Source organism: Onychostruthus taczanowskii, unplaced genomic scaffold (genome assembly GCF_017590055.1).
Source record: "Onychostruthus taczanowskii isolate IOZ18803 unplaced genomic scaffold, ASM1759005v1 scaffold71, whole genome shotgun sequence".
NCBI classification, from domain to species: Eukaryota; Metazoa; Chordata; class Aves; order Passeriformes; family Passeridae; genus Onychostruthus; species Onychostruthus taczanowskii.
The window spans coordinates 2,781,331-2,835,921 of record NW_024504898.1 but is presented as its reverse complement, the minus strand read 5'-3'; the positions used below and the strand labels follow the sequence as shown (position 1 = coordinate 2,835,921).

The following is a 54,591-nucleotide window of genomic DNA, read 5'->3' as shown; positions in this document are numbered from 1 at the left end:
AGGCAAGGTCCAGTAAATCCGCAAGCCCATATTTTAAGAAAAAGGACTTCTCTGAGAACAGCAGGATGCATTCTACTTAGGAAAGAAGGGACTTGGTTAGCACAAGTATAATAAGAGACCAGGATTTAACAGGCACTTCATTAAACACAAAGTGGCAACAACAGCTACAGGCTCTGCAGAAGAGATCGACCCTGCACCATAGTGCTGTGGGACAGAGATGTGTCACTGCATGCTGGGAAAGTCTGTGGCTGTTTGCTGCCCAGTTACAAGCCCCCTTCTTGAGAAAAATTTTAGGGTAGGAAAATGCATCTCTTGCAATGCAACAGATGTTCAGGATCATCTTTGGCAAAGCCAGTTGGTCATTCTTTCCCTGAGGGAACAGAGCGTCACAGAAATGCTCGATGTATCTTTACTGTTTAAAACCAGGGCAGTTAGTGAAAGGTAGCCAGCCAGCCCTGGAGAACTTTGACATTGGTGAGTCTGTATTAAAACTGGAATAATTAACCAAAATCCTTCAAATGGTATTACAATTACTTGAGTTTCCCTGCAGCAGTGAGTTTCTTGATACACAGGAGGGGTGTAGGTTTGTGCAGGAGCTGGTGTGAGGAGTTGAGCACAACAGGTTTCTCCCAGCTGCTCAGCAAATGCTCTTTTGGATGAAGAAAACCCTGCTAGAGGCTGATTGCTTTGCATATGCAGCTTGTTGTAATTATCCAACCAGACTGCATACCTGTGTAATCCATCTGTGGTGAATGGCTCTTTATAAGACATGAATTGTGTGCAGTATGGTATGTAAAAATTACAACTGGTAAATTACATGTATGAAAATCTTTATTTGAAAATACAAACATGTTTTCTAAACATTTTAAAAGATCTACACTGCAAACAAAAAAATAACTTACATCTTTTTGTACATTTTTCCCAACAAAATCTGTTTAACAGTTAAGTGAGGCAACAATTTCAAGCTGCTGTGACACTGATGAATATCCATGGAATGTGTCAATAGCAAACAAGCAAAGGGGAGGACAGACAAAAAGCACTGAATGCCCACAACAAATTAGTGCACATCACTGATCAAATAACATTTATACAAAGGATTAAGAAAAAAAAAAATTGGTTCCTTCTGCATGAATTAACACACCCATTTTGGATCAAGGATGAACACTCAGACTTCACTGTTAAATAATCTTTTTATGATTAACATCAACAAAAAGACTAAAGTTTAAAAGGGCAAAATTAAATTTGGGGCAAACAAGGACTACACAGAAAAGAAAACCAACTTGTCTTGGGTGTTCACTGTAGTGTATTCTACTAATATGCACAGCTTGTCAGACAAAACTGTTTGTAAATGAGTGCTGAACTGTGCACTCATTGTCACGTCTCTTCCTTGCCAAGGCATCAAACCTAAAAGAGGGCTGTCTATGAGCATGAGCAGCTGCAGGTGTAAATTGTCTCCTTACCTCCCATACCAGGACAGAAATACCTGTTCACAGGTGAGATGGAGATGGTCAGTGCACCACACATCAGCTTCAAGAGAATTATACAGTTCTCTTAAAAACAATAGATTACTTTTCTCTTAAGTCAAATATTGTTATTCTTCCAAAAAGGAATTATGCAACATCTGAAAATAAATATTTTAATCTATTTTACAAACAATAAACTATTGAATAAATACAAAAATCTCATCATTCCATATAAATGCACTTTTACTTAAAAGGTAGTGTAGTGATTAGATATTTTTAGCACAAAACTAAGCTGACTTCCTGGAAAGAAACCCCACTGAAACGTATCAGTGTGTAGCAGACCTGCTGCAGACTGTCCCTTCTCTTCTGCAAGTGCTGACCATAAGTAACCTCTATTCAAAATCCTCATCATAATCATCCAAGTCTACATCAGCCAGATGGGAAGGCATCTCAAAAAATGGTCTTTTCTCCATTTGATACTTTAGAACACTGGCCTTCTGATGATCTACAGGATTCAGTTCTGCTTCATACCTAGAAGCAGACAAAAAAAAAAAAAAGGAAAATGAAAGAGTATAACTATGCCAGGAAGTGCCTAAATATTGGAACACTAACAAGGCAGCTGCAGGAAGAACATGTTTCCCAATATTTTATAATAAAGAAACATAACCAGAACAGCACCAGGGCTCTGTAATAATTCCTTGAGTTTAAGTTAGCTTACTCTCCTATCACATGCTGAACTTCCCAGTGTGAAATGCAGCTCTGCTGAAAGGATTGGAAGTAGACACTGACACACTGCTCCAGTGGAGTACTTATAGGTTAGAAATGGTGAAATGCAAGGCTTTAGGTACTTGCTAGAAACCTCCCAAGTTCTTTCCAAGAAAGCTGGAGTGAGGCTCACTTAGGAAGAATGAAATACAGCTGCACTAGGTACAATAAAAGAGAAGGAATACTGGATTGAGGCTCTTACTGACATGTGCATGAGCACCAGGAACTGAGAGCAGCCATGCTTTTAAGCAGATGCTGGAAAGAAAAACCCAGCTGTTCACCCAGAAATTATTGATAACCACCTGCTGCTGATGCAGATAAATAGAAGGATAATGAAATGTATGTTTAACTAATGCAAGCCAGTGAAGGCTGATATTTAAAAAAGGTTAGCTTCAACACTTTAGGTGGGATCAATCTATAATTCATAGCTTTTAAAAAACCCACAAAGTTTCTGTGGAGATTTATGGTAGCAGATTAAAAAACTGACCGTTTCCTGGGTCAGGGTGACTCATGTTCATGCACGTCTTTCCAACCACTACTGAATTTCATCATATATTTTTTTCCATCTACTTAACAGGACTGTGCAGAGAATGAGCTTTAGATACTGCATTTTTGTTCTTTAAAACTGCTTTATGAAGGAATTAAGTGCTCATCAGGTGTTCTTTCAGAGAAAGACATAGGGCAAAGTAAATATGAAGATTCCACTATGCACAGTAAAATAGATCAGCACCTTGGGTTTCTCCCATGAGTTCACCACCGATTTAAACAGAAAACAAAAGTCATCTGAAGGTTCAATTCACCAAGTTACAAATTTAAAAACGAGGGCCTGTAAAAAGAGATGCATATTCTAGAATAAGAGTTTTTGCTCACACGTGTACTTGGTAGTCTCATACATCATTAATTACATATTTTTGAGAAGGATGTGTTTATTCTTTTTAAAATGAATGATAGTGGTGGTGAGGCTGTACTTTAGTAGAGAGGATTCATATCACTGTGCTGCTGCATTCTTACCCGTCATTCCACTGGTCACTTGCTGCCTCTTCTGCTACCAAGGTACCATACTCTTCAGCAGCATATTTCTCCCAATCAGAGACCTCTTGACTTTCACCTTCACCATCCTAAACAATCATGTTGCATGTTAGACAAAACAGTATTAATCAATTAATGTAAACAGTATTAATTGCTAAGCACGTAGTAGTTATAAAGACTTTTACAGCCTCATACTCACCCGCAACATAGAAAACTGATCCTTCTGTTCATGGTCAAGGTATTTTTCAATGTTGAAAAAAGTATCAAAGAACACATTTGTCAACTTACATCGCTTTAAATCATGCAGAGTAATTTTTCCTGTAAAGAAGATTATGAGATAAGATTATTAGAGATAAAATTATTATAGTTGAATTTATCCTTTCTCAAAAGTGGAGGAATCAAAAGGTACTCAGTCAATCATTACTCAGTCATCACTGCTTAGCAACATCTGTCACGGATCCTCCATGCAATGGGAGAGGTGCAAACAGATGAAATACACACCTAGAGATGTGTCCTTCAAAGTGTACAAAACTTGAAATGGTTCAGATTTTTTTCCTTGCTGTGGTTGTCATATCCCATAGCCTGTCAGTATATTGAAGTGAGACGCAGTCTACGTCCCTCAGCTATTAAAAATCATTCAAGGTATTTGTTTAAGCTTCCTTCCAACAGACAGAAGCCTCTAGTGAGTTAGCCATTCCTTCCCAAGGAGTGCTTGGGTAGCAGGTAGGAATCTCCTACGGCAGCAGCCCTCTCTCTTCCCTGGCATACATTTGAGCAGACAAATGTATGACAGAGATGACAGTGTGTGACTATGCTTCATACAGATTAATTTTTCATAGAGTCAAGGTTGCCACACTTGTCCAGTCTGATCAATATTTACTGCTTGAGAGGAAAGCTAAATGCTCAGAGGTGTTTTGTTTGATTTTTATAGTGTGATGCTTTAAAGACTCAAATCAATGGATGTGTTAAGCATTAGAAGTATTTGTCAGGTTGCTCAGAAATGTTACCCTATTTCAAAGCTGAATATTGAAGCTCCTGCAGAAAGGCTAAAAAATACGAGATACACAAGGGAAGACAGATGACTATCCTTACAACTCCACTTTATTGATTCACCTGGAATACACACAATCTTCCATTGTTAATCAAATAGGAGCTAACTGAAGATGTTATGGAAGAGTTCAATAAAAGCCAGACTTGGAACAGTATTTCCTCACTATACTGTCCCAGCCTCTAACAAAGTGTAACTCAAGGACATCACAGGGAAGCAAAATCCAAATCCCATTTGTACATGGATGCCATGCTTGCATCTGTCATGAAGGGTGTCCTGCCTGGCTCGTTGCTGATGCTCCAGAAGGACATGAATCCCCCGTGGCACCTGTGCCGTATCTGTCAGACCCACACAGATGTCTGATGCACTGCGCCATTTCAAGCGGCAGCAGCTCTCCACAGGCAAGCAAATTATTTGAATCCTAGTTACATAAGCTCCCAGTTTAAGTTAGACTCCTATATTTGGGTCATTGATTTGCTCTCCAGTTTCCATTTATTGCAATGGGAGCTTAGACACATAACACTCGTGTAGATGCCTACCACTGTCTCTCAAACACCAACAAAACAGGAGTAAAGTTTAAGTAATTAATTCAGGTCTCCAGAAATTAAAGTTTGCTTTTTAGCAAACAAAGCATGCTGTAGAAACTGTATTACAGTTTAGTCATAACTTCATGAAAGTGTCTTCTTTTGTTTTAAAGCCACAAAGTGAAACATCAGTTTATGCTGCTAGTTTTTTGTATTAGAAAACCAGATTTTTTTCTTAATCCACCTTTCAAACAATTCAGTTTTTAGTTAAAAAAAAAAATCAACTCTTCTCAACTGGCTTTCATTTTTGTTACCCTGAATAACTCATCTTGGTTGTGTTTGATAGTATTCTTTTACCATCCTCATGATATAGATGAGATACATCAATCTTGTTTCATTTTAAATGCAGAACAGAAATATAACTATAAATGCCTTTAAGAAGCATAACATAAGACTGGAAGGGAACTACTGAGCTCAGGAGGTGATTGTGGGCAACCATAAAACATAAATGTGCTTCTCAGAGCTTGGCTTACTTCACTGAGCCCCTAGCCCCCATGCATTACACAATGTTGGTCTAAGACTTCATTCCACTGATATCAGGGATGGAACTTTCAGATGAATCACACTTAATATTCCTTCTTCATTTACAATTTTTATCGGCCTTTAGAGATGTGTTTTCACTAAGCAAATCCATTTTAACTTGTTTAAATAAGAATATTAAGCTTTATGTTCTAGATTTGAGCCATTTCAATTCTCTCAGCATGCAAAAAAACCCATTCTCAATAAATGACAAGTGTCTTTAAAAAAATTAAGTTTTTTGTAATTTAAATATTCTTAACAGTAGAAAGAAGGTGGGCAATAAACACAACTTACTAATTGGTTGTCTAACCATAATTGTATTCTTAAGTTTTTTTCAGGTGTAAAAGATCAACTGAAGTTTTATCAGCTGATGATACAATGTCAAATGCAGGAGAGTAGAATGCAGGTCTAGGAAAGTTCAAATGTAAAAAATAGCCAAAAACCTCAGAACAGTTTATTATTCTGTTAATTTTAGCCCCTTGTCATGAATTTCCTAAGGGCAGCTTAAGCTTCTAATGTAACCTAAGTCTATACTGGTCTAAGAGACAAACACTGTTTAGAAACTGCTCCCTCCAGAGAAACTCAATTAAATGAGCACTGGAAGAGGTGAGAAATGAGTGAACCATCAAGAGGTTTTCCTGAGAGCCTCACCTCAGCTAGATAGCGACAAGGTTTTACTTAAGACTAAATGTGGCTAGAATCACAAAATGAAAGCTGACAAGGAATTTTAAAGCAGCATATTAAATTTTAGTATGGAAAGAATGCCTGCCTGCAGTTGGATGACCAATCAATTATTAAGCTTTAACAGAGGTCAGTGAAAAGACAACCTCAAGGCATTTTATTTGTATGACCAACCGAGTGCTCTTAAGACTGCACTAACTCCTAAATCCAGAGAAACAGAAGTTAATGATGGAAAAGGAGTTTATTACCTTCATGTTGTGGCTTTACAAGATCCAGCATCTGGCACAAACAGTCTTCAAATGGCAAAGGTTCTATGGCCATGTTCTCTAATTTTTGGCACTGTTCTTCATAAAAATATTCCAATTCATACATAGACAAAGCACCATCCCCATCCAGATCCATGCAGCGGAACCAGTATTCAATGCTGAAATTCAGTCATTAACAACAAAGAGACAAACTTACTACAGAACTTCAAGGATTCGTGTTGCCTGTTTCAAAGGCAAAACTAGACTTAAGAGTACATTCCACTAATCCATGGAAAGTCGTTAAACACCACCTACTGTGGTAAGAGTTGCTGGTATTTGCTACACCATCCATGATTGCATTTGAAAACACATTTGTTAACGGTGTGAAGGAGAAGACCAAAACACATGGTCATTAAAAAAAAATCAAAGGAGACAATGAAAAATTGAATTGTACATAACTTCAGTATTTTGGGTACGTTTCCATACTGAACAAGCTAGTGACATGTCACATGATGGGTTCCTTATCAGTACCATACAGCCAGCAAACAGTAGCTGCACAGCTTCCCAAAGTCATTGGCACCATGAAACAGCTGCAACATCCTTAACATACGGTCCTGTTCATAAACAGGCCACACAGAACTTATGGAACAACACTGAATTAGCCTCTTAAAAGTCATTAAATGAGACCTCTACAGCTACAACAACAGGAGACACTGATAAACAAGGATGATGCAAAGAACTGGGCCAGCTTTCTACTCATGTTTTTATAGTTTAGCTTCTTCCATTAGAGTTGCAGCTGTTCATCAGTGGTCCCCATTTAAGGACTAGAAAAACCAAGTCAGTCTTTATTTCTGCTGAAACAAATTCTTTCTTACCTAGTTGGTGTTTTTTTGTCCTCTTCAGATATCAAAAACCAGACAAAATCAGCGTAGCTAATCTTCCCATCTTTTTGTGCTTTTCTACCTCTTGGAGGCCAATGAGGAAAAAGATAGAAAATTTATTTTAGAACACCTAGCTTTTACTAACCAAAATTAAGAATTATTTTCCTTGTTGGTATTAACTTTTTACTTCTAAACGATCCAGTGTTCATAAGGTTATTGTTAACAGAAGAGCCATCTCAATTTTTGATGATATATTATATACAAGTACATATGCTTTTTAGAATTTCTATTCAGGTAGAAGTGATGAGAATATAAAAGCTTTACAGAACTCCACTAGCTAAAAGTTTTTGAATTAAAATATGAAGATAAAAATGAAATAGAAATATTCAGGAAGTAAGTGTCCATGGCAAGAACATAATTGTCTGTTTCTACTCTCATAACTGCAGCAACCAAATAAGTTGCACATAGTCAACCTGTCTAGTAAAAAGTTAAGCAGGCAGTTCTTAGACATATTACATTTCAATAATGAAATTAATTTTTTGATGTTTTATCTTCAAGATGTCTGGGGCAATATGGTATATGTTTTTGCCTTGCCCAAGAAACTCAGATAAAGGAGTAAGCTCTAGACATATTCCTGCTAAGTCTCTTATTTCAGCTTTTATTTCTATTTATCAGTTGCTTTCTATCCCAGATATTGTGCTAGGAAACATTTCAAAAATTAACAAAATGCCATAAATACAAAAGAGGAAGTCAATCCAAGGGGAGAAATGAAGAATGACTGTCAAAAATGTGAACTAACTCGACTGGAGGCATTTTTGTAAAATTATTGATGCAATAAGCATTGATTTTACAACTAGTACTTAAAAGCTCAGTTCTCCTTGAATATTTTACAGGTTTGAGGGATGGAAAAAGAATGATGCTAACATTTCTTCCTTCTTCATTCCCAGTCCTGCTAAATCATACAATATCCAGTGGCCCGTATTCATATGGGTAAAGAGAGTGAAGAACTTGAACTGTGCCAAAGGTTCCAAGACCACTCTAGTGCTACTAGAATTTAAACTACAAATCTAATCTTGAAATTCCCTGCTCCTTTGTGAGGGGGAGCCATTTTTTCCCTTGGAATACCACAGAATTTAACAAGCAAAAATGAAATGGGATTTAGATCAGGATACAAAATAAGTACCTTGTTACTGCTCCTGAGAAGATGCGCTCTACCATCCTATTTGAAATTGCTGTGAAGAAAGGTTTGAAACAGTGTCAACTCTATGCAAGTTGTTTTTGCATGTATTGTGTTGTTGAAGAGTTTACTGGAACTCTCCTCTTATATACACAGATCAGTGAGAAAGATCAAGTGTAGTGCTCATTAATCCCTTTAAGTCCTTTTAGAGAGGATCACTTAACACAAAGCCTCCAAGGCAAAACTACAACCACCCAGCTTTGAATTCAAACTTAATGCAGAAATAGTAATAAAACTGCAATACAAGTAATAAAATTGGTTGATTAATAAAACTGCATTTCCCAGTTCTTTGGCAAGTAAATAATGTGTTTCAGTTTCAAGTTTTACATGACCTTGGCAAAGAGCCAAAACAGAACTGGCACGATCACACATAATAAACATACCTTACTGATTCTGACAGGGGTCTATTTTTGACATGGTTTTGACCCATGCTTCTATTTTGAAACCATTTCAGGGATTTCAGAGACATGTCTGAACTAAGCACTACCTTTGTAAAGGATATTCAATTTATCCTTAAGAATTTGCAAAATTAAATTGCAGGTGGCATTGTATTAGTTGTGCTTTCTTTCTAAAATATACTAACTTAACAGAGCAGCCACTCAAAAGGAAGCAGTCTTCCTTTCTCACTGTCCTAAAGCATAGTAAAACTTTAGTAGGCATATTTTCAGAAGCAATCAGAATTGTGTTCATCCTTTTTAACGTGGGGTAATACTCCATAATCACTTTGTGCTTAGGTAAGCTTTCCAGTCCTGAAAGGAACACTATTAAGATGGACACGAGGCACCTAAAAAGAGCCCCAACAGTTCCATACAAGCTACAAGAATATTTAAAATAGGAACAAGCATGCAAGACTACAGAATCATGGTCATTGCATATTATACATGCAGCAAATGTAAACCTGCTAACTGGTGCTTAGCGGTATTAAAGCAAAACACACTGCAGCTGAGTTAGCAAAACTCCAAATAAGCTAAGTACCTGAAGGTATGTTTGCTCTTTCTTTATCTTGCCATAAAAGTCATGCTACTTGAATAATATCAGTAAAATGGATTTTGGCCAAGGTAACAACCCAAAACTGCCAATTAAACCCATTTATAAAACACCAACACATAAGTGATATTTGCCCTACTTCTTTGTCAAGATCGGAATTCAAATTCAGAATTTTCCTCAAATGTGGTATTTGTAGATGCAAAGTAGCATCACAGATAACTTGTCCTGCTTTAATTCACTGAGTCAGTAGGACCAGCTACACCAACAGACTCAAACTGGCCTTGGCATTAAACCACTTCCTCAGCTCACAGTTTACAGGTCATTTAATACATGTAAACAAAGGTGCTTCATTTTTCATACCATAATCATTATGTCGAGCTAAATCCTTCCGATCAATATAGAGGTCATGGTCTGTGTCCAGCTCCCAAAATTTGCAATAGATAACATAAAAATGTTCATATGAGAAGTACTCTGTCAGCTGGTTAATATCAGCTTCCTCTTCCAATAATGCCACATTCTATTATCAGAAGGACAAACAGAACATATTAAAGAGTTTGTAAGACATTTATTTGTTGAATGATCTGAGTTCTCATAGCCAAGTTAATATCTCATGCTATTTCAGTGGAACAATTTTTGTTTTCAGGGACAATGCACACCATACAGTGTAACAGCAAAACTGAACACACGGTAGAAAACTAATGCATTCACAAAAGAATGAGCAGATCGGACCAACTTCTGCTACACACATTTACATGTATACAGCTCTAGATAGAAAAAGTTACATTTAAACATATTGTAATGTATGAGAATTAATGCAATTGGGTCTTCATTACTTTTTGGAAAAAGAAGAAATGCTATTTATGTTACTCCCTTAAGCCTTTAGTTAATGCAGTTTTAAAACTTCTAGAAATATCTCTCTTGCAAAATTTTAGATATTATGTACCTGCAAAAAGTTGCTTTTCCTGAGCTCATTACAAGTTATTTTCCCAGACCAGGACCTATTTACTGTATAAAATATTCTCTGTATGACCTGCAAGAAAGACAAAATGGAAAGAAACTTTAGCTATGGTAATTAAAAACCCATCCAAATAGTTCTCAAAGATGTTCTAGTACAGCTGCATTAGAGAGCTCCGTCTTTCCCCTATTTCTATTGTTCTCATTAGTTAGAGCTTCTCTTGTGTCATATTATCCACTATTCATCCATTTCTAAATCTATATCTAAACTCATCTTGGTAAGTTTTATTTCAATGCTGCAGTACCTATATCTCACTCATTAATGCTGCAGAATATTCATGTTCTATCCAACACATGTATATTGGCAATTTCACTATCTCAAGTCTTCCTCATCTACAGGATATAGTTCAATGAACCTATTAATGTACCTTATTACTTCAGATTTAAAGACCTGCATTTGCTATAAGACTGTTTTACTTCATAAGTGAATTTACAGAAATAGAATTGGGACTGTTTAAGGATCAGAGTACAGCAGATGTTGCTACTTATGCACTCTACAAACACAACAAATCTACATCTGACAGAAATACTTCTTGCAGGTGCAAAGAGAATGGTTTTCTCCATTTAACTTCATTCTATTTAGAAGTTCCCTGAAAAAAACCCTGTTAACAGCATTAAAAGTAGTACATTAATATTTTCCAAGTGAAGAACAAAACAAAACAAAAAATCTATGCAAGAAAGACTACTAGTTCTTGTGCCATGACTGATAGTGGAACCATCCATATGAGTACCCAACACATTGTTTAAAATAAATTTTACATGTACTTCAACTCAATGATCTTACAGGTCTTTTCCAAACTAATGGTTCTATGGCTATTTTGGGCAACTCATGCAGTCACTATAATTTTCTTAGATTTAGTTTACAAACTAAATACTTGAAATAAGACTTTAAAATATATTTTTCCTGCTACTTAACTGAATTCAGTATTCACCTCATTTTGTTTGACTTAAGACAACCACCAGGTGTACATTTCAAGTCAGTCATTCACCACGAAAGAAAACAAAAAACCAAAAACATCCCAAGCATATTATGAACTATAATTGCTCAACTGGTGACTGATTATACCTGCTAATTGGCAGGACTCAGTATTGCATGTGTAGTGTTTCATTTGCAAGAGAGCAGTTACTAACTAAAATCCCCTCTCCTTAGGAACCCTTTCCTGCAATTAAAATGTCCTCCCATCTACAGGCTAAGCTTTTTATCACTTCAGACTTCAACTGCAGTAAATCAATAGTTTAAACTAACCAATCATTTTAAAATTACAAATAGAAGAATAATGATGAAGTTTTGAAAGAAAACTTAAACTGTAGAGCAGCAAGCTCCTCAGTTCTTACTTTGAACAAGAACAGCTGGTTCAATGACTCCAGACAGAAGAATAGATTATCCTGCTTCTGAAACTTAATTAACTTAATTCTAATTGTGAATTTAGGGAAGGCCCATTTTTTGGCTTACACTACAAAGCAATTTTTTCTAAAAATGTTTTTGCCTTAGCTTTGCAACTTAATCCATCTGCATGTCATTATCTCATCTGTTATACATTTAACTGGTCTAAAAATAAAAACAAAATTGAATGTTTGGTAAAGACAACTGGGAACAGACTTAAACTGTTTTCTAAAGTAAACTGATGCAGAGTACAAGGAAATGGTCAGAGAATTGCCTTTACTATTCTGCAGAGTGCTTTGTCAGAAGGGAGAAGAAATGGTGCAATAGAGAGACTACAATTTCAAGAACTCATAGTTCAGATATGCACCTAACTGGAAGAATACATGTAGTATCTCATTTGTCACAGCAAACATTTTTAACTTATTTCAGCTCTATCCTGGTCATATGTAACTAGACTGACCAACAAACCTATAACATATCTTAGCAGACAGAACAGATTGCTTTCATGGCTTACACAACACATGCTAAAGAGATGTATGCAATGTGTATGCATGACAAACATACATATATGTGGATATAGACAAAAACCCAGCAGAAGAATGGCTCATTTGGTTTGCAGCTGGACATATCCTTTAGATAAAGCTTCATGTAGCAAGGTTAAGCTAACTGAATACAGGTATGAAATGGCTTCTTTCATCATAGGTAAAGGAATCTATTATTATCATTAATAACTTGCAGGACACAATTTTGGAAGGCTGTAACAAGCTCAGTTGGTCAAAGCATGGTGCAAATAATGTCAAGGTTGTGGGTTTGACCCCTATATGGATCATTCACTTAAGAGTTAGACTTGATTCTTACGGGTCCCTCCCAACTCAGAATATTCTGTGATTCTGTGAACAGTTACACCATTCTAAAATATGACAAGAAAAAGGCAGAGGGGTCCTGCCATTTCTTAATCTGCAGAATGAAAGTATCAAAAATATTTGGAATGCCATACTAGTTTACTTTTAGATTTAATACCAATTTTTTGATTAAACACAAATTTATGTTGAAGGCTACACTAAATTTTGTAAATAAAATACTTCCAATACTAATTTATTCAATATTGCTAGACTCAGACGTACTCCAATAAGCTGTTCCTCCAAAGAAAAGTAACTGGACATGGCAGGACCTTTTCTTTCCTACTCTTCTTCAGGTCACGCAGCAAGCTTTCACAATTTTAACCAGAGCAGGCTGTGACACAACCAAGAATCCATTAAGAAACAAAACATAGAACAATTCCTTCAATCACAACTGACAAGAAAGTTCTGTGAGCTCAGGTAATCATTATAACAAGACGCAAAACCTAATGCAGCAGGACATACTTGATAGGCCAGCAAGTCTCTCTAAGAAGGATGTAATGAACAAAACCCAAATGCTCTCAAAAAAAAAAACCTTCCACAATTTTAACCTGGGTCAAAGTATAAGATGGATACAAGATGATCAATGATGCATTTTTTTTTTTGTTGGAGAATATTCATTAAGCTAGTTTTCACATGCACAAAGAAAGTGAACTAAATGTCATTTTGAAGAATCTTAATCTTTTGAGACTTCAGTGGAATTGACTGTCTAGTCTACAGTTGAGAAAATTTAATGTCACTGATTTTTCCCTTGAGCACAGAACAAATACTTCAGTCACATAACCCTGGGAAGACCGGAATGAAACTTTTCATGTATAAAAACCTTCCTTGGAAGAAAAGTCCCCAGAGAGACAAGCAGCAAGCAGCTTCAATATTATCATTATTTCACTTAATACGGAACATAATCATGTTAATATAGATGTTTCATTCAAGACTTCATTTAATTAATCCCAGATTAAGGTCAGGATTCTAATGAGTGCAGTCTACAGCCACAATCAAGTGTTTAAGATAACAGTCTGCTCTTCATTTAATGCTCATTAACTTATCTGACACTATTACAATTCACTGCTTCTCTTACTAGTATTAAATTCTGCAATTCCTTAAAAATGTTAAGAACTACCAGACCTAAGAAAGACACTTTTTCCACAAAATTTCTAGTTATGTAGAAATGAAGACTGACAGCCTGCTCTAACTTTACTCTTCCCATGGGACAAAGATGCTTAGACATTTGACTAATCTTAGGTTTGATTTTCTTAGTTAAACAAAAAATAGCTTTTCCAGATACAAATCACTTACTGTTGTAATATACCGAGAATGGAATTCAGATGCTTCTTTTAAAAATGAGAGGCCTGGATGACTATTCACCACATCCTAGAAAAAAATGGAATAACAATATTCCAAAGAGTATTCATTAGTAACCATATAAGACAATTAGCAAAGAATAGCATACCTGCTTCCTTAACCAAAACAGTTTAAATTAATTACTACAACCATTACTGATAGCTTTGTTTTCACCAAAGCTTCAGACAAATCACATTACAAACCTTGTAAAAATAAAATTATCTTTTAAATAAATCACATAAACAAAAGCTTTCCCGTATTTTAGAAATATGATTTTTAATAGGATTTTTTTCCTATACTTTAGATAGGCTGAGGATTTTGAACACTGCTGACTGTTGTAGGTTGTAATTCTGTGGCTATGATTCAGTAAAGTCAATTCAGGTTTTATTCAGTCATTTCTATAGATGGTGTTTGCTGTTCTTCCAACAGAGACTTAGTAGGTTTTGAATTCATATCCCACTTTTCCTTTGCCATCCAAAGGGCTACCATGACTTAAATAACTTTAACTGCCTTATGAAACATAAAACATTCCAATACATATGCTATTCCTACAATTGATTTTAAATGTTACCATGACGATTAAAAAACACCTCACCTTATACAAAATTATTAACTGTAAAACAAGTCACTGGCATCTTAGTGGATCATGCAAAGTCAGTTGCACTAAATATTATCAATAAACTTTAATGATGACCATGAAAAAGTATATTTAGTTCAAACAACTCAGTGCTTTGCCAGTTCATCATTTTGTTGTGTTCCTAGAAATAGTTTCAGTTGCAACTTACTTGTAAAAAAGGAATGAAGTCTTCTTGCACCAAGTAGTTACATCCAGGGTTCATCAGAAGATGAACAAACTTCGCAGCATCATCATAGCAGGTCTGAAGTACTCTGAAATGTAAATATTTCCATTTAGTATTCTACACAGAAAATTGCTCATGCTACCTCATGCAGGCATCCTAGAGCAAGGCCTATGAAACAATATTTATTCAAAAGGTCATTACAAATGTCAAACCACACTCCAAGTGAACTTATCAAAGCAGTAGTGTCTCTTAAATTTATGTTAAAGGAGATGGGTACATCATGTAATCTATTACATGAAAGGACCATTTATAGTCAAAATTAGAAAAGAACTAAAAATAAAAAGCACTTTGTTCAGAACTGGCATCTACAAGTAAGGGCCACCATGATTTTTACTTCGCATGAACTGTCAGTCATTCACCCAAACATTTTCAAAACTATAAACCTTGTAAACGAAGATTTGTTTATATTAAAGTGTTATTTAGTTACATTTTCCCATGTACAAGCTTACTGACAATAGCTGATTATGGGAAAGTGTTTTATTCCCCTTCAGAAGACAAGATCACATTCAGAGCTTAAAATATCACATTTCAATGAAAAAAAATGCAGTACTTCTAATAAAAGTAATCTACTTACTTCCGCCACATTGCAACAAATTTATGAACTGACACGTATCCTGTTCGTTCACCTCCAGCACAATAAAACAAAGGACCTTTCCAGTAGAGTGGGCATTCACAAGCCTACAATTAAAGTGTACATCAAGTCAGTTTATTGATTGCTTATCTGAAGGCTACTCTTTTATTTATAGATCCTTCAAAAATTACAAGTGTTAAGAAGAAAGCATTAGGGAAGAGATTTTTTCAAAAACAGTTTCTGAAACCAGTTTCACCTTCTGAAATAATCCATTTAAAGCAACTGCTTTAGGCTGAAATCCAAAAGTGGAGAGCAAAACACAGGGCAACTTGTAGCATTCCTAACAGACTAATGCAGTGAGTCATGTGTCTGTCTATCCATGCTCCAAGCAGCTGAACAGAGCCCATCTTAAGCTCTGCTCAAGAGCTGGATATCTTTAAGCTAAGCTCAAGACAGCACACTTACAGACCTTCTGAACTAGCAAATTGACATGTGTCTGTCTCAGAGGATGGCTCAACTCATCTGCATCCTTTGCACGTGCATGGCACATCCTCTATCCAGTTGGAAGTAGCAGGCCAGCCTGCCCTGAGCAGCAGTATCTTGCTTTAGGGTACTCAATAGCTACACATTCCCAACTCCAGTGTGACCACATGCACCTAAATCCCAAGTGTCCGTGGCCCTAACAGCCAAGAGCCCAATCTGCCTAAAACTGACTCCAGGTGGGAGCAGTCACACATGCTGGCATCCCCAAGGATCTCCAAAAACACTGTGAATACTGTGTAATGTGTAATAATGTGTAAGGTGACTGGAGCAAAAGTACCATTACTTCTCATGTAATAGCTTAACTAGTACTTCAAACAAATAAAATAATTTTTTGATGAATACTGTGCCCAGACAGTATTCTTCAGGAAGGTGTCTTTCATCACTGAATTACAGGGGACTAGACCCTTTCAGCTTCCTTGCTGAGAGAGAAGGGTCTCTTCCCCACCTCCTCACTTCTATGTTGGAAGGACCTGTGGAAGACAGGGATCCTATCATTCAGCTTAGCAGTAAAGAAGTTTTGGTGAGGCAAACCCCCAGTCCTGCTATTGTGAGCAGTCACAGTTTCTATTTTCTAGACCCTGGACAAAGTGACAGGAATGTGGATGAGAACCTGAGACTCATTAGCAAGACCATGACTTGCAGTGAGATTTCAAGCATTAATTCAATATAACAAAATGGAAAATTAACTTCATTTTAACTAGCTTATTGTCTTTAAATTTACACAGATGTTTAAAAATATTTGCTGCTTTCTAAGCTAAGTATTTTGTCACTCTGCCGTAACTCTAAAGTATCTCTTCAGGAATATCTTGAGAGCTATAATTTCAAGTTACCAAACCATGCTGCTTTTACCAGTGTCTTTGCAATGGAGGTTGAGCAGAATGAGAAAAAAAACCCCAACCTGTGTAAACATCTAAAAACAAAACATATATTAGGAATGCTTTTGCCTTAACTCTCTTGGTCAATACAGAATGGAGAACAACATACAATGCTATTCTTTAAGATTTGGTTGTTTATGCAGCAAAAAAAGTAGTTAAAGTTTTGTTTTAATGTTTTATGTCTTTTACTAAGGTCATCTGATAGACAGTTAATGCAGAAAATTCCACATAACTGTGTTATCAACAATGTAGAATATCATTAAATACTAATGTTTGGGAGATGGAAACACACAAGAAAACCAAGCACACAGAACTCATTTCTTTCCTTTCCATAGGAGTACAGTACAAAAAGAAGATGGCCAGCAAGTTCTCACCTTTGCAACCTTACCCATGTCTTCTAACGTTGCCCTCTCATTTGGAAATTCAGAAAAAGTTTTCTCAATTTTGGCAATCACAGCATCTATATTCACTTTTTCCTTAGGACATCCTCGAGGAAAATAAAAAGTTGGAATGTTTTGACTATGTGATGGTGGCAAAGTTTCTTCCTTCTTTGTTTGAACCTAAATAGATAAATACACATTTCACAGTCAAGTACCATGAAATCACATAGTCCTCCACAGATGACTTAAATCTCTTGGTATTCTGTGTTTCAATACACCTTCAAAAAGATTTCAGATTATAAATGGAATAAACTATTACAGAATAAGAGCACATTGGAAAAATTAACGAGTATTTCCAAAAATGGTCATTTAGAAAGAATTCTAGGATGTTAAATATTTGATAAAAACAACTTCAGTCTTCAACATACCAAGTTTCAAGACTGATACATTGGACAGCCTCTTGGGGACATCTGAAATTACTCAGGTTTTATTATCTGTTTCAGAAAAAACCTTTCAACCACCATCTCTTGGTATTCTGTGTTTCAATACACCTTCAAAAAGATTTCAGATTATAAATGGAATAAACTATTACAGAATAAGAGCACATTGGAAAAATTAACGAGTATTTCCAAAAATGGTCATTTAGAAAGAATTCTAGGATGTTAAATATTTGATAAAAACAACTTCAGTCTTCAACATACCAAGTTTCAAGACTGATACATTGGACAGCCTCTTGGGGACATCTGAAATTACTCAGGTTTTATTTGTTTCAGAAAAAACCTTTCATCCTCCATCTTTAACAGAAATTATAAAAGAATTTGCTTTTGAAATACTTCTAGTTTTACAGATTCAAGCTTTTGAAATAAATATAATAACTTCGTTACAAGCCACCAACCTATGTAATGAAGTTATGAAGACTTTGGGTTTTTTACCCTAAAAAATTATAGCTTTTATAAAGGTAGTGAACAATGCCTGCAGAGGGACTTTTTTGGGTAAAGTATATGCAATGAGAGTTTAGAAAACTATTTCTCTAGAACTGTGATATACCATATCACTAAAAAAATCCCCCAGATGACCTGTAACAAGAGAAATTAATTTAAAAGCATTAAAATTCAGTAAAGAAGAATTTACCTTGTAGTCAGTTTCCAAAAGAATGTCAAATAGGGGAGAGAAGCAAAGATAATAGGTAAAGTAACAGCAGAGTTAGGAAACAACACAAACTTAGCAATTAAACCAAATTAAAGTCTTTATTTCCAATACTGCTATTCAAATGTAAAAACATTGCTACAGGGTGACTTGCCCTAATGATAAATGTGCTCAAGATCCTGCATCCAGTCTCTCATTTTCAACCAGAATTGGGGAAATATAAGCCTAAAATCCCTCCAAAAACCCTAACCCTTGTTTTACTCTTTATCACCTTTGCCAAAGTGCCTGCAAAGATGCCCAGCTCTTCTACCACAATTGAAGTCCTTCCTTATGTGAGTGGAAGAACTAGGTGCCTATGGACAACAGATTTTCATTTGCAGAGTTCCAGCCTAGGACCTTTCACTGGAATACTACATATGAAAAAAAAAACCCCAAAAAACCCCTGAACTAACCTTTCCTTCCCCTCCTCTGCATTTGAGCCACAATTCCTGTTCACAGCTGCAGAATAACCTTAACTATGTTACAAGTTTTATTCCATAGAGGAAAATGTTGCCTTGAATCTGTGACACCAGGAGTCAATGTCTGTCACTTTCTATGAATCCTGTATGTAACAACTTTTGATATTTTATCATTGGTTCAGCGGTCCAGTTGATGAGGCAGCTTAAAATAAGAGCGCTATGGGGTATCAAAAATTCCTTCCAACTTCAGACTTCCAAAAATTTAGGAAGTCTAAAGACAGCAATGTTTTACTCTCTAGGTAAAATCACCACCAGCACAACAAATAATGTCTGTAATGGGGTGTACACCTCGTTTCATTGTAAAAGCCCAGCTCTACCCATCAGCACTTTCCAAGAGCCTTTGCAGTTACCCTATTTCCCCTTCTCCCCATTTCCAAGAACTGCCTGGACTGATGTAAGATTAGCTCAGTTGGTCAGAGCACAGTGCTAATAATGCTGAGGTCATGGGTTTGATCCCTGTACAGGTCGTTCATTTAAGAGCTGGATTTGATGATCCTTGTGGGTCCCTTCCAATATTCCTCAGAATATTCTGTGATTCTGTGATAACCACTCCCATGTGAGCTGCTCAAATGGCTACAGAGCAGCAGGTGGTCCAGCTGCCCGATGAGGAATGCCTCATCCAAGAAAAGGGAAGGTGCAAATCACAGACTACTAACATTCCCTGAATGTTGCCAGTATCATGAGGTAAATCAGCATTTTGAGGAAGCTTAGTTCAGAGAGGCAAGGCATTTTTAAAATCCTCAGCTAGGGAACTTTAGAGCCTCAGATGGAAAATTTCTTTTAAACGGAAAGGTAGAAACAGAGGGAAGACTACAGTGGAAAAGATCAAAAGAGAAAAAGAAAAGCTATCATCAGAACCATCTGATCATTGGATACTATTTTTTTTTTCAGAAACCACTAGTTTAGATACCTCAGTTACAGAATAAATTATTTCCATTGGTCCAGGTTAAAAGCTGTTCTTAAATACATATGGAAATCTCAATTCCAGATTCATAGTAAGACCTATCTAAGCACAAGTTATATAAAATAATTATATGATAAGGGCTTTTTATTTATTTTTCATCTCATAGTCTGGAACATGTTCACAACAGAAAAAGTTTATAAAGAAGGTCAGCAACCAATTCAGAACTTAAAACAAACAAGTAGTTGAAGAAAAATGATTTTTTCTAAGATGAAAATGTTATATTGAAACATTTGAATTCAGCATGCTTACTGTAAAAAATATATTTAATCTATAAGACAGAATATTAGTTCTAAGACCAAATATAGACTACAAATCTGTCATAGCAACACAAATTAACTCTCCCTATACTGAAAGATGTCTATTTTCACATGCTGGTTTCTCAAAGTTGGCAAAAGAAGAAACTATAAAAAGGCTTCATTTGCATTACCAAGTGTATGATCACTTCACAATCATTTCTGCCAGAATTATTTGGTGCCTACATATAGGCATCTAGTGAGAATACCACCTAGGGCACGAAGCAAAATGCCCTTGAACATTCCTAGTGGTATCCAGCAGGCAGCTCCAAGCACAGCTCTCACTCTGCATGTGCCACGTGGATGTTCTGAGCACACTAATGCTCCTTAAATGCCACCAGCAACTTGGAATGGGACAATTGAATTGTGCTGTTAATGTCAGTCAACACAGGGATAGGAACTGTACCAAAGACAGAAGCACACTGTCCAAAACCATTAGCTCCAACTAAAGCACTATAAAGTTGACATTACATCTCCTTCCTCTTCCCACCTTCCCAAGAAGGGCCAAAGATTCTTCTCTCAGTCTGAACTCCAACAAGCAAAAGGCTCCTTGTACAACTGAGGCTGCTCTGCTGTATATGATCTAATGAAGGAATGTGTGACAATAAAAGGGCTCTAAAAATTTCACTGTTTTCTGTTCAGGTGCTAGTTACTTCTGTAGAGGTACAAATTGCATAGCTGATGAAGGAGCCAGTTCTGTTATTTCAGGACAATCAAAATGCACTAATTGTGTGGGAGTAGGCTGTTCTAAAATTATTTATAATTTTAACTGGGGAACTCCTTCATTAAAAAGGACAGCCAGAAGCCTGCTAACATCCAATCTTTGACTGGAAAATCTGCAGGAACAGTTCATTAATCTTTTTGCACAACTACTCCATTTCAGTGGTCAATTTAACATTTAGGAAGTGATCTACATTTTCCTGTTTTTTAAGTCAAAACCTTTAAAATTTGCACCAGTAAGCTAAACTCAAAAAAGAGACTTGTTTGGTCAGTGAAAATTTTCCCTGCAACTTGCTGAGTACCAAAACCAGCATGCTTGGAATTAAGGAAAACAGCTATATAAGCCTGTAAATAACTCAAACAGATGTGTGTTGAAGTGCCAGTACTGAAGGGAGCATTAAACTTTGCAATAAGTATATATGAAGTCCCGGATCTGTAAGTGTATTGCAAAGTTGCCACTGCAATTTAAGTTTTATATAACAGATGGGAAGTGAGGATACCTTGAAAATGTCTTGTTTGCAGTAATGTAAAAAAACTTCTGTAAGATTTGTCTAGAGGAGAATTCAAGAAAACCTTTAATGCACAAACAGTTGTCACTCTTGACATACAGAACTGTAAAGACTGTCCACAGCTACCCAACACTGACTTGCCTTGATTTTTACAGTGGAGGAAATGGAAGTTTTTATCCCATTGAGGTCACTGTTCAAAGGGCAAAACTTCTAATATTAAATTTTGCAACTTTCCAGATCCTTTTCCAACCATTCTTTCAGAAGCTGTTTATATGAATGGCATAAAATCACTATTATAATTACAATACAGTAATGTGTTAGTATATACCAGAGAACATGGATACACCGCATTCCAAAGAGAGAAATTAATTCAAGCTAGACAGTGTTCTTACCATCTGATGAGTGGCATTCAGCAGTTAACTTTGTTGTAAGCAAAAAATAAAAAGACAGTGGGAATTTTAAAAGAGTGGGTTTTTACTTCTCTCAACTGTAAGAGCTGATGCTATGATACAATCATTCAACTACAGGATATATTGCTGAAATAACAAGAAAGGGAGGAATTGTTCCCTGATATTTTAATGATGTATGCTCAGTAATGTCTAGATCTAACATTTGCATGTAGCAACTGCCAAAGCAGAAATACTGAGCCCCACGAAGGGGTTGAATATGTGGATTCAAATGCAAGTGAGTAAAACCTCACTTACAAAGGTCTTGCTGGAAAAGGAAGCAAGGTAAATATGTTTGTGAATTTAATACTCTTTTAGATATCTCTGAGATTAAGACATGAACTTGGGTTGGAAGTTCCAACCCCTCCTGCTGTGGGCAGGGATGCCACCCACTAGATCAGGTTGCTCAGGGCCCCATTCAACCTGGTCTTGAACACTTCCAGGGATGGGGGATCCACAGCTTCTCTGGGTTGCCTATACCAGTGCCTCACCACTCTCATAGTAAAGATTCTTCCTCTTCTCTTTTAGTTTAAAACCACTCCCCCTTGTCCTATCACTATCTGGATTGAGCTCATTGGAATTTAAATTGCTTTTACAGGACTACAGAATAAGATAACTTCATTCAGAAATGCTGATTACACCAACATGTTTTTCTTCCCGTTCCTCTGAAAAAAGCCCAACCTTAAACATTTAAAAATATTTACAGTGTTTGCAGTCAGCTCTTGCTGTAGTAGTTGTCAGGAATTTCCATGATAATGACCATACTAGAGAAAAATCATCGGAATGCATACAAAAGGATTAAAAAAGGACCCCAAAAATTCTACCGCACATTTACACCCAACACCACATTAGGATTTTACTAACTGATGTACCACAATCTTCCCAATAAAAAAAAAAAAGGCATTAAATACTGAAAATACTATAAAGAGATTTTTGCTTATCAAATAAATGAAAGTCTGATTCAATTCCTTAGTAGTTTTTAATTAGGAATTTAAAAGAAAAAAGGTCTGTTGCAATACTGTTTACGATGTGCAGTACATAAATTAATCTAGTTCTTCAATAGACTAGGTTGTCTAGTCTTATATATTCTACTTTATGCTAAACTTACCTGGATGAGCCAAAGTGCATAATAAGCTCAGAGGATTTTCTGCAGCGATATTCTATTCAGCCTTTTAAATCCTAAAATCCATGCAACCACCCATGTATAAAGCTCATCAGCCACCTAACAATGAAAACAGGTAACTGCATGAAGTTCCCTGACACACAACAGAAAAGTGCCTTCAAAAATCTGTTTCAGGATAGACAAAGTAAGGTTACTACCAGAACGTTGCTCAGAAGAAGCCCAGAGAAACATGTCCTCTGTAACACAAGCTCTTCTGACCTTGTGGAAGACATTTACATTTAAAATTATTTAAGCTGAAGTGTGATGCTATTTTATTGCTTTCTGTGTCATCCTCATTAGCATCTTTCCAGCCAAACTAATGAGATTTTTTTACTGCAAGAGTTCACTGACTGTACTACTTCCCATTCAGCTTGGTGTGCTAAACAGTATTTTTTCTCTGTGAAAGATGATCCTTGAACAACTTAAAACTTTGAAAATTTCTGAGTTCTTCCCCCAGCCAAGTTCTATTACTCTAAAATGAAATTACTGCACTGAAAATCATCTTGAAAACAGTAAGTTTATCTGTAATCTTAATAATGAAGTTTTACAGCATAAGGTAAGCTATACCACAGCACATCTGCATTTTCCCCTTCCCCATAGGATTTACTTGCTTCACTAGTGACACTGAAGCAATGTGGTGAATTGCCTTAGGTCACCAAGACAGCTAAAGAGCAAAATTAAAACTCCCTATGTGTCTTCATCAAATCTCACAGAGTTGGTGCCACTTAGAAGCAACGTGGTTGTGCTGCTAACATAAGGAAGATCAGGGAGTACTGGGGCAGTATTGTTTAAAATCAGATTACATTAGGCTTAAAACCATGATAAGATTGTGATCCATTTTGCACAGCTTAGTCAGAAACATAAAACATATGATCGAACCCTGAGAGATACCTACAGAGAATGAACCCATGCTAAACCAGTCATCAGGGTATACATGTAAAAATCTTTCCTCTGGCAACAACCATTTTAGTCCCAGTTGTTTCCTTTTATCCTGGACTTCAGCTTGCTATCCTTCAGTGGCTGTCTGGCAGCTGTTTTTAGATGGGCTATAGAGACTAATTTTATCATACATGCTCCTCTTTCTTTCCACAGTAAGAGATAAACATCCATTAATTTTAACCCTGCTGCAGTTTTACGCTAGCTTACTTTTGCTGTTAGCCTTAACTCTGAAAATTTCATTCATCTCGTTTGGTCTGTAGTCAATATTTGTGCTATGTGAGGGGAAGGAAATGGAAAAATTAACACACTTCCCAAAAAGTTCTTGCAATATACCACTAGAAGAAAAAAGGTACTTTAACCTACACTGTTCCCAATTTTACACATGCGACCTGAGTTAATGCATGAGAGCAGGGTTCCCCAAGTCTCCCAGTGCAGTCTGTGCTCCAGTTAGCAATCCTGTGTTCAAGTTCTGACCAGAAAAATATGGTGGGACTCTCCTTCCTGCATACCAGGTTGTGCACTCAGTTTTAAATAAATGGACTATCATTCTCATCTCATTTATGCATGTTCTTGGCATGTTCTCTCAAGTCTATTTCTGTAAAAAAGTATATGCTACTGGTCTTGTGTCAATGCAAATCTGGTCTTGTGTTCAATGCAAATTTTAATCCTCAATGCTAAACCAACTTTACTCTAGAGACGAACCTGTATACTGCTCTGTCCCATTTTGGAATCACTGACATGTTACAGCATGTAGCAATTCCATAAACAAATCAAAAGAGATTCAGTGATGTTTAGAGCAGTCAGGAGTAACATAAGGAAGGATCCTAGGTACCAGTAAAAATGAAGCCTCAAGAAGACCCTAAGTTCTGATTCTGAGTTAAAACATGAAATGGGTTTTTTAAACTGTTTGCTATATGAATGTAATTTCTCCCCTTATTTTATGTCTTAAGACAGCAGAGTAAGTAGTAGTACTCTTAATTTTGCGATAGCCTGGGAAAGAAGCACCCTGTCCAGTTTGAATGAAACTGCTGTGCTAAGGGCCACCACTTGGATAAGTCTTGAAAGTCTTCCTATAAGGCATAAAGAATTATGGTACAACTATCATTAACACTTTTCCCCTTTATTTAACCAAGCCAAATTGAAACAGCCAAAATGACCCTCAAGAAAAGGCCACAGCTTTGGACCATCTACACAAACCTATCTGGAAAAGCATGTTCTAACGTAGGAAGAGACAGTAGGCAGTGGCATCCAGCAAAAGCTTCCACCTCAAATTATGAAATGCATTCCATACATACTATCTGGGGTATAGAATTTAAAACCACATTGAACTAAAAGCATTTGTGAATGGCCACCAGAGGCAAGTCATATCACATATACACAAACAAAAGCAGAACTGGGAAACTTTCAAATGGTCAAAATCCGATTTTCACTTGTTAGCGAAGGCTGAGGTAAACTGGCATTTTTCTGCATGACACCTAACCATTATAGCACACACTTAACCTCCTCACTTTCAGTAATATATGCTGCACTAACAGATGTCTCACTCAAGTTCTTCTACAACTCTGATTTTGGAAATACTGGGATTGTCCCAGTTTGCAGCTTGGTAGAGCTGACATAAGTAAATCATGCAGTCCTGCTGGGAACTGTAAGATGCTATTGCAAAAGCATTATTGCTGTAGAAACACCCCCAAATATGGCTGCATACTTTTTTCTTTGTACAGTCACACAGAGCTTCAAAATCAAAAATATGCAATATGAAGAGCTTATTGATTTATTCATAAAACACTTGGGTGGGGACAACATGGAAGATGTAGTTACCTGTGCCCTCCAAATGAACACAAGACCATTCCACATTACATCCATATCCATTGGTAACTTGTTTTATTTGCTGACAAAACTTTTACCAAAGGCTTCTAAAGCGAGATTTCCTCTGAGAATTTGCCATCACTGGTAATGATGACATTTTTCATCCAGTGAGGATTTTTTTTCTCTCTTTCACATGCCTTACTAATTTAAAAATGGAAAAGGTACACAGTATAAAGTGGAAAAAACCCAAGATTCTTCAGAAAAATCTACCCCATGAAACAATTTTCTAAATTTTTCAAATTTTCTTCTAAATTTCACGATAAGACAAAAGTAGTAAAAAAAAATAGTCACTGCTAGTATAACTGCTAGTGGCTGTGAGTTGCTGTCAAATAGGCTCCAGTTTATGAATTATATCAAATTAAGTATTCCAGTCACTAATATATACTGTTTGTCATATAGCTGCAGCTCAGAAAATACTCTGATCACAGATTAAATCAGTTCTTATATTCTTTCCCAGTGTATTCTGTTCCCCAACTGTTTCCAGGGCACAGGTTCCTCCTAGTACATGATTGTTTTGATTGTACACAGCCAAGGGGCTGACAGGTACACCCGAGGCAATTCTAACATTTGTCTACAGAAAACAGCCCTTGTCAGGACAGGCCATCAGTTCAACATCAAAAGTAAGACATATAGCTAAGAGAGACATCCACTTAAAATCTGCAATAGCTTTTTATCCTTACATGTTTACAACAAAGCAAGCTTCAATCACTAGATGCAATTGACTTCAAGAAGTATCCTCTCAAACAAGAAACGTCACCAAGTTCAGCCTTGCTACAGAGCTGCAAAGTCAACAGCTGGAGCAAGTATTCTGTCAACTGCTTGTCTCCTGATGCCCTGAAAAATTCTGATTTAGACAATTGTGAAAACAATCTCCTATCCCTCTTGCCCTGTAAAAGTTGAAGGACATTGCATATGAAGATGTGCTGAACTGTTTCAGGCTTTCTAGGACTACCAATAGTCATACAACATCTACTATTGGTAGTGTTAGTTAAAATAGAGAAAAGAATAGTGAATCTTTTATTTCAAGGGAAAAATAAGTACATCTGAATTCTTGAATCACAAAACTTAGCTGCAGAGGGAACTGACATCTAGACACTCAACTCATGAATGCAAGTAAGCTGTAACAAACTTTCACCATATTGGCTTTTCTATAGAAACAGTACACATTTTCTGCAATAATAATTTAAAAAATAGATTTATAACCAGACATGAGCAGGTAAAGAAGCTGCTATCACAGGCAGCCAATACATTTTATGTTTGAACGAGAGACTCCATTACAGAAGTGGTAAAAGTCTAACAGCTTGTTTACAGTTTCTTTTTAAGAGGCTAGAGCTTAAAACCTGGCAATCCACTAGTAGTAAACCATTTATGGAAAACCTCATCTTAACTAGTAAGTCTCAATGGGCAGCCTATATGTTTTCATTCTGTTTTAAATGTTGGCATCTGCTCTGGAAAACTGGCATTATATCAGCAAGCTAGCATCAAGTGTACCTATTAGCTACAGTCAGAATGAGATTTGTATTCAATTTCTGACCCTCCCAGCAAACACTTGTGTTCTTTAATAAGGCATTTGTGTGTCTGATGTAAAAGTATTATGTAAAAATGAATACTGGGTCCTCCCCCTGTGGTGTGAAAAGGTCGACAAATCATGTTAAATTAGAAAACTGATGTTAACAGGAAAGCTGTCGCCCCTGAAGCCTCTAATTGTTACACAATCTTCATCTGAGACTATAGCTGTAAACCCAACAGCCTCAACTAAATTTTTTGAAAGTAGTTTTGCCTCAGAAATGAGAATTATCTTCATGACTAAAAGAATCACTGTGTGCATGACATCACAAATACACACCAGCCCAGCACACATTAGTACATACAGACTGTGTTCATTGCTGTCTTGAACAAGCATTTATGTAGCATTTTGGTAACAAAGGAATGCAAAAATGATCAAGAGGCACTAAAGTCTAAAGCTGCTTCACTCAGAAGGCAAGCCAATCTCGTGAGGCACTGCAGAAGCTGAAGAAATAGCTCTCATACAGCTGACATAAATAGCATGTGTAAGCAGCATTTAGTATCATTAACAGGTGGTCATGAAATGAGTAGTTCTCCATTTTCACACCGAGTTGTGACGCATACAACTACACCAAGGAATCACCCAGTAGGCACAGCAGATAAAGATATAATTCATTGAAAGTATCAAAAAATATGCCAGTACAGGCGTGTCACTGAGAAGATTTTAATTAAAAACTTAGGCCAGATTTTTTTTAGCTCCTTTTTAAAAATCATTATATTCAGCACGAATTTATTTGATTTTTTAAAAAGTCTAGTTTTATAATTAGAACTCCACGGTTTTGTAAAGAGATGTGGCCTCTAAGTAGCAAAAAATACCCATTTTCCTAGTTTACCTAACACAGAGTTAAATGTATAAGCAGGTCAGTGTACACACATGTATTTTATTCTAATTATGTTTCAAACTTGAGGTATGTTTTCCTCACATAGCATGCATAATGGTGCTGCTTATATTCCAACTCTGACAGGTAGGGATGTCACCAGATGTTGGCTAAAACAGTGCTCAGCCTTTCAGTTCACATCTGTAAGTTGCCAGTACATTTGACAAGGTGATAGATTCTTCTTCCTCCAAAGTTTCAGATAAATTGACAAGCAAGGTGGACACAGTGACTCTTCAAGTGCTGCATTCCCAGCTCAATATATTCCGTAGGTGTTAAGTACTTAAGAAAGACCTTGGTTTTAGAATCAACATCAGGATAAGATGGAATGAAGTTTTACTTCATTTTATGCAGAGAGACCTACTAAGAAATTTAGCTCCCCAAGGTAACAGAGAACATTTCAACAGTTACGTATTGCTTCATCTTTCTTTTGAGAAACAGATCTTTCCATAAAGCCCTACTTTGTTCAGGTTTTTTTCAATTTTCATCAGTTAATGAAAACTGAGGAACTGCCTATTCCACTTTCCAGAACAACCCACCTCACCACTGGTGGTCTATTAAAAGATTTTTAAGAAACCTGATGTGCTATGCTCTAATGACCACTCCTTCTAAACCACAGGGGATTACCTACACCGATTATTTACTTACATGGCCCTATATGAAAAGTCACTGCCTTAGAATTCTTGGAATCTGTGGAAGACCCAGTCATTCCAACCCGCCTCAGAGCAGATTCTGAGACACATGTTATTTCACCATTCAGCACCATTACTAATTTTTTATTTTAAGATGCTAGTTTTAATAGCACAAACATCTTAAAGAGAATCTGTCATTTGTCTAACAAACTATAAAATTACAAGATTGTAGTAGAAATATGGAAGAACAGATTGGATTCCATTTCTGCTTGACTTTAGCATTCTAATTTTACATCATATTCAAGAACTGTTGTGTCTGAAAGCCTGTATAGTGAAATAGGAGGTTGTAAATTCCAAAACCAACAAAGCTTAGCAACTGAAATGATAAAGTTTTGTTTCAAGTTATTCTACAAAATCTGTAAGGAGTCTTTAATTTTAACATGAAATTTCTTCAATGATTATGGAGCTGATAAATAACTATTCTTTGAAAAGCACCTACCCTATTAGGATAAGTTGGAATGAACATTAACATAAAACAGCGGGTAAAGAATATCCATCTTCTATATCAACAGTTACTAGCACCCATCTTTAATTTTTTATGATCCTTCCAAAAAGGTCTCCTTAACATTATGGGGGTCAAAGCAAACTACCACCTAAAAAAGGAACTTCAGAGAAAATGCTTTCTGTCAAACTGAGCAATGACAGACCTCATATTCTAGTTTTATACTCTTATTAATTCTGTTATGCTCAAAAAAAATTGTAATCTAATGAAGTCATTTATCATACATTATTCTGCAGTTGCAATTTACCCAGGAAGTGCAAGACTGGTTAAAAAATGAAAAATACTTGCTCATTGTCTTCACTGTAAGTTTATAGCCAGCAGCATTCTAGAACCCCCACAGATTAGACAAGCTGTTTTCTAAAGTAGTTAGTAGCTTGGAGGTATGCTTAACCATACTACACCGAGATGTTTTCTAGGTCAACATAAAAAGGCCCTGTAAAAGTACAAGCAATCCAACTATCGCTCGATGAAAGACAGATCAAGTTAAGGGGCACCACACAAGGTAATGCTGTGTTTGTTTACAACAGGATGCCATGACTAGACTGAACTTGCCTCCTCCTCTGAGGTGCCTAAATAGTAACTGCTACCACTACTTTTGGGTAATTAAGGTAGCAAGAAAAGAAAATACTATCTCTAGTCAACTCATTCTCATACCTGTCCCCAGGTTAGCACTGAGGACACAAGTCAAAAATCCTTTAACTCACATGTCTGTGCTAAATGGTATAAACCAGCACAGTCAACACCGGCACTCCGCTTTGCACAAAGGCATACACATTGTTTATAAAGATCACTTGAAACAAATTTTAAATAATCATATAGAAGACAGAAGGCTAATACATTTTTAGGGTCATAGGGCTCTATGTCCCTCTCTTGAAGGTCACCTGAAAGGGACACTAGTGCACTGAATTCAAAATTAAGTAGCAGGCTATATTTAGAATAACTAACAATGCCAGAATTTCTAAGTTACTATAATTTCTGTTCAGCTGCTAAACTTTCCTTAATTAAAAAAGGGTGAAAAAAAATTGACAGATGCCTTCACTGACACACCTTTAGTATATGAATTAGAAGTGAGGGTGAGGTAAGGTCAAAGTGAATGCTTTCAGATACCACTGTATGTCTTAAAGGGTATTCAAAGAAATACCAAATTTCACTTTCTCAAAAAAAGTTGTAGGCTGTTTCTCACTCCAAGAGATAACAAATCTCTTTGAACATTTACTCTATAATCCCTTCTGATTTTACTTTTCAAATACTTCTATTCTCAATTTTAAGCACACTTGAAAATTGTAGCTTTAACTCACTGCTACAAAACAGCGGCAGTACACACGTGAACCAAGCAGCAACAACTGATCTCATTCAAATAAAAAGTTCAAAACAAACAAACAATCTAAAGGAATTCAGGATCATCATGCAAGTATGAAAGCATTTTTTACCATATTATGTTTCAGCTAGTGAAGTTACAGCCTATTTCAGCATATTTTATATACCCGATTCTGGTAAGAGGTAAATTAAACCCCCTGGGGAAATGCATGTACATTTCAATTACACAGATTAAGGAAAACAGTCTTTAAAAGTCTACTAACATTAAATGCACCAACTTTGCACTGCATATACCTCTGTGCAAACATCGTAGTTGAGCTGCACTGTGTGCTTCAGCAAACTCATCTTTTCTTTGCACAAAACTACCAGCACAGTCTTTTAAAGCACAGAAGAAATCATCATATATGGAACAGACTCTCAAAACCCTGCTAGTTGAGTAACAGCTTCCATCTACTGCCTGCAGTTTGCGTGGTTGCAAAGGTACAACTGACAGCAATAACTTAATTGTATAAGAACAGAAAGACAAACCTGAACCTGCTGAAAAGCTTTCAGTCTCTTCTTAAATCTAGACGGTAAAACAAAATCACATCCTCGAGCTAGCAATGCCAACTCCTTTCTTAGATCAGGATCTTGTCGCAAAGAAATCTCCTTTATCCTCATGCTTTCGGATTTCATATAATGTCTCTGTGTGTCAGTCCAGGCACTTGAGTCCCAGTAAATAGCAGAGCTGTTGTATTATCTCTCAGTGCCGCTTAAAGCAGCAGCTGCGCCCAAGTTCTGGGATATTATAAGAGTCAGCTCAACTTCACCCGCTCCATACATTAAAGGGAACTTGGCTGGAATTGCAAAAACAGATTGGGCAGTCACTTTGGGGGCCTGCCCTTTCATCCAGGCATTCCAAAGTCTAAATGGGACAGTATGGAAAATGAAAACCGTGTTTGGAGGAGCATCTATAAAAGCAGCTTCCAATTTTAAAAAAGGCAAGCCCTACAGGAATGCAGAGAGAGGCCCGTGGTGGTTATTTTCTAGCTTCCTCCTCCTCCCATCCCCCTCAGCTTTCCCTTCTGTCACAAAACACTCACTGTCTAGCTTCAATGAAGCACCTCACCGAAGGATAAGGCTTATTACACAGCAATTAATTCCTTTTAAACTCTTTCATTCTTTAGTGGGAACCCTATTGCACTGCAACAATGAAGGCAATGACAGAAAAAGCTTCAGACAGGCTTTCAGAATTGCTCACATAATCAATCAATAATTTTCTTACATTAATCTATATCTAAGTTACTATATTTCAAGAATCTAAAAATTTAAATGTTAAGATGGAAAACCATAGCAGAAATGAAGCTAATGTCTGAAAACATCAAACCACACTGAAACACTACTTTAAATAATGTTTTATCAAAAGATTACACTAGAAGTATAAATCATGTCACAAAATTTGGAAAAAATTGGCAGGATATATTTTTTCTTAAATAGTTTTATAAACATTAACATCCACATACTAGATTGCATATCTGTCACAACTCACTACCATTAGACTGTGCTACCACTCTATTTTCAGTGTATTGAATCTCAAATACACTTTATGGGGGTGGTGAGGCCAAGTTTTAGTACACATCAATATTCTTCATGGAAACAAAAATCTGATAAGCTTCTGAAAATTGAAGTGACCTTCAGTTCCTTCTTCTTTACAGTTTTAGGTACACTAACTTATAACTAGTGGAGTTTTCACATTTTAAATGGATATACCTTTATCATAGCAATCTTTAGGAAATGCTGCTATTTTGATGGTTTTTTTTTTCAAATATCACCATTACAGTTATGAGTACGGTAATTCTTACTATTCAAAGCTGTAAACACTGTTAGCACCTCCAAATTCTCTAAAGACAGAGATGTTAGCTATTTATTACCAACATAATTGTCATGCACAAGTTTAGTTACAAACAGCATAAAAGGAAAGACCTGGCCAAACCTACTCTCTTTCATCCCTCCTAGTTTAAATAAGGCCATTTTCCTGATTACACAAAATGTACACAGCCCAAAGCAACTCTTTCACCACAATGTCAGAGATTTCTTTTACAGGATGGCACTATTTTACTCCCATATAATCTTTAGCCCTATTTATCCATTCATAGCCATTCTATATGTAACAGTGTATTAAAACCCCACAGTAAATATCCTTGTTCAATTAAGAAAAGGAAACTATGAAAAAGTGCTAGTGAAACATGATTTGTCCTAATCGGATCTTTTTTTTTAGTTTATGACACACTGTTAGAAAGGAAGTGATGACAAAACATCTGCTTTCTTGGTTTTAATTTAGTATCCAGTCCTGTCCCTGCCTCCTGCTTCTTTACTGTAGCTCGTTATGAAGATATTTATTTCTTTCGGAAGCGGTAGAACAAGAAAGGAATTGACAAGGCAAGAGTCAGACATGTTGTGGTTGGCATGACCAGGCTATCCAACTGCATTGAGCAAATCTGGCTGTCACTCACTGTCTTTTAGGAAGACTAAATCAACTAACCTGGGATAAAACTTGGCCACAGGGAAGTCAACAGAAAACTGGGCATGAAGTACACAACAGCAGCATGCCTGGAACTTGAGATGAAGGACTGAGGTGTTAGAGTAGGAGAGGAATCCTATTCTGGCAACAGATAACCATTCCAGACCAAAATGTGGAAGGTCAGGAAGGTTGTATTGCAAGACAGATTGTGTTTCAAGTTAGGTAGAACAGGCCTTACTTGAGGTAAGGAAAGGCATCTTCTCACCTAAATGCTATTTTCATCCCGGTGATGCACTCCCATTTGCTGCTACATTCACAGTCTTATTTGATGTGGCTGTATTAAGTCATTAAAGTGAGGGACTGTCACACGGAGAACTAACCTAAAAAGAGTGAAGTGCCAGTCTGGAACCTAAAAGGCCTGGCGCTCCTGAATCTGCTGAAGGAGCCCCAGTAACAAAGAAATGTTCTGAACGCCATTTTTGGAGTTGTGTATTTCCCTCCTTTATTCAAACAAAACTCAGAGTCCATCATAACTTAATCAGCAAACCAGGTTCAGTATTTTGAATATTCCGCATTGCTTTGTCACAATACTACTTCACTGCTCCAAGTCAATCCCATCTTTAGTCTAATATGTTTTAGCACTATGGTTTCCAACCTAGTGGTCATTTATATACCTGGGTATTTGTTGTTCACAGGTTGCAATTTGTCGTTCCACAGATTGCAGCTGGCTACTAATCGCATCATTTTCACCATCTAAATGGAAAAGGGGTTTGTATTGCCACATTTAAGGAGACTGAGCATTTATAAAGCAATGTGGTCATGAATCCCCTAAGATTTGTTTTGATCTTTTCAGTAATGAATTAATCACAGGGGAAAGTCAGCTTTCATCCAGCTTGAACTGGAAGTGTTCTAGTGATACTTTTATTTTAAATCTGAATTCTCTCCAGTGAAAGCTAAGGCAAAATTCTTTACTGGGTGAAGGTCTGGGTGCCAGCCATGAAGCTGTTCAAGTATCTTGGCAGCTTATTATTAGCTAGATAAACAAACAGGGGGAAGATGCATACTCAGAGCCTCCTTCCAAAGCTAAAGATACACACTATGAATGGACTGAACTCAAGGACTGTGGCCAAAGAGTTTACCACTTTAACAAAGATCTGAAAATACACAAGAGTAACACAACATAAATAACATAATATTCTGGGTACTGTAGAGCAAATACAATCTTGAAGACTACTTAAAAAACCCCTTAAGTATTTGCCTAGCAAACCAGAATTTCTTGTCAGAAGCATATACCAACAGTATATTAAAGTCTTAACTTCTTAAGTGGAAGTGACCTCAAATGTGGCAAAAGCATTACAGGAAGACCCCAAGAAAATAATTTTCAGCCATATAAAAACTTAGTTGCTGCAGTCTAGGGTTCAACTCAATAAAACATGAACCAAAATGACAGAAAGCCTGTTTGGCTTTTGGAGGAAGTTTAAATAAGACTGAAGAGCCAATCCAAATGGCAACAGCATGGAACCCAATAGCATCCCTCAGCCTGTGATAGTGCAGAAACTAAGAGTGGCTTCTGGGTTAACTGTGGAAAGAAAATTTTTGTACCTCCAAAGCAGCCAATGTAAAGAGCTGTTATGCAACTAATGCAACCCTTTACAGAAGTAACTTAATAGTGAAGGACAGAACATGGCAGTTAAGAGAAGTAAGGCAAGGTGGTACCTTTTCAGTAGAGAAAAAAATATATATAATGGCATGACTCATGTAGTCCTAAAGACATATTCTAGAGATTTACAGTGGAAAGAAGGCACTAGTAAAAACAAATAGTTCAGGAAGATATACAAGAAGATAAGGATGCTTGCTAAAACACAGCTACTATGAGGCAGGAAATACAAAGAAGGAACTACATAGATATACTAGAAGACAAAAGAAAGACAAAAGAAGCAGTTGTTTGCTAGACTAAGAAAATAAGCAAACCCAAACCAAACAACCCTGAAATGCTGAGTTCTTTTTTTTTCCCCCCTCAAAAAACATTGTGACTAGACTATCACCATTATTTAATGTTACCAAGATTTTTTTCTAAACCAGATAGTCCATGCCTGGCCTCTGCTATACTGAAAGAACCTGAAATTAATTTCCTGCTAGCAACTTCCCATTTGTAACTGCTGTGCATGAAAAGAGAACAAGAGGACAATGTACTTGTGAGGTGAACAGAATAACAAAGTACTACTATCCATCCCTAACTCTCCTTTGGATGGGAGTAATCCCTTTTCAGCAGCACACTCACAACACCCAAGGGAGCTAACACGTACAATGTGTACATAGCAGAAGGAGTCAAGTTATTAGGCTCATATTCAACAACCAGTTATGGAAATTGATTGCTTTGAAGTTATGGACAGTGTTCCTGAAGTGAGTATGACATACTGATGAACTGCTAGATGTTGACACTGCGCAGTTAAGAAATCTACCTTCCCAAGAAGAAACTGATCCTTTGGCCTTGGAAAGGAATCCATGTGCATCTGGGCCTACAAACAATTTTTTTCTTGTAGGATGCAATGCCACCACACTGGAATGGGAAGTCCTGCATGTAAATGCCTTCTTGAATGATTATTTAAATTTTCCAGTACTCTTGGATTAGACAGAACAATGCCTGGCAGTTCCTTCCACAGTAGTTAAGAGAATGCAGAATTCTTAGGAGGCAAGACAGTGAGTAAGTAAAAAGACAGCAGTTAGATGCCAGATGTGTGGTCATGTTAGTATGCCAGGAAGGAGAGGCTGGTCAGATGTTCTGCACATTACCAAAAGAAAGCTCGAATGAACATCATGGTAAGGGCCATTATCAGCTTACAACCAAGATAAGATACATGTCACCTTGCTATGATTACACAGCCTGGACTCCAAAGACACAGCAAGGGCCTTTTTCAGTTTGTTAACTGCATATGACAAACTAACTTCAGCAAGCACCAGTAAGTTATAAAACCAATGCCTAACAATAAAGGAATGGTTTACAAACCTTGAGAACAATTCTCATGTTCTCTGCCATCTTAAAAAAAAAGTCACTTCACATTTTATTTCTTTGTGTACAGCATACACTGAATTTTAAGAGGAAAAGGTTGTTGGAATAGTTCTGCAGATAGAGCCTATTTACTATTCATAACCCTATTCATCAGATCATGAAAACCAGGACCACCCAAATTGATGGTGATGAGGTGAGTATTAAAGAGAGAAAGATATAAACAAAAAATCTACTATGGATTACACAAATTAAAGTCATATTTCCTCTAATAAGATGCTGTGTTTTTACATTTTAGATCAACTGTGATGCTACAGAGGCTATCCACAAATGAAACCACAGTCCACAATATATGCACTTGTAACTTTACTAACATAAGCCTCTGAATAGCAGACTTAGATTAAAACGAAGAATCAGTTCAGGCTGATTCAGAATGCTAGAGATTTTCCTACAAGAGAGAGCAGCTTTTACAATCAAGTCTAATGATATGCATTATGGAACTTTTCAAACTCACACTGGCCATTTTGGATATTTAGCAAATTCTAGATTGTTATTATTTATATTGTGTCACCTTAATTTAGAGGTTGACAGTAATTTAGAAGTATTAAGAACATGAATGACATTTTATAACTGTCCAGCAACTTATTTAAACATTGTATAAGCTGTTCAGTACTTCCATCTTTTGGACACTAACTGAATGTTCAATTAATTAATCCTTTCAAAAGCATCTTTTCCCAGACTAGAATGATTAATGTGTGAAAGTACAACTACTACTTTAAATCCAGGCTAACTTCATATGTAATTTAGTCCCTGAAATCACAAGACAATAATTTTGAGACAGTGGCAACTGCAGGACAGCTTCTTGCTTATGATTTCACTTGAGATTTCCCTCCCTGAAGATCTTAACACAAAACCAACAAATCAGGAAGCTAAAGACACAGACTTTCTCCGACATGTCTGTCAGTAAAATCACAAATGGCTAATTTACCAAGCAAAACTTTCTGATAGAACTTCTATGAAGACTTAATCTAATACTATTGTGTTGTTGTATCAGTCTGAAATCATTGCTGATACAGGAAATGGAGGCAATAGAAACTATATTGATTTCTACAGAACTAAATGGAAAGGTGTCCAAAATTGCAAGCAGGGTACAGTGCCAAAGGACAAAGCAAAGAAAGGAGGCAGAGCAAAGAAGGTGGTCACTGGTAACCACGTGAACTTTAGCTTTCAGAATAACCAATAGGGCAATCATTACACATGAAGAAAAAAGACCCAAGAAATTAGGCATCTTACAGAGGCAGAACACCCCAAATACATTGCCAGAACAGGAGCAGTACTCCTGACTTTCCTCCAATCTCTAGTACTGTAAATCTTTATGTAAATTTTACATATTTTCTCAAGCATTCTAGAAAAATCTTTCTAAAATACTAGGCTTAAATTTGTCACTTGATAAATAACCAAGTAATTAAAATTTTAGGTGGTGTTTTTAGCATGTTAAAAGCAAGTGAGAGAAGAAAATTAGTGATTTTTGTTTAAAAATCTGATATTACAACAGAATACTTACAGTATTTGCTGTAAATAACTATTCATGAAGTTTTTGCAGGTAGAACAATTATCTAGTTCATTGTTTTCAATATTGCATAATTTCAAATAGTTTGCTTTATCTTTTGGTAAAGTATGTCAAAGATTATTATTTACAATACATCAGTATTCATCATATCTACTAGAAATGTTTACAAAATTTGGAAGATTTTTTATTGTTTATCAATACAAATCTAGCTTCTAAAGGAATAAAACTCATTAGAAACTGTTCTCCTGGTTCTGCTGAATCAAAAAAACCTAATCAAGTCAAGTCATTTGATAAGTTCTACAAGGCTTCTTTTGTCAAGAAAGTCAAACTGAACCTAATTCACACTGAGCACATCTTGCAAATATTTGGCAATGATTTCTTCAGCACCCACTCGATATTTCCCCCCTACACTTTCCCGTGTAGACTTCATGTGCATTTTCCCTTTAGACTTCCAGCTCATCCCACTCAACTTGAAATCAGCCCAAGTTACTAGTAGGATCCGCATAGAATAAATATGCAAGGCTAGTTCCATATGACATGAAACTAAACAGCATGCACAAGGTTAGAGGGACACATCCCAAGAGCTCATCATTCCTTCAAGTACCTGTGGTTAAGAAACAGTACGTGGGTGGATCTACAGTTTCCAGCTATTTTTCACATGATTGCTATGCAAAAGGGGCACATCTAACATTAAGTACTCGAACACACTTTTAAAAACACGTCTTGGTCACTAAGTTTCAATGGACCCATTTTAAGTCGTATCTGTTGTTTGCAGAATACAAATCAATCTTATCTACCAGACATTGGTACCACGTGGTTAACTGGAAAACAAGAACACCACACTAACAGCACCCCACACATAATTTACATGTTATTATATGTAAATAACAAAGGAGTTATGGCTAGGAAACAACAGTGGACAAACTAGTTCACTGAATGAGCTGCATTTATGATTTTATACTGAAGTAAGCCCATACATACTTTTGGCCTCAAGTTTATTTCTTGCTGACAGAGTAAATGTAAGGCATATGAAGAGCTTCTTAAGCATCACTGGATGCAAAAAAAAACCAAAAAAAAACCCAAAAAAAAACCACAACCAAACAAAAAACCCCAAAAACTCTCATCTATATTAATACCTAACTTCTTCACAGACTGAACATCCATTAAAAAATGCACTGTTTAAATGACTGATGTAAACCTATGATTAAGTTTACTTGTTTTGAAAGACTGAACAGAGAAGCAACTGAAAGTAATGGTCTGTAAGCTATGATGATATAACTTTGAACTTTTGTTTGTTTGCTTTTAAGTGTCAGTTACTCACAAAGATGCGACTGTCATTAATAAATGTCATAATTCAGAATTGAATTAATTTTAATCGTCCTGGGTCAGGATTCAGGTGAGCTTCAAACTTGAAGAAATCCACAATTCTGATTTCCATTTCTCAGTATTAGAAATGCCAAAAACTCTTAAGACTGGATGCAGCATGTAAAAATACGAGTTTCCAGTAGGACACAAATGCAACTGCCACTTTGAAAGAGGACAAAAGTTCATTATTTTTTTAATAAAGCACAAAGTGTACACAAAATCAATATAACTGCTAACAAGAGTAAAATTTACATGCCAGGGTCACAAGATACAGTTAGAATAAGGAGCACTATCAAAACCCTGCAACAGTGAAGTCACTTTCAGTTTCTCAATAAAAAACCAGTTAGTTCTTTATTCAGGATAATGGCTCTTCTATTCCAAGCTATTCAGTACAGCAAAGTTTAAGATTAATAACACAACATACTACAGTGCTGCTTATGTTGACTACACTTATGTCACCTCACTCAAAACTAATAATGATTTCATAGGAACACCTATAGCTGCTCTCTTCCAGACTTCAACATGAACTTTTGGCTGCCCTTCCTTTGTTGGCACCATAGAAGGAGCTTTATTGAGATCACACTAATGCTGACATCTCTCATAGTGCCCAGTTATCATTGTGAAAGTACATCAGTTTGATACCAGGTTATTTACAGTCTCCCTTTAAGTCACGGGCTTGAGCTGAAAGCCAAGTCCGCCATCCTCCCCACTCAGTGACGGGACACGGCACTACTAACGCTATCTTTGCATGATACAGTTAGGGAGTGTCCGTGTTAGCCCACACAGCACAACCTGGTGTGCAGAGCCGTGCTAACACAGCCCACATAGCCAGGCTCTGGAGTTAACAGCTTCTGCTAGGAACGAGCAATTCAGATGCAGACAGACACCTTGTAAGATGATGGTATCAGCCCACTTACCCTCTGCCTCGAGCTCTTAAAATTAATTTGTTTCAAAAAGCAACTCTTACGTGTTATTCAGACTTCAGCCAATGTTAAAAGGTTTCATTCTAGCCTCCCTTTAAACTAAAATGGATCACAGCAGTACCACTACATTTAAATCAAGTAACTGTTCAAAATTTGGCAAGAATGTTGTTCATAATAAAGCTAAGCAGCCATATATTAAAGAAGTAAAAACATTTACAAGTTACAGATATAGGAGGAAAATAATTTAATTACCACAGGATAACAAGAAGGAACAGTATCCTTATCAAATAAAGACTATAGAGAAACCACTTCAAGAAGTACCTTTATATCAAAGGTTGATCCTGCAGAGAAATGGAGAATAACTTTGAAGTATTTCTGAGTATATTACATTTTCTTTGCACTACCATTCCACAAAATGCTCATAGGGAATTCTGAATAGTTTCCCCAGATGCCTTGCACACCAGCTGGTCAGGATTAAACATCTTGCCCATGGCACCTTTTAGGCCTTACGGACTGGCATTTTTGGCAGAGTGATGAACAGTGTACGATTGTGTATACGTAATGTGTTTAGGATAATCTAGAGTCCCAGAAACACTGTAAAGTCTATCGACATTTGTGATAAGGGTTAGAAGAAATCTACAGCAGCTATCCTTCTAGTTTGAAAGTTACAGCCCTAGAATTTCTTCAACAATACACTCAGAAAATATTTGAGACTTGAATGCTGAAATTTTTTTACGGCTCTAAATTTTTGTTATTTGAAGCATACAGTAGATAGAAATCACAGGCCTACTTGCAGAATACCAAGTGCTAGCTAGCAAGCACATCACATAACCAAAGCGACCAGAACTCTGCAATTAACATGTTTACACAATAGGTACAGTCAGATCTCTGCCTCACTGTGAATGGCACCATGCAAGTGAAGAAAAGTACCTCCCATAAAGGAAAAAAATAATCCCTAAACAAACACTGTTTTGTTTTCATTTGCATTAAAACACACTGAAAGATGAATCTTCATGGTAGAGTTTTGAACAGGTTTTAAAATGTGCATTTGGATTTAGTCAACAGGTTACTCTTAACACGGCTTTAAGTGACCTGTTCAGATGAAAAAAATCCATAAAGACCATGTGGGTTCTTTCATTATTAGAATAAGTACTTTTGACTTGCTAATCAGGGGAGGGCTTCAACTCTCTTGTAAGACAGCAAATTCTCCTCTTACAAGACATTAGTGTTTCAGCAAAATACATGGCAACTTCTGAATTTTGGAGAGAAGTATAACCCACAGGCTTCAATTACAAGCTAAACTCAGGAAAAAAAGCAAAGATCTCCTTGAATACAATAGCTGACAGCTACAGTACATTTAATGCTGTTTAATGGTTGCCGTCAGCACACCACCTTCTTTTGATCATATGCTACTGTTTAACTTATAAAAGATTACACATCTAATTAGATTCTAATTAAGAATGCTTCCTGTTCAGAAAAACATGCTTTGCTAACAAGTACAGAAACCTGTAGCATGAAAATGCTGTTTTCCTATACAATCATATTTACTTCCTGGTAATTACTTAAAAATGGTTTTCTGTTATCAGCTTTATTGTTTAGTATCCTTCAAAAAAGTTGCAGGAACATTTTAAGAAACGGGAAAAAGGCATACAGCAGCTTTACCCATAATCAAATGTAGTGATTTAGCTCAATGATACCGAAAATGTATCATGCCAAAGTAAGTTAACTGCTTGTATGCTGCCTTATGAGACTTGCAGTGCACAATAAGAAAAAGTTTAATAAGATTGCATAAGTTAACTAGCATAGTCCAAAAAGAAATAATTCTTCAGCTCTTTATGACTGGATGTAAAAGCCTTTTCCAAACAACACCCTCATGCTCACAGAGCTACACACATTAACTTTTACCATTTTCTAGGACTGCTATTTAGAATTTAAATCTGTATTATGTATGTAGGTCCAGTATCTGAAACATTTTCTTCCACTTACAGAAACAAGATGAGGACCTCAAACTTACTTAAAACTCATATGAAGTAGGTAGAACCATCGTGGCTTGATCTGAGAAACATAGTAAGATGCACAACAGCAGATGCAGTAGTTTTGACATTGTGTGAAGTAGTTTGTGGAAGAAAGTGGGGTACATTGTACTTTCTATGAGAAAATACACTGTCATGGCAGAACATGCAATTCTTGGTTGCAAGAACAGCTGCAAATGCAATTTACACTTAGAGATTAAGAAACTTTTGGATGAAGATTGAATTTACCTAAATAATAAAGCTATAAATAAATTTCTCATTGCTTGGAAATTCCCCCTCCCCAATCTACTCAAGCAACCAACAATCTAACTCCTCTAGATTCGCTCTCAGCACTATACAAACAATTTCAATTAAGTCAAGGATGTTATTCTTCATTATTCTCTTCAAGTTCTTCTTTATGGGATTTACTTCAAGTAATCAACCAAGACACATGAAGAGAAATTACAATACACAAGTTAGTGATCAAGTATAGTAAATAATGGTGGGTTTTAACAAAAACTCTGCCTGCTTTTATCTGATACAGCAATAAACTGAGCATCTGTTGACTGGCTTTCTGCATTTCACTAGAAGAGGAAATATAACAGTGTGAGCAACAACAAAAAAGTAAATAAATCATCGTGCCCTGCTGTCTGACTGGTGAGTATACATAAACACAAGTCCCTATTATTGTAAAGTCAATCTAGACAAAAACTGGACTGGACATGTGGTGTTTTGGAGCTAAGAAGTTGTCAAACTTGATTTGAAAATTAGTATTTAAGAAACCAAGAGGTCACTTCAGATTAAATGTTTAAGTGCAAAAGAGTCATGCTGTTACTCCCATGGGTTAAAAGGTAAATCTATACACTCAATGCATATCAACAACAAACAATAAATAACTGATACTCTTAAACATCCCAGCTTTATCCTCTACCTTACCCAACTGAGCAGGCTTCCCTGGGATACCAGGTTTGGACACTGCAATAAGTTAGATACCAAAGTATATAGGACAATTGGGAATTACAACTTCTTAAAATTTTCCAGTACTATTAAAATGTATGAATTTATAGTCCTATAGCACAAACAGTGTAAAAACTCTTTGAAGTCCTTATGAATGTCGTGAAGTTCAGCAAGGTCAAGTAGAAGGCCCTGCATCTGGGACAAGGAAATCCCAAGCCAAAGACAAGCTGGGTGGGTAATGGATTGAGAGGAGCCCTGGGGTGGAGGACTTGGAGATGCTGCTGGATGAAAAGCTCAACATGACCCAGCAATGTGCACTTGCAGCTCAGGAAGCCAAATGTCCTGGGCTGCATCAAAATCAGCCAGCCAGCAGGGCAAGGTTGCTTCTGCCCCTCTACTCAGCTCTGGAGAACCCAGGCTGGAGTGCTGTGCCCAGCTCCAGGATCCTCACCATAAGAAGGACGTGGATCTGCTGGAGCAAGTCCAGAAGAAGGTCATAAAGATGATCACAGGGCTGCAGTACCCTGTCAGAGAAGACAGGCTGAGAGAGTTGGGGTTGATCCACTTGGAGAAGAGAAGGCTCTGGGGAGAACTTAGAGCAGCCTTCCAGTACTTCAAGGGGACCAACAAGAGAGCAGGAGAGAGACATTGTACAAGGGCACGTAGTGACAGGACAAGGGGAAAGGGCTTTAAACTGAAAGGGTAGGTTTAGACCAAATATTATAAAGAAATTATTGAAATTCTTTACTGTGACAATGGTGAGACACTGAAACAAGTTGTCCTGAGAAACTGTGCATCTCCCATCCCTGGGAGTGTTCAAAGCCAGGTTAGATGGAGCTTTGTCCAACCTGGTCTAATGGAAGGTGTCCCTGTCCATGGCAGGGTGGTTGGAACTAGATGGTCTTGAAGGCCCCTAGCAGTCCAAACCATTCTATAATTCTATGATTCTAGGGTCATTGATCACACATAAGCAATACTTAACTTTGTCAGTGATGACAACATTTTCTATCCAGTTTTGTTTTTTCTTTATGAAAAGAGCTAGAAACTAGATTGAACTGAATTGCAAGCTTAAAAAGAAGGTTTCAGGTTGGGGGCAGGGTTGTCATCCTTGCATAGAGGGCATTGTCTGTTATAAATAAAGAGCTCATTAGGAAGGAAGTGCTGAGTGTACCATGCAGTACCAAAACAATTACTTTGTTAATATGCAGATCCAGTGAAGCCAAATTTGAGTCTTGTACTAACAACAGTGCCTGGTATCATTAGACAAAGGAATATTTGCAGTCAAGGCAGTATGTTATAAAAGGAATGCAAACACAAGGACATAAATTCATCGACAATTAGATAGCAAGAGCCCAAGATAATCTTATGGAAGCTCAGGCCACCTATCCACTAACACTAGTGACACAGAAACATTGGTATTTTAGGTTCAGTGCAGCTGCTTCACTCCACTCCTGATACCTCCTCTGTGGAAACTATTTACTTACATAATTTGCCAATACCACAAACACAAAAGTCAGTTCCATTTAAACAAATACATCTAATAAGAAATGAACTTACTTCTTTGGTCCCTGAGGATCGGCGTGTTGCTCTAACATAAGAGATGCTCCTTGAGCTAGCTGGAGTCGCCAATGGAAGAGCAGTAGAAAGCTGAGGAGGACTCAAAGACATCAAAGGCAGTCTGGTATCTCCTAATATGCACTGCTTGTAATTGGAATTTTCACTGGTGAGGCTCTCATTTTTACTGTTTCCTGAATCTGCGTTACCAAACTCGGTTTTCTCCTTATTCTTGATTCTTCTCAAGCAGTCCTTTAGTATTAGCTGAGTTGCAGGCTGACTCAACCAGCACAAAAAGAGTTCATCCACCTTCATTTTCACTGCAGGTTGCAGAACTTTTCCAGGTGACATTTTCTGCCAGTTTCCCTGTTTTGTTCGTTCATATTCAAAGTAAATATTTGACAATCATATAAATATTCCATTCACCTTTCAGTGTTTCGCAGGCATTATTTAACAAAGTGTTAATATTTATTCCCTCAAGATACCAACAGAAGTTGAGAATTATATTTAAATATGTGACTTCAACAACATTCTATAAGTGTAAGCCACAAATCAGTCAGAGTCAATTCCAATAATTTCTTTTAAATAATGGATAACTTCTTTTAAAAGCATACTGTGTAAATGGTGGAGACTAGAGAACAAGAAACTGCACTTGGGCTTTCTCAAAGAGATAGCTAACAAATACTACAAATATCCTCTAAGAATATGTGTTAAAAACACATGCATTATGAAAAACAGGACTTGAAAATACTTATAATTGAACATACTAAGAAGTAAATACCTAAGCAGTTCATGCTGAACCCTGGTGATAAAACAAATAAGATTTAATAAGCAAGTTTTTCAGTCAAGAGATTTAGAACTAAGACTGAAGGCTCAATTTTCATTCTGAGGTTGTGATATGGATTCAACATCTTGCATCCCCCTGTATGAGTGATTCCCAAAGCCCTGTCATTTGGTATTGTAAAAACCTCTTATTTGACATTCACTTTTGCAGTTTTTCAAAACCAATGTAAATCAAGAATTGTGACAGTGTGATTTCAGGTTCAGTTACTCACCTGAAACAAACAGGTTTTTGATGGTGTTTTTGTGTTTTGGGGTTTTTTTTGTGTTAGAGAGACAGAGGGCTGGAATGAAGAACTGAGAACAGAGCCAAAGTTACTATAAAGATTTTCAGCATCCAATTACTTCATGATTTGGTACAGTTCAAATAAAAATCTATGCTTCCTCACGTCTGTGGTTTTTTTAAAAGCCCTTCACAGAATTTAATCTACATGCATAAATCACATGATAAAAGATATATGATTGATGACCTTAGACATTTTTTCCAACCTAAATGATTCTACATACAAATACTTGGCTGAACAAGCCTTAAAACAAGCACTTCACTTTGGAAACGAATAACACCCAGCAAGCAAACATCCTACTAAAACCTAAAGCTCATCCTCGTCCCACGGCAGAACTAGAAGTCTTTTAAAACTGCACCGCCTAAACTTTCCAAACAGCTATAACTCCGCAGTTCAGTTATTCTGTTTCCGAAAATGAAGTCGTTTCCCTAGTTTTTTAAGCTGAACACCTTCAGGGCGCTGGCGGCTGTGCTCAGCCATCCCCGCCTGGACAGAAACGGTGCTGGGCAAGGAAGGGCCAGCCCCGGGCACGGGGAGCCGGCGCTGCAGCCACAGGTCGCTCCCTTCGGACGAGTCCCGCACTTCGCCCCGCAGCAGCGGCAGCTCAGGAGCGCCGTGACCCCACACCAGGGACAGCCACACTCACCTGCCCCTTCCCGCGGCCACCGCCCCTTCCCGCCGCCGCCGCCTTCAAATGCGCGCCTCCTTCCGGCCCGGCCCGGCCCGGCCCGGCCGCCGCCATCTCGCGAGAGCGCGGCCCTTCCGCCCCGCGGGACGCGGCCGCCGGTCGCCATGGCGACGGGCCGCTCGGGGCCCTGCCCGAGCCGCCGCCGTGCCGCCGCGTGTGCGCAGCTTAGAGCTCTGACAAGGTCTCGGCGTCTCTCGGCTGCTCATCACTGGTTCTCTGAGAGCAGCTGGCAAAGTGATGAAGGGGCAGAGTATCTCCTCAACAAGTTTGCTGACGGCGCAAAGCCGGGAGGAGTGGCCGATGCTCCAGAGGGCTGTGCAGCCCTTCGGAAAGACCTGCACAGCTTGAAGAGAGGGTCAGAGAAGAACTGTGTGAAACTCAAGAAAGGCAAATTCCTCCCTGCCCCTGGGGAGGAATAACCGTGGCACCAGCACAGGCCGGGGCTGACCTGTCGGGGAGCAGCTCTGCCGAGAAGGACCTGGGCGTCCTGGTGGACAACAAGCTGTCCCTGGGCCAGCAGTGTGTCCCTGGGGCCAAGGCCAGTGGTGTGCAGGGATCTATAAGGAAGAGCATTGCCAGCAGGTCGAGGGAGGTGATCCTGCTCCTCTGCTCAGCCCTGGTGAGGTCCCATCTGGAGTGTCCAGTTCTGGGCTCCCCTGCCCAAGAGAAGTGAAGCTCCTGGAGAGAGTCCAGCACAGGGTGACCAAGAGAGTAAGGTGGCAGGAGCATCTCTGTTGGAAAGGCAGAGGGAGCTGGGCCTGTTCAGCCTCGAGAACACATGACTGGGAGGGGACCTTATTAATGTGTATAAACATCCAAAGGAGGAGTGCTGAGGGCATGGATCCAGACACTTCTTGGTGGTGCCAACCACTAGAACATGAATGAGGCAAGGGCCAGAAGCTGATGCACAGGAAGCTCCACCTGAATATAAGCAAGAGTGTCTTTACAGTGCAGGTGATCACACACACTGGAACACATTGCCCAGATTGCCCAGAGGGGTTGTAGAGTCTCCTTCATGGAAGATGTGCAAGAACCATCTGGATCACTTCTCTGCCACATGCTCTAGGATGACCCTGCCTCAGCAGAGAGGTTGGATCAGATGACCCACTGTAATCTCTTCCACACAATTTATCCATTCTGTGGTTCTGTGAAAGTGACCTGGTTCCATCTGTTAAATGCTGTTCAAAGGAGAACACTAAATGCTCTTTCTACACAGTGGCTATGGTTACCACTAGTGTTACGGGATTGCAAATGATAGGATGAAAGAGGAGGTGGAGGCAGTAACAAATAGAATGATAATCCCCTTACTAAGAGAACGATGTGTGCCAATCTGTTTGCAGCCCTTTTTGTATGTACAAAACATACACTGGGATTTTGTGGTTGTCAGCTTTCAGGGGCACCCCTTTGAGGCTCGCTGGGTGCACTTATCAGTGGGGCTTAGGTGGTTGACCATTGGCTCTTATAGTTTTTTCGTTGGTATTTTTTACATCAGCAACTCATTGGTATTTTTATATCAGGTTCCCTACTTCCACTGCACCGATTTTTCCTCATGTGGCTAAGCTTCACTTTTGTTAATCCATTTTACATTCTGCCAATTCCTTTACCAGCAAAGACACTACAGATTTATGATAGGGTATTATTACAAATTGTTGGAACATTAATTCTGTGGAAATGCAGCTGTACTGAAGATGACACCGTAGTTTGGAGGGAAGGCTTGAAAATGTAGGCAAGAGTAAAATAGGGTAAGTGAAGGAATGGGCTTGCTTTCTCAATTTTGGAAGCTTGTAGAGAGGACACAGAGATAAGAAAGGGCTTAGAAGCAACAAAAGCCAAGATACTGTGAGAGAAATCTGGTACAGTCCAACACAATTACATTTAGGTAATACCAGAATGATATTTTGATAATAACTATCATCTGGCAAAACCCACTATTACTCTTCTGAGTACATCAGAAGGCTTTAGCTTCCAGCTGTAGACACTGAAATATATTTTCACAAATCTTAAAATGAGATTCTGCACTTAAGAAGACATTGAAAGTTCCTGAGGGAGTCTCCACTTTTTGAAGTAGGGTAGTATTCTGTTTCCTGCCTATTGGTTGGTGAAGTTAGAAAATATGTTTTTGCAAAGCCACAGTGGACAAAATGGAATTTTTTTTAAACTGGAGTAGAACATTCAACATAACACAGTGGAAGCAGATGTCAAAGTATGGATAAATCTGTATATAATATGGAAGTAGCTTTTAAGTAGAGAAAAGAAATTTAAAACCCTGTGTTATGGATAGCAGCAAGATTTTTGGCGGAGAACTGAAGGGCTGAATTAAGAAGACTGATAGCAGAGCAAGAGACATGGAACAAAGAGGACTTTTAAAACATTTTGAATGCCTTTGAAGCATTCCTTAGTGATGGTGTAGCCATCTGTTGATTGACATGTTGAAGACAGGTGGGAAGAAGGGGATCAGAGATTGAGTTGACAGAGTTGTAGAGTTGGATATCATCTGCAAAGAGATGATGCCCTTTGTTGAAACTGGCAATGAGATCTCCCAGAGGAACATTAGAAATAAGAAAAAAAGAAATGAAAAAAAAATCCTCTGAGAGATGCACACAGTCATAGTGTTCTCTCATGCATGCTAGTGTAGATTCAAAGCAATTCTAGCTCTGGCTTCATTAGACTGTGTCATGGATAACACTGGTGTGAGAGAGGAATCAATTCCATGTGCCTTCTATTAAGCGGAGTACACTTCGGGCATCCTTATCAGGTTGTACCAGTACTGCAATTGAGACAGATGTTTTGAACTTGTGTCTGAATGAAACAGGTCTACTCAGCAGTGTATCTAGTGGTAGGGGTGTGTTTTTATAGAGATACAGGGGCTCAAACTTGGCCAAAAGTGGAGAAATACCTAAATTGAACCTCTTTATTCAGATCTTCCACCAAGAATTGAAACTTGAAATCCTTTTTGACTGCTATTTCCTTGTTCTCACTTGACAGTGAGTACAGAAGCAGACCTTTTTTTACATTGCCTTCAATGTATGGAAAACAAAAATCTGTTCTAGTGTCTTACCATTTTTATGAAATTTATCCATCTGGTTTAAAGATGGTCTCCTTTAAAAATCCGCTGAATAATTATTAAATATTAAAGTACCGAGCATGCAATATCCAACTGATACCTGAAAGTTTAGTGATGGAGTCACACTTGGCATTTCTGTAAAAGACACAGACTATGCTTTAGGTAAGGCATTTGTTTAATAAGTGCAAGAGAGTGGTGCATTGATGTAATCTGAGCAATAATTAATTAATTAATTCCAATTAATAGCAGGAATGCTTGGGCCTAACAGCCCAGTGCAGTGGAGTTAGTACACCATGCTGGTGTACCCGTGTAGCACAGTACCTCCCTCCGTGTGTGTGGAGGTACTAACCCTGGTGCAGAAACTGAAGAGCCACATCCCGCTCCTGTTGGCTGTTGCCTACAGCTCCTTTCTGACCTTGCTTCACTAGTGTTTACTCAGCAAGTGTGATGTTAGCAGCACTGCCAATGTATGTTCCTGGCTAAATATCAAAATCTTCCTTTGCCTTTATTTGTCACTGTGCACAGTGACACAGGGCAGTGGTGTTCATAAGCAATATTTTCATTCCTAATCAGAATTTTGCAGTGACAGCTGAGCTTCTTTCTGATATCCTTGGGTCTGTACAACTTAGACATGCAGGCAATAAAGAGGTGTCTCCAATCTCTCTGTACTGATGCAACATTTCTAAGGCCTGATAAATGTTATCCAGAGGTAGACATATAATCTAGACCAGCTGTAACAGGACTTAAAATGTTCCTCTCCACTACTTAATAAGACTCTCAATTAGTATTTGAGGTATACATAACCACATTTTAGAAGTCTAAAGTTGAGCATAAATGTGTCTAAAGGATAAATGCTTTTGGAGTATTATATTTACATGCTTGCGCAGGGCTGTGTCAGATGTACTCGCATCCAGTCTCAAAAGCAGAGTTATCATCCTTAAACAGAGTGGCAGTTTGAGGTGGAACACGTGCCTGAGATCAAAATACAATTCACTGCACAAGGTTTCTGAGTCCTTATTCTGGAGCTTTTCATGTGCCTTTGTGCTAGTTTATCTGAGGTAGGGTTAACTTTCTTCACAGGAGCTGGTATGGAGCTTGCTTTGGATTTGTGTTGAACATGGGGTTGGTAATGGAGAAATGTTTTTGGTATTGCTGAGCAGGGCTTACGCAGAGCCAAAGCCTTTTCTGCTTTTCCTACTGCCATGCTGATGAGGAGACTGTGGATGCATGGGAGATTGTGAGCCAGGACAGCTGACCCAAACAGACCAAAGGGATATTTCAGACTATATGACATCATGATCAGTATATAAAGAGGGGGGAAGAAGGAAGAAGAGGGGGATGTTTGGAGTGATGATTCTTGTCTTCTCAAGTCACTGTTCTGTGTGATGGAGCCCTGCTCTCCTGGAGATGACTGAACACCTGCCTGCCCATGGAAGCAGTGAATTTATGTCATTGTTTTGTTTTGCTTGTGTGCATAGCTTTTGCCTTTCCTCTTAAACTGTGCTTATCTCAACCCATGAGTTTTCTCACTTTTACCTTTCCAATTCTCTCCTTGATCCTGCTGGTGGGAGAATGAGTGAGCAGCTGTGTGATATTTGGTTGATGGCTGGGGTAAAACCATGATAGCTCGTCACTCAGGAAAGAGAACTACAGTACCTCTTTTGAATGCTGCTTTAAGGACAATATTGCATTTTGATTAGGCTTTTGCTTTTATTATGTTTTTATAATGCTTTTGCTGACATATTTTGCAGCTTTGAAATTTAGGCATGTGAAGTCCAGTTCTAACCTATATATAAGCACTAAAATTACTGCATCCCAATTTCCTAATGTGCTAATTTAGTTGGAAGCAGGTGTGCTGAGTGCCTCTGACAAACCAGTCACTTTTATTTAAATTGTTGTTATTGAAAATTTTGGCCAGATGGGTTCATTGAGGTTGTGCTGCCAAAGTGATGTTCCTTGTAAACCTGCTTATGGTATGTAGTCAGAGGAACTTCAGGGGAGTGTAAATGTTACTTTCCACTAAGTGAAGGATAAAGTCTAACATACTGTCACTTGGATTCCTAGTCCTGGTACTAATTTGTGGGGGAATGAAGAGATGCATGCCTTATTATGCTGCATCATTTAAAATGAAGATAAATATTAAGAAAATTGTAGTAACTGGTAATCCATTGAACTGTGTACTCATACCAGCTAACCATACCATTCCATCCTTTCTTGCAGCAGCTTACCAAAAATAGAGCTGGAATGGTGAACTATAGGTCACATGGCCTCCAGAAGTAGCATTATAAGCAGGCAAAAATATGTCAGCAATGCTGACTTGGCGCACATGTTTGGCAGCCAGCAATGTTCTCTGAAGAGCCTAATGTTGAGATGGGAGGCTTGAATTTTCTCTGTCTCCTACCACCTTTGAGGTAGAATACTGCAGTAATATAGGATCTGCTTAATAGCTTGCTGGTGCACAACTCCTTAAGAACAAATAAAAGATTTAATTACAAATTATTTTGTGAACTGCCAGCTTGTGTCATGAGTAGATGCATTTAAACATCCTGTACTTGCAGACACATTTTGTTTCCTCCTTATCACATGCACCATGTCGTTAGAATAAGGCCTTGTCACTGGCTCTCTCCTTACCTGAGCAGTTGGTTTAAAGCAGGAGTATTATATCTCTGAAAGAAAAAAAAAAAAAAAAAGTATAAAATGTTGATACTGTAAGAGCAGGTGCACTACAAGCCAAAGAAGAAAATTGATTCAGCAGTTGTTTGCCATCATGTTTTTAGATTAATTCCTACTGCATATCACTGCAGGGCTCTAGCAATGAGCAGTTCTTATACATTCTACTGAATTACTGTTCGTGTGTTGGTTTTTTTTCCACAGGGGCCTTGAACTGAACGATGTTTACAGCAGTCCAGATGTGAAGGCTGGTTCTGCATTAAGTCACCCTGATCTTCTAATCCCAGGTTCACATACTTCTAGTGCTGCATTTTATCCAATAGTTTTATCTAGCATTGTATCCAGGTCACATGGAGTTTATGGAAAACTGCTTGAAATGCAGTCTCTGGGGTGGTGTTTAACAAGGTGTGTGTGAGGATGTTTATGGGGTGTGAGAATGGGAGTCCATTCATTCTCCATGTCGAGTGTTACTGAGCCCAGTTCTCTTCTAACCTTGTCCTGGTGCAATCATTAAAGGAGAGAGAAGACTCTGAACTCTTGTATCCAGCAGCCTGTAATGTCTGCCAGCTACTTGTCTGCTACCATGCCCAGGTGCTTGGCTCTTGCATCTGGCTAGGACCCAGTCTGAAGAACTGAGACCTAAACTTGTTTTGGGATAGAATCTACTTTACTTTGTTTCGTCAGAGCAGTCTTCATTAGATTATCAATGGGGCAGTGTAAAACAGCACCTCTACTCTTTTTCTACTTTGGCAGTTCTAAAGACATATAAATCGTGTAAGGGACAAGTATATTTTTATTACTTGGTATCCACAATTGTTTGTGTAATAGCATGAATATTGATAGGGCAGGGTCTTTTGAATATCCATGTACATAAATACATGCAATAAATAGAAACTGCAGTAAACCACAGAATTTTGCCAGCTACCACTGCTCTAATTAGCTCACGGAACTAAATTAATATAGTTAGTTGTTGGATTACAGTACAATGAGAAGTACACACCTAATAAATCACATTGTTTTTATTATTATTTGCTAAGTATCTGGCTGCTCGAGTAATATTTTACAACTTTGACTAAATTCACCTTGTGCTCCTCAAAGTCAGTAGCAAGATTTCCAGTTTTCATAATGCTATGAGATCAGACACCTATGCTCTGGGGGGTTTAATTCACTGCTGCGTTACTCCACTTACAAGATCTGACCTGTGATTTGACCACTATTTTCATTCAGCAAAACTAAAAGATTAACTATTTCTAAATTTATGAGCTAATTAGTACACTAATACAAACCACATTTATAATTTTCCTGAGTTTGCTTAATCCTTCTTCATTATGAAAGTCAGTTCAGATGTCCGTAAAAGCTTACAGGAAAAAAAAAAAGCAAAGTATTTGTTTTCATTTTCATTAGGGAAAAGTGAAAATTCCAAAAGATTCTGGGCAGACAGAGCCACATTCTTTTGCTCTCATTATAGTCCTTTTAGTTACAGTAGTTAGAGGAGGAAAACACTGTGCAGCTCTAGGCATATGTCTGCAAGGTTGCCAACACCAATAATTTTATCACAAGTTTAATAAGATTTAGTGTTTTTCTTATAAAGCTCCAGAGTCCCATGATTATGTAATAATGTTATCTTCCATTAAACATGCACATTAAAAGGAGTCCTTGTAGTTGCAAAGAAAGTATTGGAAATACAAAATTATTGGTTAAAAAATCCTAATAAAAAAAAAAGAGCCCCAGATTAATTTCTTTAAAATCAAGGTTTTAGAGGCAATCTCAGATTTTGAAAAATGTTTAGTAATCAAAATATTATGTCAGTAGTGGCACTAATTCCAGCGGCATTGCTCTTCAAGTATTTTTGTATAGAATCTGGTGCTACTTTCTTGGTATTTTTCTCCTACTCTAGAAACTTCACTTAAGACACAGAAACCCTACACGTTTTTCTGATTTAAGTGCATCAGAATGCTGAGACGTAGGGTTAAGAGTTGGCTACATATTTTAGATATTGGAGCCAGACAGCAATTCAGTCTAATAATGTGCATGTCTACTATTTCCTGAAAATTTGCTGGTACATGACCCTTTATATGCATATATGTGACCCTACAACAAACTCTTTTATGTGGTGCCAAAAAATGGCATTAGCTTCAGCTGCTTTATTAAATTGCTACCCAAGCTGGCAGACATTCAGAGCGTATCAGCAGCTCAGGCGTGCTGTGCCAGCTAACATGGGAACCTCTGCTCCTCTCCAGGCTCACTGGGGTTAGCTCACAGACCAAGAACAAAAGCCTCTTGCGTGCTGGGCCAGAGTATTTTGCACACTGTCACAACCATGTTTGTCCTTTGGT

The 54,591-nt window shown here is 37.6% G+C and overlaps 1 protein-coding gene across 3 annotated transcripts; it reads right to left on the bottom strand.

Moving 5' to 3' along the window:
• Window positions 1-829: 829 nt before the first annotated feature.
• Window positions 830-46,508, bottom strand: PPP2R3B (protein phosphatase 2 regulatory subunit B''beta). Of its 3 annotated transcripts, none has more exons than XM_041422159.1 (14): window positions 46,480-46,508; window positions 44,713-45,075; window positions 17,301-17,486; window positions 15,512-15,615; window positions 14,863-14,965; window positions 14,033-14,107; window positions 10,383-10,469; window positions 9,800-9,956; window positions 8,399-8,447; window positions 7,210-7,299; window positions 6,338-6,513; window positions 3,457-3,575; window positions 3,240-3,346; window positions 830-1,994 (listed from the first exon to the last, which is right to left on the bottom strand). In XM_041422159.1, the coding sequence occupies exons 2-14, from the start codon at window positions 45,058-45,060 to the stop codon at window positions 1,856-1,858; spliced, it is 1,740 nt and encodes a 579-aa protein (XP_041278093.1). In that variant the 5' UTR covers window positions 45,061-45,075; window positions 46,480-46,508; the 3' UTR covers window positions 830-1,855. The 3 variants fall into 3 exon arrangements, with proteins under 3 accessions (XP_041278093.1, XP_041278094.1, XP_041278095.1); XM_041422160.1 differs by lacking the exon at window positions 46,480-46,508 and adding an exon at window positions 45,765-45,798; XM_041422161.1 differs by lacking the exons at window positions 44,713-45,075; window positions 46,480-46,508 and adding an exon at window positions 31,350-31,697.
• Window positions 46,509-54,591: the final 8,083 nt, after the last annotated feature.

Bases quoted from the DNA above. Each gene is read 5' to 3' on its own strand.
- PPP2R3B (XM_041422159.1), bottom strand. From the start codon at position 45,060: ATGTCACCTGGAAAAGTTCTGCAACCTGCAGTGAAAATGAAGGTGGAT. The intron at 3,576-6,337 runs GTAATAAACTCC...TCTTCTTTACAG, and splicing joins TGTAAAGCCACAACATGAAG to GAAAAATTACTCTGCATGAT. The intron at 3,347-3,456 runs GTGAGTATGAGG...ATGATTGTTTAG, and splicing joins ATCAGTTTTCTATGTTGCGG to GATGGTGAAGGTGAAAGTCA.